At 39.3% G+C, this 53,189-nt stretch overlaps 1 protein-coding gene and 1 pseudogene across 1 annotated transcript; one reads left to right on the plus strand and one right to left on the minus strand.

Annotated features, from left to right (window-relative positions):
- Positions 629 to 15,231, plus strand: LOC109837727 (annotated as a pseudogene).
- On the minus strand, positions 15,508 to 16,584 carry LOC109837726. Its single transcript, XM_020406070.1, has one exon. It carries the CDS (start codon positions 16,381 to 16,383, stop codon positions 15,952 to 15,954), a length of 432 nt encoding a protein of 143 aa, XP_020261659.1. The 5' UTR covers positions 16,384 to 16,584; the 3' UTR covers positions 15,508 to 15,951.

Raw genomic sequence — 53,189 nt, forward strand, 5'->3', positions numbered from 1 at the left:
AGGAATTGTGAATTTGAAAGCGAGACGTAGGAGGATAAAAAAGAACTAGGGCCGCCTGTTATTTTTCTCTCTCCATTTCAATGGTTCTTTTTATGGGTTTTTTAAAAGATCTTTTTTGCTAAATAATTAATAAAACCGACCGTTTTGCTAATTATTTAGCAAAAACGATCTCTTTTTGGCCAACGGGTAAAAAAGATGTCGGTTTTGAAAAACTGACTCTTCGAAACATACAGAGCTAGTAGTCCCGTATGTTTAGTGGCCAGTAATTGGCCACTAATTCTAAGCCAGAAAACCCATGTGACTATTAGTCCTATGGGTTTTACCCTTCAAAGGAAATTCAACAATGCCCAGGGAGTGGAGCCACCCACATGAAGACCCTCCACGTACCATCAAGATTTGTCCCCATGTCATCCACGCGTCTCTAACTACACTTCTTCAGCATCATTTACGGGCTCTCTCTCTCTCTCTCTCTCTCTCTCTCTCTCTCTCTCTCCTCTCTCGCTCTCTCTCTCTCTCTCTCTCTCTCTCTCTCTCTCTCTCTCTCTCTCTCTCTCTCTCCATTCTCATTTCACTAAATCCCTGTTCCCCCTTGATGGAGTGCTCTGAGGGAGGAGAGTTTGGTAAAGTAGGAAGCACAAAGGGCAGCAGGTCATCGTGGGATGTCTTCGAGAAGTTAGCGATCGTGGGCGCATCGATTGCCTCGGCTCCTTTCGTCGCGCCTCTTGCTCTCCTCTGTCTCGCTCTCTCCTTCCCCTTCGTGCTCCTTTTCGCTGGATTCACATGCACTAACAGAGCCATGATGCACCTGTTCCCTTTGCCTCCACGGGTACCACATCACGAGAGGCAGTTCGAGGAGGGAACGACTTAAGAGGAAGAGGAAGAAGCTGGAGACCATGGTATTGGAGGTGAAGAGGAGGGGAGGATCAATATTGAAAGGGATTGGAAGAAGTGCGAGGAGCTGATCGAAGGCAAAGAGGAGCCGGTTGAATTTCCTTTGAAGGGTAAAACCCACGGGACCAGTAGTCCCGTGGGTTTTCTGGTTTAAAATTAGTGACCAATTACTAGCCACTAAACATACGGGGGCTACTATATACGGGACTAGTAGCCCCGTATGTTTCGAAGAGTCAGTTTTTCAAAACCGACATCTTTTTGGCCAACAAGTAAAAAAAAAGATCGTTTTTGCTAAATAACTAGCAAAACGGTTGGTTTTGCTAATTATTTAGAAAAAAATATCTTTTTTTAAGAAACCCCTTCTTTTATCTCTCTCTCTCTCTCCATTTTAATGGTTATTTTATAGGATTATTCATTTATTTGTATATAACCCGTTAAATAATTATTTGTATATAACCCGTTAAATAATCATCAATATGCGCAAATGTACCCCTTTCTCACCCGCCGCTCTCTCTCTCTCGCGCTCGCCATGCCCATTTCTTGAATTAAAATCAAAACAATGGCAAATGGTGGCGATCTCATCTCCCTCCTGCTCTCCTCGATGCCCTAGTTTGTTTCCTTTCACCTCGTTATCTAATCTCTCCCCCATCCAATCCGCAATTTCCTTCTTCTCCTCAACAAGAAACTGGGCCCACAAAACCCTCCTCCTCCTCCGCTCCTCTCCTTGCTCCGCCTCCAAACAGAAACCCTCATCATCATCAAGGAAGAAACCCTCATCATCATCATCATCATCGCCGGGTCCTCATGGCGTCCTCAAAGAAAGTTGCTACCATTGTAAGGGCTTCCAATACTCGAGCCAGGGTTTTGGGGTTTTAGGGTTTAGGGTTCAGAGTTCGGGAAATGATGTGTTTATCTGTAGGCCAGGGTTTAGGTTTTTTTTTGAGAGCTGGGGAGTTCAGGAGTGTATGCTTCTTTGCCCCCTGGAAGCGTGAGTGTGGCTGCGTTGTAAAGTTGAAAACTTTTTCTTCTCTCTCTTTAGAATGTGGTTTTTTCAAAGGAAATGGAGTGATTGTTTCCTCCGCTGCAGGCCTGTGCAGATTTTTTGAAGAGCTCAAATTTTAATGGATGGTCTGCTGTAAGACTCTTTATCTTTGTCAATTAGTTCGCTAATAGTGTTGAGTCTATATATTAACTGATTTTTTTTCTCTTTAGTATCAATATACATTATGTAGCTATGTTTCTTTGAGTACAGGATGTTAGTTTCTACCAACTCTTAAAAAATATTGAAATTTTTTGAAAAATGTTGGACTTGTCCTTCACCTAGAGAACCTATGTCTTTAAAATGTCTGACACATAGTTACCTCAACCATAGTTAATAATCTCGTTTGCGTAGTCCTTTCTTATAAGGAAGCAAATTTAATATTAGTTTGTTCATCTATTCTCCAACATTGTTAACTTTGTTTTGCTTTCTCATTGCTATGATACTTGGTGTTATTTGAAGTGTTCCAACTTGTTGGGGCTAGTCCATTTCTTGACCAGTTCTTCTAAAACTTTTGTGAAACTTTATGTGTCAACTTATGGCTAAAGAGAGGATTGTTCTGTGTATGCTTACAAGAGAGTTTAATAGGGACTTGTCTAGTGACCCTAGTAATAACACTTTATCATGCCCTTTTGGAGATCGGCCCAGGAATGTTGGGTGGGAAGGGAGTGATCATAATAGTCAACTAAAGGAAGTGATTTCAAGGGATTTTTTTGCGCCTTTCCTACTGGGTACAAGAGGTTTTTGGTTGTAACTTCTAACACCTCTAATCTTCTTCAAGCCTTATTTCGTAACTAAAAAGATACTTCGAAAGGCATTTGCGATTCTATTTAGCAAACAATAGCTTTCCTGATGCCTTGATCCAGCATCAGCAATTGGTCATCAATGTATCCTTGATAACTAATTGTATCTTGTTATGTTAGAGCCCCATGGTGCTTTTGCAGGTTCAGATACAAGAGTTCCTTATGGGGTAAACCAATCTCCCTTACTTTTCCTTGAAGCTCCTGACAGAGAACCTTTATTTACCAGAGAAATTCCTCAAAAATTCTTTGCCAATCTTCTTTGTTGAAAAAATTATATTTCAAATAAAGTGCCAATCTCATCAGGTAACCACTGTCTATTAGAGGGGCTTAAACTAATGGTAAATGGTTAATAAAGAGTCTCACGATGTCTTCTATTACCTCATACAAGAGTCTCTTATGTGGTAAATTCAAGTTCTACCCGTAAAGTGTGAAGACTTCCTTACTAGAAAAATTCCTCCAGAAGTCTTTTCCAATCTATTTTAGAGAAATAGTTGTATGCCCCAATTAACAACTCCTTTCACAACAATTATCTAATGCCTCTTGAAAGACAATTTAAGTATATGAAAAGTAAATAGCTAAATGAGAATTTTATGGCATATTCCCAAGATTTCCATCCCAACCAAACAGCCGCAAATGAAAATCATTATGGTTAATGCTTGTCTTCTAATTATTCAATTTAGTCACTAGGTAAGTTGAGGCTTCTTAGTCATCCATTGAACAGATCAAAGTCCAATGGATTTCTTAATAACCATAAATGGTGCAGCACATGGTGTTGGGCTGTATTTCTTTGTTATACTTGAGATCACAACATGCTTCCTTCAGTTGTTAGATTTGCGTTCTGATGTTATTTCCCTATAACATCTTCTTTAAATGATAATTTTCCCAACATTCATGTTTTGAGAATAGAGATGCAAATATACAAGTGTCTAAGGGGTAAAACAAATACAATGCACCCAGTGATCGGCCACCTCATAGGTGAAATTTTCTGTGTAGGATTTGGGTGTAAATAAACAACTTTGTTTCCCTTACAGGAGACAATGCTCAGTTGCAAGATGTTTAGATTTGTTGAATGCTACTATTTGCCTCGGTTACTAAATTTGGATGATAACTTATGACAGAAGGTGTTTGGTTCTTTGCTGGATTATGGCTATTCATAGTGTTTTTGGCACGAATTTGCATTATAACCTGTGGGAATTTGAATTTCAGTGATGTCTCCATTCTGATTGTTTGGGAATAATTCTTGTCTAGACTGAGCCAAGACGACAGATTCCCGTAGATCACTGATAGACTCGTAGACAGCTAATCTAGATGGTTTTGGTTTGATTGATGGATTTTTTTGGTTGGCATTGGATGGACATGTAGTGGAAAAGTACCAATTAAAATATTCATAATTTTCTTAAGAGGAGATGTTTTCTAAAATGCCATATAACCTCACATATATATCCACACAAAAAAAAAAAAAAGAAAAAGAAAAGAAGGAAACTAAGAAGATAGGATAGGTTGGGAAAATATCGCTTTTATTTTTTTCTTCCTTTTCGGTGCCCTGTTTTACCTTTCAGGATCAGTATCAAATTCTTAGTTAGTAATTGCATGTGCAAGAGTATCACCATGATATCTGGTTGTAAATCTGGCTCATGCCTTGAGAAGGGAGGAGGGAGGGAAGGAGGGGGAGGGAGAGAGGATGATGCAGGATGGTTTATGAGATTTGAATGGATTCAGTTTGTAAAGTTTGTTAGGATTTTGTTCTATCCTATTAGAGTTAGGATAATGCAGTTGGTATATGGTTTAGATAATTAGTTAGTTTTCTTTTGTATTTCTTTAGATCTGATGTTGTTAGGAACTTATTCATTTTTATTAGATTATGGTTTGTTGGTTTCTTTATAAATAACCTATATCCTCTCTTTTGGAGGGAAACAATAATTAATAAAATTTGATTATGAGAAATCTCTTTTGAGTGCATGTGAAGCGCTAGGCATGTGAGTTGCTTTTGGGTGTGTGAGCCCTCGGGCGTGAGGCCCTCCTCTGTCTGTAATTTTATTATCCTTATTCTTTTGTTTATCCCAAATCATCCACTGTTCATTCCTACTCACTTTCCTGCAGCTGTCAAACAGCCCCCAATTTCCATGTGTTAGTGACTTCATCATCAAACAAGCAGCTTACACCTCCTTGTTTTCTCTTTTACTGTAGCAGCAACGACGCTGCCATGCAACACCAACACAAAGTCACCTTAGCCTAATCAAAATCATCACCATAATCTCCTTTTTACAGGAAACGGCCTCTGCCTTTTGCAAAGGACAACACATTCTTCATTGTTCAGCATTCACAAGTTGCGATAGTCTGTTTCAACCATATTCTTCCTCTCCGACCCTGAACAATCAATACGGAGTCTTTTAGGATTTGAGTCCTCTCAGTCTGATCCACATCATTTTGTACCAGAGCAATTTGATTACACTGGGATTTTACTTAAGAAAATCTTGCTTAAAATGAATAAGATAAACAAAAGATTAGATAGATTGATTGAAGAGAATTATTAATGAGAGATGTCCTGAGCTAGGACCAGAGTCAGAATTAGAATTAGAGCTAAAAGTTGAAGCGATCAAGTGATAGAGCCCAAGCCCGTGCTTGAGCCGAAATTGAAGCCTGAACTTGAGCCTGAACTAGAAATAGAGCAAGAGACAGATCACGAGCAAAAGTTAGGGTTTTAACCTGAGCCTGAGGCTGAAATCTTGACGCATAATCAGATCAATGCTCACTTCAATTTACTTCAACTTCACTTTGTTATCCTAGATGCTTTTCCACTAACCCAACATCAAGTTTTGCAAATATTGTTGAAGACCCTACAGTTTGTGCAACAATGTCACTTACTGATTAAAGGAAATTATATACTCCCATTATAAAACTGGAGGTCATGTTTTCTCCAGCAATGGGAGATTTGATGTAAGACAGCCTATGAGATTTAAATGGATTCAATTTGAGAGTTAGTTAGGATTTTGTTCTATCCTATTAGAGTTAGGATAATGCAGTTGGTATATGATTTAGATAATTGGTTAGTTTTCTCTTCTGTTTCTTTAGATTTGATTTGTTGTTAGGAATTTATTTATTTCTATCACATTACGGCTTGTTAGTTTCTTTATAAATAACCTGTATCCCATCTTTCATAGGCAGAAAATGATTAATGAAATTTGATTATGTGAAATCTCTTTGAGTGCAAGTGCTAGGCATGTCAGTTGCCTTTGGGTGTGCCCTTGGGTGTGAAGCTCTCCTCTATCTGTAATTTATTATCCTATTCTTATGTTTATCGCAAATCATCCATTGCTCATTCCTACTCAGTTTCCTGAAGTCATTAAACAACCCCCAATTTCGATGTGTTAGTGATTTTATCATCAAACAAGCAGCTTTCCCCTCCCTGTTCTCTTTTCCTGCAGCAGCAGCGAAACTGCCATGCAACAACACCTACACAAAGTCACCTTAGCTTAATCAAAATCATCACCCTAATCTCCTATCTACAGCGAACATGGGGGTGAGCATGCTTACTTTTGCCCAATATCAAAAGACATGGTGTATGCTCATGCTGGCATCTTGATGTTTCTGAGCATTTACCACTTTCAAACATAAATAAAATTCCAGTTAATTTTGCTTGTTTTACTGTGATTTATAGTGTTTTTCCATAAGGGCTAACCTGATGACTGAACTTCCTTTGTTACTTAGAACTCCTGTTACTGTTGGGCAGGTAAATGATGAAGAAATTGAAGCCATCATTTCTGCCGCTGCATACGCACTTGCCAAGATACATATGCATCTTGTAATTAGTGGGTAGAGATCCTGATTTCTATCTTTACATTTGTTTTTAGTCGTTTGTAGAAGTATCTAGTCAGGACATAATACTTTGATTCAAACATTTTCTTTGACTCTTTTAACTTTTTTTTTTGTATCAGTTCATGACAAAAATACTTTCTTTTGTAACTTATTATGTTACTGAACTAATTAAAATTTTATTATATCTCTCTCATGTTTTCAGGTTTTGTTATACTGCCAGGGGAGGCTTTTGTTGTTCTGAAGAAGACATTTTGGAGTTCCGCACAGGCAGTATAGTTTAACTTCTATTGTTGCAACAGAAAATAAGTTTGGTTTGTGCATAATTCTATTATCTTATGACATTTAGATGTACCTTGTTACTGCAATTTCTTTGTTATGGCAAGTGGGCAGCTGAGGACTTACGGTTACCAAGGTTTTAAATATCGGTTATCGGGGATTTATCGGACGGCCAAAATCCTTATCGGATAGCGGAAATCGGGGATATATCGGGGATAAGTAGTATTTATCGGAGTGATATACTGGATGATGTGTATATATAATATAACAATTAAAAAATATAATCTAATCATGTTTAATGAAATATAAACATACCAAAATGTAAATCATCATGTTTAGAATCACTAACAAATTGTAGAAAGCGAAACTTGCATCATAGCCTTGAAAAAATATAATGTTAGTCAAAATGGACCGATAATCCCGATAATCCCGATAAAAAAGTCTTACTTATCGGCCGATAAGTGCCGATAACGCCGATAAATCGCCGATAAACCTACAAAAACGATAACCGATTCAAAATCCAATTTATCCTAGCGGAGAGCTCCTAAATCCGATAACTCGGCCGATAATATCGATTATCGGCCGATATTTAAAACAGTGACGGTTACACAACATTAAGCATATAGATCGTTAGTTTTGTAGGTTGTAGTTAAGGATCATAAGAACTCAACACAGGGATTTGATATACTAAATATTATCAAATATTTGTGTGTTTTTGTTTGTTGGAATAAATTAGCAACTGAAGATAGAGTTAAATGACAGTAGTAGATATACATTTATATTGCAGTTATGAGTTTGACACCAAGACATCTAGAAGAAAGCTCAATATATAGGTATTAACAAATTTAGATAAGAGTTTTAAAAATTCCGTACATGTTTAGGCTTTGTAAATATAGGCTAGACAGTTTCACTTTGAAAGGTGATACAATAATTTTGTTTTTTGGTTTTCTTTGCAAAACTTTTTTCAATACTCATTCCTTGCAGCATAAGTTTTCTCCACGAACATAGTTTGGAGATTGCTCATGTTAGCTACACTGTATGTTTCACTTTAAATTTAGAGAAATATGTTGTATAAGAATGGAGTTTGGATTAATTCGTATGTTTCAACTAGCTTAATTTATTATCCTCCATTTGTTCTTTCTGACCACGTACAGTCCTATCAATGAATCCAACTGAGCCACATCATCTTCTCAGTTGTTGTATACCTTGAGTCAAGCCGTTGTGTTGTGTAAATAGAATATGCTCAGCCTTATGCAGTGTATTAAATATCGGCCGATATATCGGCTTTGATACCCTTCCGATACGATATTTATGAAAAAAATATCGTTTTCTGATTTCTACCATTTTTTTTGGATATATCGGAAATATCAGCTGATATTTCATTGAGGAAATATTGGCCGATATTGGTTAATATCCAAATGAAAAAGGTTATTGAGTTTAGGTTTGGTTTTGGTTCCACCAGACCCGAAAATTTAATAAATTCCCAAACCCAAATACCCTAAATCCCTAGTCAATCTCATATTTCTCCTCCCTCTTTGTTTGACACTATTGCTCAAAAACGCTAGGGAATCTCAGGTACGAATCTCTCTCCTCTCTCTCCACACTCTCTCTTCTCCAATTCTCCTCTCTCTCAGCTCCTTAGAACCCTTTGCCTCTCTTCCTCCTCTCCTCTCTCTCTCTCAACTCTCTCTCTCTTTTCCAATTCTCCTCTCTCTCAGCTCCTCCTCAGAACCCTCTGTCTCTCTTCCTCCTCTCTCCTCTCTCTCAACTTCTCTCTCCCTTCTCTCTCTGTCTTCCTCTCTCTCTCCTCTGTTCATGTCCTCTCTCTCTCTTAGACCTCTACTTGTATCTAATGTCTCTAAACGTCATATATCATTATTCATGACACAATTTCTTAAGTTTAGAACACATTAAATATGTTTTGATTATATATTACAATATTATGTTACATATGGACATCATCTGATATGACACCCGATATTTTTAACATTTCCCTGATATATCCCTAATCTCCGCAATCTGATATGAATTTTTGCCATCCAATATTTTTGATATTTAATACATTGGCCTTATGATGTTTTCTTACTTCCACATATGTACATAGTAATATAGAGTTTGATTGAGAGAATTTTTTGTGGGATGAATGCCGCATGTTCACTTCTAGGTGTTTATACAAAATTATAAATTTTAGTGTTATAGGGAATGCGTAGGGTAGTACATGCCGAAAATGATATTCAGATAATGATATATGCACAATGTAGAAATATATATCTTAAATCTTAATTTCATACAGTAGCACAGTCTTTTGCTAAATGCTTTTTATTTGGCTAGTTAGAGTAGAGTTACATATAGTTCTATCATAGCAAAGCTATAATCTTCCATCTTCTAGAATCTAACTCAAAAAGTTTGGAGGACCATTATTTGGATGATGAGCTAAACAGTTTGAAAAGAAGGGTTTATTTCTAGATTTATGAAAAAGCCTCTACCTAGTATTGATTCCTTCCTCATCGTTGGTAACCTAGAGCATTCAGTCTTAGATATCAGACGATGGTACACTTAAAACAATTTCTCCATGAATCCTCCTGCTCCAAAACTGATCTATTTTGATAGAAACTGCTTAACATGACGATGTCTAGGATTGCTGTGCAAGAAGGGTATGCAACCTCATCCACACATAAGGTGGATGGTAGCAGAATCCACAAGGAAATCACAAAATGGTAACTAAGTTAGAACATACCATCAACTAAGTTCATCTTGTAAATACTAAATATTATAATATAATAATTATGTGATTGCGTAAAACCATCAAATAAATTTCACTTGTACAACATTTGCAATAAGCAAGAAACTAACTTTTTTGATTTTTCCCCTTCATGTATTAGTGAGCTCCAAAATACCTGTTATCAGAGGAATCATGGATATCTATTCTTTCTGTTTTGTATTATTTTTGGAAGTTTACAACTAAAGCTTATTGAATCATGCAGATGATGAAGCAGTCGATGGCTTGCCTACTGAAGGTGTGGAAATAACTTGCTTTAATCTGGTGAGATTATTCTACAATCTTTTCATTGATGTTCTTCACCACAGAGTCCATAATTTCCTCCAGTCTTCTATATTATGTCTTGGATTATTATGTCACAGAGTGCCATTCTAAGATTAGCACTGGGGAGTTCTGTTAGGCTTCACGGGTAAATAAGATGCATCATGTGGTGCAGATATAAAATCAAAGTTTTAAATGAAATTAACACCAGTTAATAATGTTTATGTTGATAATGATACTACATTCAGAATCACAGTGTTCCCTCCCTGGTTAAGTCAACAGCACAACTTGGCGTTTCTAGCCTTAAATGTAGATGTAAATAAAGCAGCTGTGCTCTTCCATCAGATATACCAGTCCTTAGATCACAGATATAGATCCTAAAGTTCTGTCTGTCATGCCTTGACAAGGATTAGTTGATAGCTATTTATTATTTTGCTCAAACACAAGAAACTTCTACTCGATCTTATTTAATAATTTTTTTAGTTTCTTTTGTGCATCTTGTTGGTCTAATTTATTGCCTTGGTGAAATGCCATTTAAGGCACTCAGGTTGCAGATAGTGCCTATTGGAGATGTAAAATTATATTATAGCAAGCTATTAGGTCATTTTAGAGGTGATACAAGGAGCTATTAGCTATATCTAGAATTTCTTTACTGATTTGGCAAATGGTGTTTAACGTGGATTCCTATATTGATACCGAAAATGAAATTGACTACTTATCTACCTGCGTGAGGTCCGAGAAAGCTTCATAGTTATATACATCTTAATCTTTTCATTTGAAGGCCAAACAAGTACAGGATCATAAAAAGTTCAGCTGATTGGGGATTATATGGAACAAAATATTTCAATTTTATACCTGTGCATATGATAATTTGATTATGAGCATTTTGTGTTCTTGAATACCAGTTGAGCTTGCCTGAGAGGACTACCAAAGGAATTAGGAAAAGGCTTACAAACTATGATGACTGAACGGGTAGGACTAATTTTTAATATCCAAAAAGTGGTTCTAAACAATGCAAGAAATTATAAGTCTCATCAGTACTAGCACAATGTGCATATAAATATGAACTGGCTTTGATGATGTCATCTGGAAAAAACTGAAGGACATTTTGCATCTGATCGGTTTGCGATGGAACCACATGATTAGTTATGTTCTCTAAGAATCATGGGTATCTCCATTCTTAGCCTCCAACTTCACCCTCACAGGCTCAGACATATGCCAGAAAAAGAAGAAGAAAAATAAAACCAAATGTAGATGTTATGGATTATCCTAAAGTATATGCACAATTGATTGCTTTTCTTTGTTTTCTGCTGCTTCTTTTTGATTAATTCATCTTTCTTATTTAAGAATACGTTTTGTTCCTAAATTTGGCATCTCATGGCGGATAACTGTCATCACTAAGAGGCTGAATTAAGCATCTTATTGTGGAAAATGTAATAGATACAATGCTCTACTTTAAGCTGTAACAAGTAAGAGGCTAGAATTGCTAGATTAAACATCTCATTGTGGAATATTTAATCTATACTTGGGCTTAACTTTATTATGAGATACTAAGGAAGTTGTGATTTTATGTTAGCCTTGTTTGTTAATTGCTTTTTTGAAGCATTTGATTTTCAGGATGGAGCACATATGTATGATTTATACACCATCTGATCCGCTGCTTTTTGTTGCTGTTAAGGTATATCTTTCTTCATGCAGAAATGGCATCATTTCCGGATTGATTTTCTTGTGGTCCCTTTTGATAGAATAACATGCCAGCATCTTGTATAGAGCAATATGCTAATATCTAATTTTCCGTTTACGGCAGGATATTAAACTAAACAATCATTTTTCTTCTTGTGCAGGACAAATATGGCCGATTGCTGATTGCAGATGATGTATATTTATCTGTTTTATGTTAACGTGGCCTTACCTAATTCACATTGACTTTCATTGTTAACTCTCATACCCATTTGTGACGCATACTTTCTCTATGAAATGATATCTTTTTTCTAGCATAAATCATTATGGAACCCCTTTGTCAGGCCTGCAGGACATCTGAGGACTGTTTCATTAACTTCTCTAGGCGGAAAAGATATAGACGTGTCATGAGTTTGTGTACTTATTCATTTGAGCGTCTTTGCACTTATTCATCTGTAACATGCACTTTCAGCCAAAAAATACGTATGCATACTGATGTTCTCTTCTAGGACATTGTTATCTGCTATAATAAAACCTGGTATGAAACCCTTGAAATGTTTATATATTCTTAGACAGAAAATTGATGAAGTTGCATAATCTACTCCAATTCAGTTGGATAATTAGAGTACAAAACATGTCTGAGGTAGAAGCTAGTTGCAAGACTGACAATCCAGTTAGCTGCCTTATCTTATTTAATTATATGTGATGCCCTCCACATGACCATTATTGCTGGAAGGCTCATCATGTCCTTACAATTAGTCAAACTACTAATTTATAAAGAAGGATTATTTGTTGTGAGTCGTAGCAGCAACTAGACAACTAGCAGGGAGTCTCCATCTATCCAAACACTCTGTCGGGAGAAACTCAGTTGAGCTTCCTTGACCACCATCAAAATTTATCTTCATATCACTATTATGTGAACTTGCCATGGGATTAGAGTGAGTTAGGCAATGAGATCTTCTCTGTAAATGCATTAATCCATTTGCTCCTGTATGTAGATTTGTCCACAATGGCATTTGTAAAAACACTTGTAGAATTCTCCATTTTATTTCAGAGCATCCCAATAGTAATAAATTAAAAGTTTTGTGCAGATGCTCCCCTTGTACTATGGTGGTTTAGCTACTTAGCATCCGTGTTGTATTTTATTAGCACATTCACTTTGCCCCATGATGCTGTATTTTTTAGATTTTAAACTTGTGCTGAATCATGTCATGGTCAGAGTTATAGAATTATAATAAAGAACATCCCCGCATGAATGTTAAAGACTTAATGGGAAAAGGCACCGTCATTGTTTTATGATCTAATGTACTAAACCTTGAACTGGGATGGTAAGTAGCTACACCTTTAACATTGCAACTGCATGGTGTCATCGTCATAGTCTGATGATCTAATGTGCAACATGTCAAGAAACCTAATATTTGAAATCCTGGGTACTAGACGTTCATTTTGAACTGTCACGCAATTTAACAGCAGTAAATTGTTTTATAGTATCTTTTGCTGTTGTAAAATGGACTTCCTGATTGCTAAATAATCGAAGTGAACACAAATTTTCCTGATAGTGATGTAAATGTCATCTGAGATCATGTAAACACCTTTAAAACATTATTGCAACTTGTGGCTTTCACGACAAATATCACCGTAAATATGCCCTCATTTTAAATTAATTCCTGGATGTTAGTTTTTCTTTTCTTGTGATGCTTGCTTTATCATCTGCTTCTATGAATGCTGTAAAATTGACTAATATTTTTACCTCTTTCAGCTTATTTTGATGCCTGAAACCATTTTGCTCTCACAAATTAATATTCTTGTCAAATGTTGTTAACTATCATCTAGTTTCATTGCAGGTCTAGGTATGCTTTTGATGCTTCTAAGCCATATCCTTCTGCCTGTAATTTATGGAACCTCAGTAAATTCGCTTCATTATGACTATGTGCTGACTTATCATTGAAGAACTTGCTCAGCACATTTATGAGCGTTCAACATAAACATGTTCTTATATTTAACCCTAGATGTATGGAAACAAGATCTCTTGGAGGACCCTGCTATTGTTGTTGCTATAGATGAGGAAAGGGAATTCAATGCTTTGGTGTTATGTTGCTTCTCTCTCGACCACTGTGCTTAATACAAATTCTTTAGTTTTCTCTCAATCATTTGCTACTCTCAAGCACCTGCTCAAAGAGTTTGGGGCTTTGGGGGGAAAATTGATACTGTACACACACTTAATGTTTATATGAATACAAAGTATTTCTGTTTCCTGGAGAAATGATACTTCCTTTAACAATCCCTTAGCACAATGTTGAGAAATTTTTGTTGTTAGTACACTTCTAGGGATCTCAGCACATATAATCAAAGATTCTAAAGGCTTGAAATTGATCAAGTACTTCAGGCCTTGGATGCTGATGTCAGAAATTATGAGGAATATGTCTTCACTTGGAAGGACTCATCCTATGTTGTTTTGATCCTTTTAATTTGAATTCATCTTCTTTATGGGTAAAAGTGACTGAAGCATCCCCTACTGATTTTTTCTAGGTGGAGGAATCTGTTCTTCTCGAATCATTGTCGGGCGAGAGATGACATTGCCAAAGTCTGAAGCTATCCCTTGTTTCAGAAGAATCTGTAAAAGATGTAATTTCTGAAGCTAAGCCTTGTCCAAAACTGTGTAATTTTTGCCTCATTGTGCTCTATGAAATTGCGGTGTATCCCTTTTCTCTCTTTTTGTGGCCACACTAAGGCATTATGATCTCTCTTATAGTCCTTGCAATTAGGCACGGGTTTCATTATATATTGTGTATATTTCAATATTCATGGCTGCAGCTAGGAATCCATATTCACGCGTAAAAGAAGGGTGTTAATTGTTTAGCCATCATTATTTTCCATTTTTCATTATTTTTCCCATTTTTTGAATTGCACCTTCCCTTCTAATAATATCTTTCTTCCGTAGTGTGTTTCTATCAATCTTTTGTACTAAACTGTAGCATGCATGTACTTCCAGGCGAAGCGGATAGTGAATCAATGAGGCTAAATTGTCTCTCGTATTTTCCAAATGGGTAATAAACCAATGGATTTGGCTCCTAATGAATACTTTACAGCTTTTATCCCATGCCCGTGAGAGTAAAAACTTTAGTTGTCAGATAGTCGAGGCCATCTGATCGGTGACTCCATGAACAGTTTCTTTGTTTGTAGATTACCTTCGTGATCTCTATTATGTATAATAGTTTGATGCAATATCCTTATCGAGCTATTATTCTTGAATTTGTCTAATTATCCTGTTACTGAACAGGAGCTTGCCATGTGAAAAGAGGTGCTTCCCGTTGTAGGTTGCTGTAGGTTGCTCAAGAAACAGAAGATGTGGATGTAATGAAGACAGCGAGCGTCGAATCCTTCCCATATTGTAGGAAATCAGAGTAAGTTCTACTGAATATACCTCGGTGCAAACTTTTGCTTGAAAGGATTAATTATATCACATTTCATTACAAATTTGCTTTCATTATCAGGACAACAAAATGCACGCAAGTGGTCACTGGAAACAGACAGGATTTCTACTTTACAGAATTTAGGCCCTCTTCAGACTAGCGTGTAAACTCTGCAGACTTAATATACCAAAAAGAATGATCGACTTGATGCTTCTATGCATCAACATTAAATTTATTTCGGTTTAAGAATGGCATAATACCCATATTAATTAACCTTGCCAACCATGTTTGCTGATAATTAGAATGCTCTCGTTTCTGAAATTAATTATTTCAAGTTGCAACTACGGCTGGTTACTATTTTTTTAATTAAAAAAAAAAATCTTAGTATTGCTTATTATTCATATCATGCTTGTTTAGGGGCCTCTTATGGTCATCAGGCTATGCTTGGTAAAGAGTAAGACACTCAGGGGGCAGCAGTATGACACGGGTAATGTCTCTTTGGCTTAAAGCAACTGGGTTAATTATTACTGTCATTGTGATTGATCAGCATTTAATAATTAATGATATTTTATTCTTGCTTGCACTTGTATGACTACAATAATGAAGTGTATACTAGGAATCCGGTTCTCATATTGTAAACCCTCTTTAAAGGCTGTCGTCATCATGATATCGTTTCCTTGAAAGCTGACCTTTTTGAAGGCTGTGATGATTGATGAGCAGTATTTGTGCTTTACTGCTTATACCTCATAGCTAAGAACCAATTACACAGGTTGGGTCCATTACAAGCCCATCTATTTGTGTTTTGTTGATTATTCCTCATACCGAAGGATCAACTACACTTAAATCCTCGAGTGCAACTCAAATTATTTAGGGATATATACCAATCTTTGGATTATTCAGAGAGAGAGAGAGAGAGAGATGAGAGATGAGAGAGAGAGAGCCAAGCGGCCTTTTTTTTTTGGTGGGGTGGGGATGTTGTTGAAGCACAAAGCTCTAGAAGAGACATTGAGCTATCACCTCCACCTCCTTCGCCTGCGACTTTCTGAAGGATAAAGAAAAGGGTGATGAGTAACGAGCGGATGTAGTCTTGCGTGGTGACATTGAGCTCACTTCCTTGACTTCCTTGCTCTTGGAAGACTGCATCATAACTCTTCGATGTGGTGACGATGAGCTCACTTCCTTCACTTCCCTTCGCTTGAGAGACTGTTTCGGGAAACAACCCTGAGACACTGGAGGAGCTTGGCGTGGAAGAGCCAGCGGGCTCTGTTTTCTCACGCAAGGAGGAGGGCTGAGTTGTGGCAAGGTCTTTTGCTGAGCAGCATTATAAAAAAGCTTTGGGATGCCTGGCTCAATTTCCCATTTGAATGGAACGGATCCTGGCCTCTTGAAGGATTCATCTCCCAATGCATTTTTGTTGATGTCCATCAGGGGGCTTGGTCACCGTGATGTGCGAGGAGGGGGAGCTATTTAAGGGCGTAGGATGTTGAAAAGTGGAAAAGAGCAGGTGGCTCTGGACGACTGTTTCTAGTTTGTTAATTGACGTTGATATGTTTGCGACACTGCACATGCAGCAATTAGCGCCGAGGAGGCTGGTAGGGTTTTTCGTGATCAATTTGGCTCCGTGGGCCCGGATTTATTGTCTCAGGTCAAGGAATAAAAAAAAAGAAAGAACTTTATGTAGCTCTTACCTTGAGCTGCGTCATGAAGTTTTTTTTAGTGTTATCTGGGTTTATGGACTGCGTCATAGGAGGGGGGAAAGTTCTTAGGGAAATTTGGATCCTTTGACCCGTGTATGATGTAGAGACTGTGTTATCCGACTCTCTCACACAAAAAGCAAGAAGCGTCTCGCCAACACAGATTTAAGAGCTCCTCGGAAGTCCGAGCAAGAAGCGTCTTGCCAATCTGTAAGGGTGGTTACATTCGCAGCACGACGTATACATGATGCGCGCCAAATTGCTGATAGTTTTTGGAATGCGCTTATATAACAAAGCTTGATAACAAGTAAAGAATCTCCCAAGTAGGACAGTTACAAATTAAGCCGTCCCCGCTCTCTCTTGCTGTATTGACACCTTGTCACAGCCCCTGAAACTCTTCCATCGATCAACACATTTTTCCGCATACACAAATCATAACCCGCTGCGCTAACTGCCCCGTCAAAGAGACGTATAAGAAAGCCACAACCCTCTCCGTTAATGGTGACATCTTTCTCTCAAGCCCTACTTGTAGATACGTATAAATCAAGTTTGATTGAATGATGTACGTTATGGTGCCTCTCTTTTGTTTTTCTTCATGTCCTTTTTTAATTTTTTTGGGGAATTCTTATATTTGTTGATAATAGTGTATTGTAGTGGGTTTTAGTCCCACATTGCTTGTGAGAACACACCTCACCCTCCTCTACTTGTATAAATATATGTGCACACTCAATATTCAACTAAAAAGGGAAATTTACCCAAGATTCTCTCACTCACTCTCTCTTACTTTAACATGGTATCAGAGCTAGGGCTATTTCCCTTCCAATAAAAATTTTTAACGCTTCTGCGTTCTTTTGCTGTTATGGCCGTTTTAATCCATCTCGACGTCTTAACGTCTCAACATTGCTGTTATGGCTCCTTTAGAGAAGATTCCCAAACCACCTTTGCCCCTCAATGATCAAAGTGACTCGGCATGGTAGTCCACCATTGTCACCAATGCCTTGTGTGGCGCTGATTTGCTTGATCATCTCACCAGTACGGGACCAGTTCCACCGTTCATCAGTACTGTTGTTTCATCCAGTACTATTGCCTCTGGCAGTGGTGATGTTGATCTTTAGACTACTCGTGCTCTCTATGTCAAGGAGAGTTCAGACTGGCAATTGTAAGAATTTCGTGTCATGGATTATCTCACTTGCTGTTGGCTCTGGTTTCACTGTCGAGATTGGCTCGCTTCCCTCTGCTCGGGCCATGTGGACTCGTCTCACTGAGCATTTCACTGAGTGCTCGGGTGCACGGGAGACATATCTTCTGCAACGCATTGCACTACAACGCAAAGGTAGTTCATCTCTGCAGTCCCATTTTGGACAAATACAAGATTTTTGGACAGAATTACGCTCCATGCTTCCTGAACGTAATTCCACATATGAAGACTGGCTAGCCTGGTACGAACGGCATGAGGTGCATCAACTGAATATTCAATTATGGCTGATCAACTACTTCATCAGCCTCAATTTCCAACTTTGGCCTCAGTTATGAGATCTCTCACTGCTTATGAGACTCGGCAGAAGAGAGCACGACTCAATTTGTCAACATACACTCCTACCTCTTCACTCGAGACTGTTATATCTGTACCTGTCACTACTCCTGTTATGAATCATACTTCTCCACATGCTCGCTCTTCACAGGCTCGATCTAAGCTCTTTTGTAAATATTACAAGAAGGAAGGACACACATTGAGACATGCTTCAAGCTTAATCCTTGAGTTACGTTCCTCAGGTACTGGTCGTGGTCGGCGACCCTTTCAGTCTCAACCCTCTCGTAGAGGATTGCTGGCCAATGCTATACCTTCTACTACTTCAGACTCTACTATTCAAGCTATTGAAAGTCTTCGCCGTCAACTTGATGCTTTTTAGCATATCACCTCTACATCCGCTGCACAACTCTCTGGTATGTATTTTGCTGATTCTTCAGCTAATCCTTCGGTCTCTGGTATGAATGATCTCTGGATTTTTAACTTTGGTTGTTCCTTTTATAAGACTTGTAATGCCTTACTTTTATCCTCTGTCTTTACTTCATCCTCTCTTCCGCCTATCTACACAGATGCTGGACAACCATTGTCCATTACTCAGTATGGTTCTGTTACCCCACAATATGATCCATTTGGTCATCTAACACTTGGTCCCGTCTATGTGGCTCATCAGCTATGCTTGAATTTAATTTCTATTAGCTCTTTATGTATGGTTGGTCTGTTTGTCTTATTTTCGTCTGATACTTGTATTGTGCAGGATCCACAGAAGGGCAAGAAGGTTAGGGTGGGTCGTAGGAGGCACAAGCTGTATTTTTTGGAATATCTTTACCTTCCAGAGTTCATACGTCCACGTTCTCTTGTTGGTTCCGTTCGTTCGTCAAAACCCTCTACCTCGCTTCCTGTCAATTTATGGTATAGACCACTTGGTCATGTGTCTAATAAAAGGCTGCAGAGTCTTATTCAGTCTGGAGTACTTGGCCCTGTATCTTCTAGTTCTAGTATTGAGTCATGTACTGGTTGCAAATTGGTAAAATTAACTACTGTACCATTTAAAATGAGTACATCCGTATTCACTTCCTTATTTGATTTAGTACATTCTGATATTTGGGGGCCAGCTCCTTTGCCTTCTTCATCTGACTACTTATATTATATTAGTTTTATCGATGATTTCTCTTGTTTTATATGGGTTTACCTACTTAAGAATCGCTCTGACGTACTTACTGCTTATCAAGCCTTCACTGCTATGATTTTCACCCAATGACAATCTCGTATTAAAGTTTTTTATTCTAATTGTGCCAAAGAGTACTTATCCTCTATCATGCGCTCTATCATGTCCTCTTATGGGACTATCTTTCAACAGTCATGTCCCTACGCTCATGAGCAAAATGGTGTTGCTGAACGTAAACATCGTCATATCCTCGATACTGCTCGATCCATGCTCATTTCTTACTCCGTTTCTCGTCGTTTCTGGGCTGAGGCCATTCTCACCACGACTCATGCCATTAATATCACTCCATCTAGCTCTCTTTCTGGTGCTACTCGTTATAGTCGTGTTTATACTCATCCTCCCCGTTATGATCTAGTCCACGTTTTTGGTTGTCAATGTTTTATTCTCTGTCATCTCACGAACGTGATAAATTATCTCCTAGAGCTGTTTCTTGTATTTATTTAGGAATTAGTTTAGAACATCGAGGTTATCGTTGTTATGATCCTGCAACTCGTCGAGTTTATATATCTCGTCATGTTCAGTTCAAAGAGGATTCTCCATATTATTCTGCTTCTGATGACTTTAATGTTCTCCACTCTACTGATCATGTTTCCCCGTCAACTGCATCACCCACTTCTTCACCTCAGTTTTCCTTTCATCTTAGTTTTCCTTTCGAGATCTCCCTGACATCTCTCCCTCTCTCTCCCTCTCCTTCTGTTGACTCTTCCTCACCCTAGCCTTCTCTTACACCATCTAATCCCTATCTCGTGGACACAACTCTCACTCCAGAAAATACTATTGATCTCCACGCACCTGCACCAGCATCTCTCCCGCCTAAAGTTCCTCTTGCTATTCGTCGAGGCAAATGCTCACATGTCATGCCTGTCTGGTATGCTTCGGTTACTTCCTATTCACCTATCTTTCATAACTTTCTTGTTACCATTCATACTACTGTTGAGCCAAAGTCCTTTCAAGAGGTAGTTCAAATTCCAGAGTGGCGATAGACTATGGCTAAGGAATTTCAAGCCTTTTAGCAAACTCATACCTGAGATGTTATTCTCTATCCTCCTGTGATCTCTCTTGTTGGCAGTAAATGGGTTTATAAGGTCAAGTTTCATCCTGATAGCACAATTAAACGTCGAAAAGTTTGTTTAGTGACTCGAGGTTTTACTCAGCAACAAGGTATTGATTATGAGAAGACTTTTGCTCCTGTTGCTCAGATGCTCACTGTTCGTACTCTCCTTACGGTCGCTGCTGCTCATCTTTGGCCCTTATACCAGATGGATGTCAAAAATACTTTTCTTCAGGGCTCTTTATCAGAGACCGTATATATGCAACCATCTCCAGGGTCAAATATTCCTCCGGGACATGTATGTCTCATTCGCCGTGCTGTTTATGGTCTCAAGCAGGCACCCCGTGCTTGGTTTGAGTGTTTTCGCGACGTCGTGCTCAAAGCGGGCTTTATGGAAAGTCATCAAGATGCTTCTATGTTTGTTCGCACTACATTGCATGGTAGAGTTTTATTACTCATCTATGTAGATGATATGATCATTACAGGTGATAATATGATAAGTATACAATACACAAAATCTTAGTTGCAACAACAGTTCCACATGAAGGATCTTGAATCTCTTCGGTATTTTCTTGATCTAGAAATTTCTCAAGACTTGCAGGGTGTACTACTGTCTCAATAGAAGTATCTCTCGGATATTCTAAATCAAGCTGAGCTAACTGACGATGTAACTGTCGATACTCCACTCCAGTAGAATGTCAAACTTTTCTCTACCGATGGTGTGCCTCTTTCTGGTCCTACCCGATATTAACATCTTGTTGGCCAGTTGGTCTATCTGTGCATCTCTCGACCAGATATCTCTCATGCTGTTGGTATTTTTAGTTAATTTGTTAGTGCCCCATGTTCTGTACACTATGCTACCTTATTATGGATTCTTCGATACCTCTGGGGTACTAGCACTCACTCTTTTTTGTTTCCTGCTACATCTAAGTTAGAGCTTTGTGCATATTCTGATGCTGATTGGGCTGTTGATCCCTCTACCAGAAAGTCTATCACATGTTATTGTATATTTCTTGGTGATTCCCTTATTTCTTGACGGAGTAAGAAACAAGATGTTAGGCAGAGTATCGTGCAATGTCCACAACAGCTAAAGAGATTATTTATCTTTATCGTCTTCTCTGTGATTTTGGTATTTCTGTTACGACTCCTACTCCTCTCTACCGTGATAATAAGAGTGCCATCCAGATTACTAACAATCTAATATTTCATGAAAGGACCAAATATATTAAGATCGACGCTCATTTTGTCTGTCACCAAGTTATCAAGGACAAGACAATTCTACTTTCTCATGTCTCATCTGTTGACGAGCTTGCAGATTTTTTCACAAAGACCTTACCTGTTCATTGATTCCAGTTTCTTGTACGCAAACTCCCTTTGTTTGATCCAACATGAGTTTGAAGGGCTGTTGATAATAGTGTATTGTAGTGGAGTTTAGTCTCACATTGCTTGTGATAACACACATCACCCTCCTCTACTTGTATAAATATATGTGGACACTCATTATTCAACTAAAAAAAGGAAATTTACCCAGGACTCTCTCTCTCTCTCTCTCTCTCTCTCTCTCTCTCTCTCTCTCTCTTACTTTAACATGTTTATATCACAGTTAATAACAGTAAACATTGAGCTATGCTTAGGGTACATCACACTACTGTTGGAATTAATAAAAGATTAAGTTTCTTCCTTAATGCAAATATGATCTTTTGAGGGGTGTATTTGCATAATATTTATTTCTTTCCTTATCTTCTTCTCCATGTTCCGTTTCTCTTAATTAATACTCGATTCCTTCGCTCTCTCATCTTTCCTCCGAGCGGAACTTCCCCATATGGTGGCAACGTCGGCGTCCTCTCCGACCTCATCAACGAGCGTAACTTCCTCCTCCTTGATGGCAGCGATTATCTCAACGGGACAATCAAGATAGCTACAAAAGGGGATCTCGATGAAGGATGAAAAACATAATGAAAGTGAGTAATCTCTACTCTCTCTCTCTCTCTCTCTCTCATAATTCTCTACAATTTGATTTCTAGTTTTAATTTTTGGTCAAACATCCATTGAGCAAGAGACCAAAGTTCGCAGTAAACTTTGGTACTAGCTTTCTCAGAGGTTCTTACCGTTAGGCGTGGTCACATCGAATCACCTCTGGAAGGCGACGACTATTGTTCTAGGGCAGTGATAGCACGATTACCCCTTTCTCAGGCCTACAATTCCAACCTGTTTTTGAATAGTTTCTGATTATTTACAGTGATTTTCTAACACTCTAGAACAATAGTCTAATTATTTTATTTCTGTTTCAAATAATCAATATGTAATATTGTGTTCTGTCATTCATTTTGTTTTCCTAATTTATAATTTTCCTAATCTCTAAGTTAATATTCATATGTTTAAGACGTTCATATGTTTAAATTAATATCTTTCTTTACCTATTGTGAACACTCTTAAAACATTCAAGTTAATATTCACTTTGTTCTGTCATTTATCTGTATGCATATTGTCTGATATTTATTACTTTATTATTATTTTAGAAGATATTTAGAAGATTCTTAACCCAACTTGGAACAGGGTAGTCGGTTGCACGAAGGCCCACTTGCAAGGCCCATTTAAGCATAATCTTTTCATGTCTATGTTTCAGTTTCTAAAATAATTTGTTACTGGCATTACAATTTTTGATTGGTTTGTGAAACATAGGTCGCTGCAATTATATATTTGTGCATATTAACTGTGCATTATATTTATTCTTAATATTAAGTTTAGAGTTCAACAATTTTATTATTATTTTGTCTCAAAACTCGATGTTATTCATTTGAGTTACTGCAACTTTGCTTGTCCTTTGAAATCGTATCAATTGCTTTTACTAATCTATATTCATTTGCTTAGTTTATTTGTTAGACTAGAACCTGCTGCAACTATACTATATAGTACTCTTTTTATACTTTTTCTAAGTTAAAAAAAATATTTTAATCAGAACATTGCATAACCAGCAAAACAATTTTATATCTGTACTTTTTATAGTTTCAGTGTGCATATACTTCATATTTATCCATTTTTGATAGCATATCATTGTGAGTTTAATTTTTCTTCAATTTTGTGAGCCATTGTCATATAGTTCTAAGCATGTACCTCACAAACAATTCTTTTGTCAGATCCTTTGAATTACCAGGACTAGTAATTTTATTTTCAGTCTTTATGGCTAATGTTGATCTATCTAAGTCTGCCAAACCTGAGAAGTTTTCCGGTTTGAACTATAAACGGTGGGCTAATCAGATGAGATATTGGATTACAACTATAGGATTTATTTCTGCTATTGACTCTGACTCTTCTATATCAACACCTCTGCCCTCTTCATCATCACAAACTGAACCTACCTCCACACCTATCATATTATCCGAAATTTTCAAATCTCCTGAGGAAATAAACTTTCATTGTTACAATCGAATCCTTAGTGATCTTTCAGACAAATTGTATGACATTTATTATAAGGATGCAAAAGTTTTGTGGGTAGCACTAGAGTCTCAATACGGTTTAGATGATGCCAGTATAGAACGTTTCTCCTCCTCCTCCTTTAATAAGTTTGTTATGGTAGATAGTAAACCCATCAATGATCTAGAACGTTTCTCCTCCTCCTCCTTTAATAAGTTTGTTATGGTAGATAGTAAACCCATCAATGATCAGCTCCATGAATTTCAAGACCTCCTCCTTTAATAAGTTTGTTATGGTAGATAGTAAACCCATCAATGATCAGCTCCATGAATTTCAAGACTGCATATAATATCTTTAGTCGAAAGGAAATACTTTCTCTAAAGAATATAAGGTATCTAGTCTTGTTGATAAACTTTCTCCTTATTGGTCTGACTTTGCTAAAGATCTCCGTCATCTACAAGGTGACTTGACCATTGTACAAGCCCTCAAAGGTATTAGGATAGAGGACCAACATAGGCAAAACTCCAAGCCAAAAAATAAAACGAAAGCAAAAGTAAACCTAGTGGAGGAAAAACCTAAGAACTTTAGAAACCCAAATCACAAACCCAAGGGTAAGAATTTCAAGAAGAAGAATCATTCCCATCATCCTAACCAACATCCCAATCTCTCTGCAAACCACAAACCTTTTAGCCAAAAGTCTGAGACTAAATTTTGCTATGTTTGTGGGAGAACCAATCATCTTTCGACTTAATGTTTCTACCGAAAGAAAGCTTCTATCAAGGCTTCTGTAGGCGAAAATGGTGGAGAAGCAATTCATAGGGTCAACACGGTAGAAAATAACTGAAGACTCCTTTGGGTTGGCTTCCTCTTCTTATGTAGTAAATTTACCACTTTTTCTGATGACTGGTGGTTGGATTCTGGAGCAAATATTCACATTTCTTCTAATCGCTCTTGGTTTTCAACTTATTAGGAATCAAGTGGAGGTAGTGTAATTCTAACAGGTGACTCGACTAGACAAGTAATGGGAAGTGGACGTGTGGATCTAAAGATGACTTCCGGAAAGATTTTGACTCTCCACAATGTCCTACATGTACCATAACTTAGAACAAATCTGATTAGTGAATCTATTTTATTAAAAGTTGGATTTAGAATTGTCAAAGAGTCAAATAAGTTTGTAATTACCAAGAATGATATTTTCATTGGTAAAGGTTTTGTTTGTGATGGTCTTTTTAAGTTGAATGTAATAAGACCTTTTAATAATAAAAGTTCTTCTTCCATAATCTTAAATATTGAATCTTGTGACAAATGGCATGGAAGGTTAGGACACATAAACTATGGAACCATTAGGAAATGATATCTTTGAACTTGATACCCAAAACCAGGATAGATCCACCTTCTAAGTGTGAGATTTGTGTTCAAGCTAAAACCATTAGAAAACTTTCGACTCTATTCATAGAGATTCTGAACCACTAGAATTCATACATAGTGATGTTTGTGATTCAAATATAATTCTTACTAGGGGTGGAAGAAGATACTTTGTAACCTTCATAGATGATCATTCAAAGTATTGTTATACATATCTTCTCAAAACTAAATATGAAGTCTTAGAAAAGTTTAAGATATATAAGGCAGAAGCTGAGAATCAAATTGAAAAGAAAATTAAGATCCTAATATCGGATCGTGGGGAGGAGTATACCTCAAATAACATGACCGAATATTACCAAGAGCACGGTATTATTCATGAGGTGACTTCTCCCTACACACCTCAATCCAATGTGGTTGCTAAAAGGAAGAATAGAACTCTCATGGATATGATGAATTGTATGCTTCTCAGCTCAGGAGCACCTGAAAACCTATGGGGTGAAGCACTCCTGTATACTTCTCCCTACCGACTTACCTCCAGGATGTAAACCAGTTGGTTGTAGATGGATTTTCAAGAAGAAATTAAGACCCGAGGGAACCATTGAGAAATATAAAGATAGACTAGTAGCAAAAGGGTATACTAAAAAAAGGTATTGACTACTTTGTACATACTCCCCTGTAGCTAGGATTTCTACTATTAGGGTTTTTCTAGCCTTAGCTTCTATTCACAAGATGGCTATTCATCAAATGGATGTTAAGACCGCTTTCTTAAATGGCGATCTCGAAGAAGAGATTTATATGGACCAACCAGAAGGGTTCATAGCCAAAGGTCAAGAAAGAAAGGTCTGCAAATTGGTGAAATCTCTATATGAGCTTAAATAAGCTCCTAAACAATGACACCAAAAATTTAACAAAATCATTACAGAATATGATTTTTCTATCAATGAGTTTGATAAACGTGTTTACTCAAAAGTTATTCACAATGATTATGTCATCTTGTGTTTGTATGTAGATGATATTCTCATCTTTGAGACCTCAATCAAAGTCATTCTAGAAGCTAAATATCATTTGTCAAATAATTTTGACAAGAAAGATCTTGGAGAAGCTGATTTGATTCTTGGAATGAAAATCTTCAAAACTTCTAAAGGCATTTCTTTGAGTCTATCCCATAACATAGAGAAAATGTTAGAGAAATTTGAATTTCATAAGTGCAAACCTGTGAGTACACCTTATGATTCCTCAGTCACATTGAACAAACATGATGGTGGGCCTATATCCCAATATAGATATTCATAATTAATAGACTCTCTTCTTTATGTGACAAACCGAACCAGACCTGACATTGCTTATGTAATAGGTAGACTAAGTAGATACACTAGTAACCCAAGCAACGAACACTGTAATTCATTAGAAAGAGTCTTTAGATATTTTAGAGGTACAACATAGTATTGTTTAACTTATACTGGATACCCTGATGTGATTGAAGGGTATAATGATGCTAACTGGGTCACTGATTCTGACAACATGAAGTCACTTAGGTTTGTTTTTATGCTTGGCGGTGCTGCTATATCTTGGAAGTCTTGTAAGCAAACAATGATTGCTAGAAGCACCATAGAGTCTGAACTTATAGCTTTAGATTCTTGCTGTTCAGAAGCTGAATGGTTGAAGAACCTTATATCTGAGCTCCCTTTGGTGTCTAGACCTATTCCTTCTTTATCTATTCATATAGACTCCAGATCAACTATAGAACTTTTAAAATAAAATACCATCAATAAAAAATTGAACATACATCTGCAGTTAAGATTTAAATCTGTGCAGAACCTTATGGAAAAATATATTACCTTGGATTTTGTAAAGTCAAAAAAAAGTTAGCAGACCACTTGAAAAAGGGTCTATCTAGGAGTGCAATCCTAGAATCATCGAGGGGAATGAGGTTAAGCCCATAATAGAGTTCACTGACAGCGCGAACCCAACCTTTGATTGATGAGTTATTCTCATGAAAAAGGTTCAATATGGTAGAAACAAGCTAGATTGGTGATCTCGTGTGGAGCACTGACCTTCGGAGTTATACTCCTTTTGTAGTGTTGGATGCATTTATGGATTGGTGATCTCGTGTGGAGCACTGACCTTCGGAGTTATACTCCTTTTGTAGTGTTGGATGCATTTATGACTTGCACCATGTTAGCTAAGCACTGACCTTCGGAGTTATACTCCTTTTGTAGTGTTGGATGCATTTATGACTTGCACCATGTTAGCTAATCCCTCATTCCTATGGTGACAATGCTCTTATGATGTGACTGGACATGATGAGTTCTACTCTTAATAAGTCCAACGTTTATGGGGGGTGCAATATCCAGTCGTAGTATCCATGGAGGACTTACCTACGTGAGAGGAACCGTGATGGCCACAGTTGGGGACATAGAGCTGATTACTAGTAACTCTCATGAGACAGTTATTGTGAGCATGACCATTATCGCTCCGACCTGCTTGTTGAATAAATGGATGCATATTATGTGTGCTTTTGTGAAATTCTGATCAAGGGGACTAATTCAAGGTCTAATCCATTATGCCCCTCAGATTGCGACAAATGTCACTAAGCAAAGATTCAAAGCCAAAAGCTATCTTTGTCGAATTCACAATATGAGGTTGCCTGACCTATATTTTGTTACTATTGTTATTATTGTCGTTTTTTTCCTTCTTTCTTCTTTTATTCCCTAAAACTCAATCTTTTTTTTTTTTTGGGTGGGGATTGTTGGAATTAATAAAAGATTAAGTTTCTTCCTTAATGCAAATATGATCTTTTGAGGGGTGTATTTGCATAATATATATTTCTTCCCTTATCTTCTTCTCTATATACCGTTTCTCCTAATTAATACATGATTCCTTCACTCTCTCCTCTTTCCTCTGAGCGGAACTTCCCCATATGGTGGCAGCGTCGGCGTCCTCTCCGGCCTCATCAATGAGCGTAACTTTCTCCTCCTTGATGGTGGTGATTATCTCAACGGGACAACCAAGATAGCTACAAAAGGGGATCTCGATGAAGGATGAAAAATATAAGGAAAGTGAGCAATCTCTATTCTCTCTCTCTCTCTCTCTCATAATTCTCTACAATTTGATTTCTACTTTTAATTTTTAGGCAAATATCCATTGAGCAAGAGACCAAAGTTCGTAGTAAACTTTGGTGCCGGCTTTCTCAGGGGTTCTTACCGCTAGGCGTGGTTGCATTGAATCGCCTTTGCAAAGGCGGCTACGATTGTTCTAGGGCAGTGATGACATGATTACCCCTTTCTCAGGCCTGCCTTTCCAACTTGTTTTTGAATACTTTCTGATTATTTGCAGTGATTTTCTAACAACTACTTCAAATAAGAAAATTGCATTATAACTACTTGTTTCATTACGGAGAACTTAATGAAGAAAAAGTACAACGTGAAGGCAGGTGGTACGAGTGTATCTTCTTCTCTGCTTCAGGAGCTTAGCGATCCTCATGGGAGTTTGAGGATAGACGATTCTTATGGTAACTTGAGAATATTAGCGTGGGTGGAGCCATTGGTGGCGACGAAAGAGGTCAAAGTTAGGGAAACGATAAGGAAAATAGGAAGCAGGCAAGCACTCTAGCCGGTCTACCAGGCTTCCAACATCGGTCGATCGCAAAGGTCAGACCGATCGACTGATCGTTCATCGTCGGTCGACCAAAAATGCATATGCCTACAGGGTTAAAAACCCTCTCTTTGGCCGGTCGACCGAACCAAGTAGGCTGGTCGACTGGATCGCATTTCTTGGGTGAATCTGGATTCGTTTTGACGTGTATTCCAAGTTCTATTGGGCTTGATTATTTATGATTTTACCATCCACGTTGTTAGACATATAAATAGGGATTGTTTAGGGTTTCTAAACGTCAGAGGAGATTAACAGAAGAGAGATTCTAATCAAGAGATTAGGGTTTAGAGAGAATAGAGAGATTGTTCTTTATTCTAGTGAGATTGTGAGTGAGAGATTTTGTAATCTTTTAATTCTTCATAATCTAGAGAATGTATTTTTCTTCGCCAATTGAATTGTCTTGTGTGTTCCTGTTGTTTTCTTCTCATTTACACCTTTGATAATTTCGCGATCAAAGGTGCTCGCTCGGTGACTCGTATCAAGTTGGTATCAGACCCTTTAGATCCTGTGAAGGGGGTGTCCTGTGCATGATCCTTACTCGATCATAATACAAGAAGCTAGGCGAGATCCTTATTTCTTTAGAAGAGGTCTAGAAATGAAGGAAGAAGAAGATGGCGGATAACGACAACTGAACGAGGCTTGATGCGTTGGAGAAACAAATCGAAATAATTGGGTCGACTCTCACGCAACTCGTCGATCTCATCCATGGAGGGAACAAAAAGGGGGAATCTTCTTCGAAGTCTAAGAAGAAACCTGTAGAGTCTGGTGGGGAGAGTGAAAATTCAAACCCCGATGAGGAGGTCGAGGCCGTCAGGGCTGTTCCACATCAAGGGGGTAAGGGTCCTTACCAAAATCTGAAGATTGATTTTAGTGTAGAGATTCTTGTTTATGATGAGAGTGTTAACGTCGAAAGGCTTGATGATTGGATCGAGCGTATGAAGACTTATTTTACTCTTTATGGCTATTCGTCAAAAGAGAAGATCATTTTTGCGACATTGAAGCTTTCAGGGCACGCGTTGACGTGATAAAAATCTTATTACAAACAGGAGAAGAAAACGGTGTCGTAGAACAAATTCAAAGAGTTTCTAAAAAAGTAGTTCTACCCGGTGGGATTCATTGAAGAGTGTTTACAAGTGGTATAGCTTGCACCAAAGATTTAGTCAAACCGATCAAGAACACACGACTAAGTTTTAACAACATGCAATGGTCCTCAACATTGCGACAGAGGAGTACTCGATCTTTATGAAGTATATGACGGGTTTGAATGAATACATCCAGAAGGAGATGAAACTATTCACAGTTTAGTCGATTACAGATGCGAACGTGAAGGCTATTGCCATTAATGGCAAGCAAATGAAAGGCAACGAGACAAAGGGGGATGCCAAACAAGCGCCAGGCAAGTCTAATGGCTCCCAACCTAATAAGGAGAAGAAGAAGGGAGACCCAGGGAAGGCATGATTGACTTGTAATCACTGCAAGCAGACTGGGCACGTAGCTGATCACCATGGGAGAAGTATGCTCATCTGAAGCTAAAAGGGTTGAAGAAAAAGGAGGAGAAAAAAGGCATACGTGGTGGCACAGGGTCTGAAGAAAGTCCCCTGGATGACAGAGCCCAACAACAGTCTCAACCTTATAACAGGGAAGCAGGCCACAAAGGAAGATGAAGACCACAGAGAGTAGTTCTTTGTTCTTAAGTTGTAGGTGAAGACCAGCTTAGTTAATGACATAGTTGATTCAGGGAGTCAGAAGAATTTGATATCCGAGGCCCTGCTTTAGAAGTTGGGTCTGAAGACAATCAAGTATCCGAAACCCTATCTTTTAGGGTGGATTCAGAAGGAGGTGGGGCTGAGTGTGATCAATCAATATACTTTTAGATTTATACTCCACGAGTCGTATATTGATGAGGTCACGTGCGACGTTGTTTCATTGAATGTTTGCCAAGTTATACTGGCAATCCTTATTTGTGGGACATGTACGTGGTCTGACCCAGAAGTATACGTTCACCAAGGATGGCGAGCAATTCATAATTCGTTCGACATCTCTCCCGCAGAAGACGAGTTTGGTGACGGTAACTCAGGTGAAGAGGCCAGTGAATGCGAGCAAGAAGTTTGTTTTATTGTTCATTAGACCTTATGAGGAGCAGCTAAGTAGGGTATGCTTGACTACCTTGAGCAAGCTTCAGGAGGAAGATCTTGACAGGTTGAAGGCCAAGCATGCAGACTTGTTTTCAGATATCATGGGACTACCACCGAGGCAGAGTGTGGAGCATGAGATTATGTTGACGAGAGAGAGTTCATTGTCGGATATAGGTCTCTACCGTACATCCGTACAGGAATCCAAGGAGATCAAGAAACAAGTTCAGGAGCTTCTCGAAATGGGAGTGATAGTGTCGAGTTGTTCGACTTAGGGGTCACCAGTTTTGTTGGTTCCCAAGAAGGATGAAGGCTAACACATGTGCGTGGATTACCGGGCACTCAACAAGATAATGGTCAAAAATTGTTACTCACTACCATGATAGATGATCTTACGGACCAGTTAGAGGGGCGAGGTTTTTCACGAATCTAGATCGTAAGTCTGGCTACCACTAGGTGAGGTTTAGAGAGAATAGCACTTGGAAGACCGCGTTAAAGACTAAACAGGACCCGTTCGAGTGGTTGGTGATGTCGTTCGGGTTGTGCAACGCTCCAGTGACCTTTTATGGGGCTTATGAATAATTTGTTATGACCTTCCATAAAGAATTTTGTGATAGTTTACCTCGATGATATCTTGATGTACAGCAGGACTTGAAGGAGCATCTTGTTCATGTAGAGAAGGTTTTTAAAGTGCTACAGAACGGACAGCTGAAGCCAACGGGAAGAAGTGCGGATTTGGAAAGGATGAGCTAGTGTATCTCGGCTTCATCATGGGGAAGGGCTAGCGGAGGATAGATCTAAGCAAGGTGGAGGTGATCACGAAGTGGCCGACGTCTAGGACAATAACGGAGGTGAGAAGCTTTATGGGGGCTTGCCAATATTTGTGCAAATTTATTCGACATTATTCTACTTATGCGGCACCTTTACATGGCCTTACAAAGGCGAAGGTTCAGTTTGAGTAGGGGCGAACGCATGAGGAGGCTTTTTAGTTATTGAAGAGGAAGATCTTGGAGGCAGCGGTGTTAGCGTTGTCTAATTTACAGAGGACCTTCGAGGTAGAGACCGAAGCTTCTAGTTATGCTATGAGTGCTGTATTGACACAGGATGGGAAGCCGATGGAATACTATTCTGAGATGTTTACGAGTGCTATTTTGAACTATCCTACCTACAATAAGGAGTTTTATGCACTCTATCAGGTGATCAAGCATTGGAGGATGTATTTATTGGGTAAGGAGGTGGTTGTGCACTCAGATCACAAGCCATTAGAGTTTTTACATGCCCAGACGAAGCTGCAACATGCACGATATATGAAGTGGATGTCCTAGTTGATGGCGTTCAGCATCATCATTAGGTACAAGAAAGGGGCGACGAACAAGTTGTCCAATATGTTATCTCGACCACCAATTAGAGCTTTATTGGTGGCGACGCGTATTCAACCATTGGTTCCTTTATAGTATGTATAGATGTACACATCCAGCAGAGATTTCGATAGTGTGTTCGAGCAGGCGAAGGCTGGTCGAAGGGGGGAGTATGAGATTGGAGCAGATGATTTGTTGTATCGTGGGATGTCACTTTGCATTCCGGAGGATGGCGATCGATTGTAGTGGATTCGAGAGGCACATACATCACGTGTGCAAGGTCATTTTGGGATTCGGAAGACGCTTCTCAATCTACGACGCTATGTCTTTTTGCCGAAGATGTTAGAGGATGTTACCAAGTATGATGGGGGTGTAAGCTATGTTGCATTTCGAAGCCGTCTAATAGGAAGCGAGGACTGTATCTACCACTACCAACGCCTTCTAGACCGTGGGAGAGTATTTCTATGGATTTATTAGGAGGGTTGCCAACGACCAAGCGTGAGCATGATTACTTATACGTTGTAGTGGACCGGTTCTGTAAGATGGTGATCTTGATTCCTTGTAAGAAGACCGTGACGGAAGCGGGTTGTTAGACCATAGAGGGATGTGATTAGGGTCTTGTGCTAATCTAATCCGATTTTATGCCAATTAAAACTAATTAATAGATTATTCTTGTAAGATAGATATATGATATGTTATGAGAAAGAATATGCAATATGAACAAAGATAAATATCCTAGCAATGAGATATACTATGAGATATATGCGAGGATATACAAATAACACAAGGGTAAACAATCTAAACTAAAAAGTGGGCAATATAAGCAACGAGCAATATATAAAGGCGATATAAGATATGAACATAAAAATAAGTGCGCCAATACAATCACAAACAACCAATATGTTCATGGAGTTTGGTCCCCACGACCTACGCCTCCGCTCCTCACATCAAAGAGATCTCCACTATCACAACCGGGTTTTCTACGCTCACCCGAATAACGTTTACACCACACAATATCGGTTTTCAACGCTCACCGATCAACGTTCACAATCTCATAATATAACTACACTCCACACCTTCTAAGTGTTGTTCTCTAGCCCGTGTCCTTCCTCAAGTGCTCGGAATTACCACCTCTCTCTAGGCTTTACTACCGACCCCACTCCTCTTGGAAGTGACCCCGTCTCTCACCACACACTTCTCTTGGTGTACTAGTGTAATGCAAAGTGAATCTCACAATAAGCACAATACAACAAATGATTATTCTCGAATATAGACGAGAACACAATGTAAGCTCACACTCAATGATACACTCCCCACAATCCAAATTATACTATGTATAAAAATACTAGAAGCTCAATGGTTGTGTGTGTAAGCAATGAGTAAATCAAAACTAAACTCAATTATGAAAAACTAGCTTGTAGAAATGATAATCAATAAACAATTATAAATGAAAGCTAGAATTGAGTTTAGAAAAAATTCTCTAGATGACAAGAGAGAGAGAGAGATGAATTGAAGCTCAACCACCAATGAATTGATCTCCACTTCCTCTTGTGAAAGTATCTTCACAAACCAAACTTGAAACAAAACTAAATAAAACTTAAACCCTTGTTAAACTTTCTTAAAATATTCTCTTGAGTACCATCAGAAGTTAGAGGTATGGAGTATATATAGGAGCCTCAAAGAACCAAAAAAACCCAAGTGAAAAGTCCAAAAAATAAAAAAACAGCTCAGGTAAAAACTAGCCGTTACAGTGTTATGAGTCGACTCGGTACTGTTCATGAGTCGACTCATAAGTAGCTGTTACAGGCTAAAAACCAACTTATGGGTCGACTCATAAAAATCATGAGTCGACTCATCATGCATGGATCGACTCATGAAGTCATGGGTCGAGTCAGCAGAAACAAAACATACTTTTCAACATAGTTTATGAGTCGACTTATGACAGACATGAGTTAACTCAACCTATCTGGGTCGACTTATAATGTTATGAGTCTACTCATTAGAAATAAAATGTAAATTACACAATAGTTTATGATCAACACTGTTCGTGAGTCGACTCAATACATGCATACTGACTGTTTTAAACAAAAATCTGATTTTCAAACATCTTTTAAAAATAGCAAATAAAATCAGAAAAATATAAAACTTTAGAAAATGATTGTAAACATGATAATAAACATGCTATAAAAACTGGTTTTTAAAAAAAACCTCCCAAATAAAAAATATTATCATTTTACAAAATAGTCCAAAACATAAAAATGTAAATACATGAGTTTTGACATTTTAGCTTAACCATGTTTTAAAACATTACAAAATGATTTTGTAGACTTAATAAAAGATGTATATGATTATTGTTAAGTCCAAAATCTGAGAATATAATATTTTCACAAAATTGCATATTTTGCAAACTTTTCAAAAACAATAAATATAATTTCATTGAACTAAATAAAATTAATATTGATGAAATCATATATATGCATATAAGTATGAAACAAAAAAATATATTTTTAATTGTATTCAATTGTTTCATATTAAAACTTGAAAACTATGAAATCAAAACAAACACACACACACACACACACACACACACACACACACACACACACACATATTGTATGTGTGTATATATATATATATATATATAACTACATATATATACAAAGAAACCAATAAAATGTGTGTTTATATATGATTGAGCTTAAACTACTTAACACATATAATATAAATTCGTAAACTAGATTAACCAACCTTGTAATCTTCAACGAAGCTCTATCTTGGTACACTTACGGATGAAGCTTGAATTTGGATGTTCAACTTGAATTGCAAGGTTTCAACCACTATTTCCGTCAACCTCCATTTGATATGTTCGTTATGGCGCAATTCCATCCAACCTCCAACATATTATTTGCCTAGAATAAATATAAAATACAAACACTAGACAAATAACATTAGAAGTAAATTATTTATAAATCATCATCAAAACAAAAGGACCCAACACAGGTGCAGCGCAATTGTTCTTTGAACATGAGTGGAAGCACCTTGGGTTGCCAAGTTCCATTATTTTGAATCGGGATAGCCAGTTCCTCGAGCACTTTTGGGATTCTTTGTAGAGTTTGATGGACACGAAATTGAAGAAGAGCATGACCTTTCATCCACAAACAGATGGGCAAACAAAAGTAGTTAACCGGACTATGATTCACATATTACGGGGGTATAATTCCAGGCATCCCAAGACTTAGGATGAGAGCTTACCATACATTCAGTTTGCTTTCAATAGGGCTATTCATGGATCTTCGGGAAAGTCACCGTTTGAGACGTGTTATGGGTTTTTACCTCCAAGTCCGTTTGACTTAGTGTTCTCTAGTGAAGCTACGGCCAACGGCAAAGAAGGGAGCGAAAGATAACAGGCTCAATGATTTTTAGAGAAGATTGCACAGATTCACGCTATGGTTGAAGCTCAGTTGAAGATGTCACAAGTAAAATACTAGGCAAAACATGATCAACATCAAGTTCCTTATAATTTTGGCAAAGGCAAAGGTGACATGATGTGGCTGAAGTTAAAGTAAGGAGCGGCTAAAAGGAGAAAGGAAGAAGTTGAAGCCTATATGATATGGTCCGTTTTAGATTCTTAATCAGATTGGTGACAATGCCTTCAAGCTAGATTTACCACCTTACTTAGGCATATATTTGGTGATTAATGTCGAGTACTTGAAGTTGTTTGAGCCTACTGTTTGGTGGAAAATTTGTAGTAAAAAGAATGAAAGAAAATTAACTTTTATTCTCTTGATCTTAATTACAATTTGGATTCTGATTACAAAAGAGAGAAGAATGATCTTGATTCTCCCCTTTGTTTAATTCTGGATTCTTCACAATAGCGATGGAGTGCTTCCTTCGAATGCTCGTGTCGAATTTTGCTCTCCGTTGACGATCTGACCGTCTTATCTTGCGGGAACAATTAACTTGTGTGGCAAGTTTGATGGAGAACTCTTAATGAGTTTAAGAACCCAGAGTGAGTTAAAACTCTGTGAAAAGAGTTGTTTGAATCAAAAATTCGGCTAATAGCCAAGTGGATTTGTTTGTTGCTGAAAGATGTTCCAAGATCAGATCTTCCTGTTTCCGATAATCCAAGAAGAATCAATCGATGCTCTCTCTGTGAGAAATCCGATCTCTTCTTCACCCACCAATCTCCTAAAAGCCGACCTCTTTCGTTGAGTTTGTTGAGGTTTTATAGGAGGATAAGGGGTTGTAACTACCCCCTTAATCCGCTCCTAAGTGGGCGTGATTTCCTCAAATCGTGGGAAAAACGGTTCTGAAATCGTTCGACTCATGTTTGAATGAGTCAAACGCCCAAATCAGCGTTTCAGACCTTAACTCCGTGATTTAGACTAGAGATGTGGAGTTGGATATCTGCTGGATGTTGAAAAACGTAATGGCTGCCCGCGTTTTGTTTGTTGAGGATTGGAAACGCGGGGGTCATCTGTATTTCAAGAATCAAAACGCGAAGGTGAATTCCGCGTTTAGAAAAGGCTAGTTGACTTGTAACCTCTTCTGTTAGAGCGTTGCAAGGACCATTGTTCAGTAATATTTTCTTTAGCTGTTGTGGGGTGTGGAAGTCGTCAGATTGTAATTCTCACAGTTGATTGTGAAGACCACTGAATAGAGTTTTCCTCAGTTGTCAGAAGTGTCGTTGAATTGTAACTTTTCTCGATCTATATGAAAAGTCCTTTATTTACAATTTTCATTTATTGACATGAAAGTTATCTAATTGTAACTTTCATCATTGAGATATGGAAGTCATCGGATTTTAACTCCCATCATTAAAACTTGATGGGGATCAATTATCTATTATGATTTTTAGACAGCCTACAGAATCCCCTCCAAAGTTTTTAAAAGTTCGCGGTTGTCTGAGATGAATTTTCGGAATACTTTGGATCCTAAAATTTGATGGATTGGCTGCTTGGTTCGTCTGATTAGAAGACATCATGAACCTGGTTGCCGGAATGTCGTGATTCTGCTTTCTTAAACCAAACAAGATAACTTTTGTATCTTAGTGACAATGAACTTAGTTAAACAAGCTAAAGTCCAAGTCATTACTGATGAACCAAATAAGAATGATGATGGTAACGAATTTGTCTGGATCCTTGAGATACTCCACTCAGTCTGCGATGAGGTGTATTCTCCGGATTTCGTCTGGATCCTTAAGATACTCCACTCAATTTAAGGTGTATTCTTCAGATTTCGTCTGGATCCTTAAGATACTCCACTCGATCTAGGTGTATTCAGTTGTCTAGAAACTTCTTGTAAACATTGATGAACACTCGACATGCAGCTTTTAGCTTCATTAATCTTAGTGGGAATGTTAAGCCATTTAAGAGAATGAGTTGTGTGTAGCTTTTGGCTTCATTAATCTTGGTGGGAATGTTAAGCCATTTAGGAGAATGAGTTGTGTGTAGCTTTTGGCTTTATTAATCTTAGTGGGAATGTTAAGCTATTTAGGAGAATGAGTTGTATGATGAATCGAGCTTGACGATTTTAGCATCGTTAACTGTAACCTATCTGTACTTATCCAAGAGGCTGCATAGCTGCTTGTCATACGCCAGTTTCTTCTCGGCTTTGATCACCTTGATGGCCACTATTGAAATTTCTTTTATTTATTTGAAAATTTGTCGTAGCCTCAGTTGTCGAGATGTTGCTTTTGTGGTGTTCAAAACGCGTAGGTGAACTCTGCGCTTGAGAATTAGAACGCATGGGTGAGCCCTATGCTCGGAAGTTTAACCAACTCGAACGCCAAAATCGTGTTTGGACGAGATTCTGGTCTAGAATCTTATTCTGATTCGACAGCTCACAGCTATCTATAAATAGACTGCTGAGGTCAAATCAAGAGTCATTCGACTCTTCTCCATTCTTTCCTGAATTTGCAACGAAGATTTTCGTTTTCATCTTCGGCGAATACTGTTCATCTTCCCCATCTAACAAAATCCATGGCGCCCAGGAAGAAGACCGTTTCTCGGCCCTTCAAGCTCGTCGTCACCGCGGCCCAGAGCTCGTCATCATCTGCGTCAGCCAGTGGTGCTGTGGCTCAGGCGGGCGTGTCGCTGCCTCAGTTCCCTTTGGTCGGTGGTAAGTATGGCCTTCATGATCGTAAAACTTGCTGCGGAGAGTTCTGAACTTTGAATCGACGAGGAAACTCGTTTCAATGACATAACGTAGGGCTAGGACTCTGTCGTTTGAAATTTGAAGCGTGGGGGTTCGACCTCCACACTTAAAATTTTAATAACGCGAGGTTCAATCTCCGCGTTTAATTTTTTTCTGACGCAGGGCTCAACCTCCGTGTTTTATTTTGCTGACGTAGGGTTTTGATCTCCGCGTTTGTTTTTGCTGACACAGAGTTCGACCTTCGCGTTTGTTCTTTGCTTTTGCACTTGACTGATTATTTTCTTTGCTTTTGCAGTGCGTCACATCAATGAGCCTCTCCCTTTTCGCCATCATTTCGGTCACGAAGTTGGCGTAGATTAAAACATGACATTCAATCTATGCTAAGAGCTTCCTATTTTTTGACTTACTGAGAAGGACCGTGTGGAAACAATCACTCAGACTTCTTCTGAGACTCTTCGGATTCTGGTTACAGACGTAATAAAAGTCTAAGCCGTAAACCATTAGTCAAACCAGTATTCATCTTTAGAGATTTTGTTGACTTTGAAGCAGATATCACTTATGACGGGGATTATAAGTGGCTGAGGAAAGTTGGGGACCGCCACCTCTTCTTGGCCAATATGGAGAGGATGTACCCCATATCAAATTTCCAGTGTGCTTCCATCGCAAGGCGCATGGATTGAGACCTTGTCAAGGAACAAGATAGATTTGCTCTTGGGACTTTAACTTTCTAAGGGGTCTGTATAGTGGGTTATAATAGACAAGTGACAGCCTTACGACCATGCTTGTTCGCTAAAGAATACCCAGTCGGTGAAGTGGCTAGTCCGACGAATACTTTTGTCAAGAGATTTATAGCGAAGAAAGGGGAATTTCACGCCCAAGGATTTAGGTCTCCTAGCTTGGTTCACTCTCTGGTGACCGGATGGTGGTCCCGAATGACCAATTTCGTTTTGGAGGAGTTGGAGGCACCCCTTATTTAAGCTGGGCTAAAGATTCCTATGAGGGCTACTAAATACAGGATCATCCAGAGCCACTATCACTTCTTCTCCATATTGGAAAGATACAATCCCGAGACCTGTACCTTCTTTACTCCGGTAGGGGAATTAGGTTTCGCTCTTCACGAGATGCATGAAATCGCAGGTCTTCTTCTCGCGGATTTACCATATGAAGAATTTGTTCCAGGATCAACGGAACTTAAAATTTTGAGAAAAACCAACCCCGAAGTTTACTCCACTCTTTGGGAAGTCATGTGTCACTTTCACATTTGTATGTAGTAGACGGGGGCTTGAGGAAGTGGCGTAAAACAAGTCTCTTGGGCAGAGTACTTGTTCCAGAATCTGACTAATAAAGGAGCTTTAGTGACTAGACTTCCTATGAGCACTTTGGAGGAGATTCAGACTCGAATCGATGCTGCTACCTCCCATTATACGAATGAGGCCAAAGAGGACATTTTCCCTACTCACACGGAGTTTGAAAGTTTCCACTATCAAGCTCAGATCCCTATTTCAGATATGGCACTGTTAGCGGGATTTCTGATGTTGTGGCTCAAGCGATGTGTCATTCCCACCAGGCCAATTGATGCTCTTGCTGCTAAGGTGATTTATCCAGCTATTCTCTTAGCGCATAGGAGGCCATTGAACCTTCTTTCTTCCATGATGTGATGCCTACAGAACGGGTTACGCGAATTGGTGCTGGATTTTGTTAATGTTATGGAGGTGGAGTCTGGCAAAGACAAGACCTTTAAAACTCCAAATCCCTGAGTGCCACTGCCTTATACTTATCTGATGGCTTGGTACGTGTCCCACTGTCCCTCATTGATGAGTGCAGCTTCTCCTCAAGAGGATTCATTCATCTCACTTGTACAATGACTAGAATCTGTAAAGTGGGAGGGGTCTTACATGGTTAGGATTCGCTAGATCTTGTCGCGGGATACTAATTATCACATTTTCTATTGCTTCCCCGATTTTGAAGGTGGGTGTATGGAGCGACATTCCAGGATGTGGCAGGTCCTAACAGATTCACTCAACTGAATGGGGGTGTTTTCCGTTGGCTGCTCTACATCAGGCCGGACTACTTGATTTTCAGGCAATGTGGCAAGTGCTTTATTGAGCCTTATCAACCATATAGGTTTGCTCGATAATTTGGGTATGACCAGCTATACGTCGGGAATGCTCGACCTCAACTGGTGATTGTTGGCAATCTATATGAAGGGGGTAAGGACCTGGTACTATTCGGTGGCTGGTTGCACCAGGCTATCTTCAAGCTCCCCCATAAGACGCCCAACTCCTACACCTCCATGAGTTTCTACAATTGGTATTCTGCCGCTTCTCAGATCTCCGGCTATAACTTGAATACATCTTATCTGAAGGAAATCATACGTATGTATGCTTTAAGGAGGGGGTCTAAGACATCTCATCTGAGAGAGATTGACGAGTACTTATCTTTCGAGGACCCGCCTACTGGACAAGAAGAGGAGCAAGCGGCTGAGTCTGTTCCAATGAAAGAACCTCGCACGGTTGATACTCCTGTAACAAGGACTACTAGAAAGAGGGCTCTTATAGCAGATGAAACTAGCCAATATGATAAGCGGGCTCACCGAAAATTGATGGTTGAATCTCCTCCTGCTAAAGGCCAGCATAAGCCGAAATTGATGGCCGATGCTAGAGCTGCAGAAGAAGAAGAACAATATGAATCTTCCGTTGCAGGCCTACCACACAGGACTGGGCTACGTTCAAGTGGTCCAGCTCTGTCAAGCGAGGCTTCTTCTTATCATCCTCCTGAAGACCAAGAAGGTGAATTAATGACTACAAATGCAGAATCTACTCTAGTAGCAGACTCTCCTAAGGCTCACGTGTTAGAACCAAGGAGCCTTGAAAAGAATCCATCCCCTTCTCCTTTAGTACTAATGCCACAGTCTGGCGATTCAAGTCTTAGTCTGACAACGAGACTCATGACTAAATCGGCTGCCGTCACAAGACTTCCCGAGTCTTCAGCTATACGTGATGACGAAGAGGAAGTGGATTATGAAGTCTCTTTGACTGGTGATGCAGTTGATGGTGATGAAGGTGATGGAAGCGCTGATGTTGATAACGTCAGAAGTGGTGATGAAGAGGATGAAGAGCATGATTGATGGAAGCGCTGATGTTGATAACGTCAGAAGTGGTGATGAAGAGGATGAAGAGCATGATTCCATTGATGACATCACAACTTTTGACGATGCTCCTAAAGTTGCATCAGATAAAGTATCCGCTCATATTCCTTTTTATATCACTGGTAAGCCTAGTTTATTTCGAATTCCTCTACATGTTCCTTCCGCGTTCCGACCATTTGTGCATGCAGGTTCACCCATTCTTGAGACTATCGTCGTAACTCCTCCCCCAAAATAGTAGCTTATGCAGGTGTCAACTCCTTTACAAGAGCAGCCTTTGCCTAGCTTACCGATGACAACCACTCCACCGACAACATTGCTGAAGATCTCGCTTACACCAACAGGAGCTGTACCAAGTACATCTCAGGCGAGGGCAATGATGGCCTTGACATCAAGCCCTTCCCACTTGGATGTTTCTTTTGCTTCTGCGACTTCTACGTCTAGGTCGCTTGCCAACTCACATCTCGATACGTCTGCTTCCAGGGCTGTGGAGCCGTCTTCGATTGCTATTTCTAGCCTGACAGATGCTCCTGACTTCCTTTATATCTCCCTGGGTTATCTGAACAGTATTGCAAAAAAAGTAATTGAGGTTGTCATGGCTGGTCGGGGCCGCTTTGATTCATTTAATTCTCTCTTAGAAGTAGGCTTAAATGGAATTAAAAGTGTAGGCAATGCCCAATGCTTTGAACGTTGTTCGGAAGCCATTTCTCACCTAGAAGCACAACTCAAACACTTAGAGGCCCTTAGTCATGTAGACATTCAGACACAAATTGTGTTTACTTTTGTTGACCTCCAAGTTGAGGAAGTGGCTCGCCGTGAGGCAATTGAGCGGGGTCTGGCTGAGAAAGAGCTTCAAGTTACACACTTGCAAGAGCAGAGCAGTCTAAGACAAAAATAATTAGATCTCTCCACTGCTTCTCTGGACCTCATTCGTACAAAGCTTATTGAAGCCGAGGCGGAAGTACTGAGATTGAAGGCTCAGCTATCTCGTGAAGAAGCCATTGTTAATATACTCAGTGCCAAAAATGCGGACACCCCTTTAAGTTATCATCAAGAAGCTCAGGCTTTTGAAAGAGCGAAGAAGGAGGTAGCTGCTACAGTAGCATCAACTGAGGACAAGCTGCGGAGGAAGGTTGAAGCTATTGTACGGGCCAATCATGAGGAAAAACTCTCTAATGTCAAAGCTCGACTTACTTCTTTTGATTTGATCTTGTATTATTCTTTTTCATAAGAACAGCTCTGCTTTGTATCACTTTCTTTTGGCTCTTGAATAAAAAGTGATATTGTTTTTTTAGTATTTCTTGCATATGTCATGTTTTGATCTGAAGAAATAAAATCACGAGAAATGCCAGAGGTGTGATCCTAACTTAGCATAGATTTCCGTGATAGGTCTAATTTAGAAAATTTTCCTTATTATCATTTGAGATAACTCCAGAAAATTTCCAACTGATGGGGATAAATACTTGTTATTCTCCTAGAATAAGACAGACCAGTAGAGATCTTCCTGCGGTATGCCTTTGCTCTAAACACTGAAAGAAGTCTATAAGCGCCAGAGGTGTAGTATTAACTTGGCGTGAACTCTCACATGGAGTGGATTTTAAAATTTTCCTTATTACCCCTAGGGATAATTCTGAAAAAAATTTAACCCGCTGGGAATTTTATGAGAACACTTGTTATTCTTATGTAAAGGAATAAAAAGGTTGAAAGAGGGGTTTTGAACTATTAGAGGCGAGATGTTAATGTAACAACTATTTGTAGACCTATCATCCTCTTGAAAAGGATTGATAGACGAATTGGATTGTCAGAGGTGAATATTAACGTGATAAGGAAAATATTACGATCGGTGTAATTTTGAGGACTTATCGCTCTTATTGGAGAGAGTCGATAAATGGATTTTATTAGAGGTATAATTTTAATGTGACAAGAAAAGATATTGCGATCAGAGAAAATTTTGAGGACTTATCGCTCTATTGGGGAGAATAGATAAGTAGATTTTGTCAGAGGTGTAATTTTAATGTGACAAGGAAAGATATTACGATCGGGGTAATTTTGAGGACTTATCGCTCTATTGGGGAGAGTCGATAAGTGAATTTTGTCAGAAGTGTAATTTTAACATGACGGGAAAAGATATTACGATTGGGTCAATTTTGAGGACTTATCGCTCTATTGGGGAGAGTCGATAAATTGATTTTATCAGATGTGTGATATTAACGTGATGATAAAAACATTTATGTGATTGGAACACAATTTGGGGGACTTAGCGTCTCGCTGGGAAAAATTTCTAAATGATTTATCATCGGAGCGATGGATTGTGATACTTGTGATTTGAACAAAATTTTAAGAATTTTATCATTCCGCTGAAGGGAGTTGATAGATTAGTTATTTACTACTCTACTGAGGAGAGTTAGTAGATAGACCATGATTTGAATGATTTTGGAGACTTATCATTTTATTGACGAGAATCGATAAGTTGGTTTTAACAGAATTATCATCGTATTGGGAGAAATGCTGGTTAGATGCCAACTCTGTGGGGATGATGATCATCAGAAGTGTAGTGTTAATCTGACGAAAGATTTGCCCATTGAAAATGACTTTGATCTTGCTGAAGAGATTCAGAGGTTTTGATTAACACTCTATCAAAAGGATTCATGACCTTAGAGACTAAGTGTCATGTTTGAAAACAAAAGGGTGGATCATTCATTCGGAAGAATTGCAACGCAAAGATGACCTCTGCGTTTGAGGTTCAAAACGCGAAGTTACGAACTCTCATGACGCCGGTCTGGGCCTAACATTTGGGAAGTTGAACGCGGAGGTGAACTCTGCGTTAAGGTTAAAGTCTTAACTGACTTTATCCATAAACGCTGAAGGTTGCGTTTAGGAAAATGGTTGGGATTTTTTCCTAGAATTCCATACCACTTTAACAGCTTGACGACTGTTATAAATAGACCTGTGTGGTTATGTTAATAGTCATTCAAGTCTTTTATTTTTGGCTTAGTTCCAAGAATGAGAACTCTCGTTTGATTTCGGAAAGATTTCCGGCGAACTTCGTCCTCTCCAACCAACAACATCTTTTCCGACTAATTGCATCATGACACCACGAAGAATGAGCTCTTGCTCCAAGAAGGTCACTGGAGTGACTTTCGAAACACCGTTAGCCGAGGACGCCGACGGTGTTCTTGTTTCTGCAGGAACATCGTCGTCGTCGTCACGTAGGCCTTCCTACCGTGGTAGGTGGTGATTGTAATAACTTGTTTTGACAAGTTTTCTAAAAACCCTAGATGAGTTCCTAACAAGGAGGAAGATGACTCGTTTTTGTTTAATGAAAACGCAGAGTTAGGGCTCTGTGTTAATCATGAAACGCAGCGTTGACTCCTGCGTTTGAACTCTAAACGTGGGTCTTGACCTTCGCGTTTGAGCTTTATAACGCATGTTACTCCCGCATTTGAATTCTAAACGTGGGTCTTAGCCTTCGCGTTTGAGCTTTATAACGCATGTCTCGACTCCTGCGTTTAAGATTTACAACACAAGGCTGGCCCTTGTGTTTAAGTTTTAACCTCCTGCGTTTAAGATTTACAACACAAGGCTGGCCCTTGTGTTTAAGTTTTAACACATGGGTCTTAACCTCTGTGTTTTTAGTTTCTTCGGCCCTTGTGTTTAAGTTTTAACACATGGGTCTTAACCTCTGTGTTTTTAGTTTCTTCTTTTGTATTTATTCCAACAACTTGCTTTAGCTGCTAATCTTTGCTTTTGACTTTGCAATGTTCTTTCCAAATGTATCGCTTTCGCAGGAGCATCATTTTAGGTACATTGGCGGCCCCGACAAGAATGAAGTTTTTAGTCTTCGCGGAAGAATTCCGTTGTGCACTTTCCCTGATTCAGAGAGAACGCACATGATCAGATTTCCTTTATGTTCTACTCTCAGAGCTTTGATCACCGACTTAGATCTGGGGACTCCTGCCAGCCATGATTAATTCCCTAAGCCGGCGTTCATATTTGGAGATCATATAGCAGCTGATGACAATCTTATATATGCAGAAGATTCAAAGCTACTACGAAGAGTCAATAACCGCTTCCTCTTTCTCCTAAATATGAAGAGGATGTATCCACTTTCCTACTTCTTGAATGTGAGCTGCTGCCGAGGTTTGACTTTTGATCTAGTCAAGGAGAAAGAAAATGTGTCGCTTGGATTTGGTCGACAAGTTCGCACACAAATTGGGGGACAACTCAAGGGTTTAAGGCCCGACTTATTTAAGAAAGAAGACCTTATTCAAGAAGTGCCACTTCCAGGGAATGTCTTCATTCGCCAGTTCATTGCGGCTCGGGGTGAATTCCCTGCGTCAACGTTCAGATCCCCAGGATGGGTTTGTTCTGGAGAAGGGGGGGTGGTGGACCCGGATGGTGGATTTTGTTCTTAAGGAACTTAAGGAACCGCTCGCTCAATCGGGTCTTACAATCTTGGTGTTGGCTACTCGACGTAGGATTGTTTAAAGTTATCCTAATTTCTTCGCCATGCTGGAGAGATACAACCCGAATAGTTGCACATTCTTCACACCTGTAGGGGAGTTAGGCTTCGCTCTCCATGAGATGCAAGTGGTATCGGGGCTGCCATTCGGTCGGATGCCCTATGAAGAATTTATCCCCACAACTGAAGAGCTCTCTCTTTTGAGGGTGGCACACCCAGAAGTTTATACCACTTTTTAGGAGTTGATGTGCCACTTCCACATATGTGTTTAGGTTATTAAGATGCGCGGAGGGGGTCTTATGCATACTGCATGGGCGGACTATCTCTTTCAAAACTTAGGTCAGAAAGATGAGGCTGTGACCCAACTTGCTGCTATTTCTCCTAAAAGCGTTAATGCCCGAATTAAGGCTTCCAACGCTATTTACAAGATTGAGCACATAGAAGATGGGTTGGAGGCTAGTGTCAAATTCGAGAGTTTTCACTACCAAGGTACAGCTCCTATTTCTGACGTGGCTCTTCTCGCTGGCATCCTCATGATTTGGTTAAAACGGTGCGTAGTACCATCGAAACCAGTCGAGGCGATATTAGCTGAGGTTGTGTACCCAGCTATTTTATTAGCTCATAAGAGGCCAGTGAGCCTTCTCACTACTATGGTAGGCTGTGTATAGAGTGGCTTACGGGCGTTGACCTCTGAACACCTCGACGCCCAAGAAATTAAGGTTACTGGGAGGAAAGCTTGGAAAACTCCCCAACCACGTGTACCAGTGCCGTATACGTACTTGGTGGCCTGGTTCGCGTTGCATTGCCCTTCGTTGATGATAGGGATTGCTGAAGAAAATGAAGCTCATATTCCCTTTGAACAGAGATTAGAGTCGGCCACATTGACTAATGCCTACATTGTCAAGGCTCGACAACTTTTGTCTCAGAAAGATAATTAGTAAATTTTCTGTCGCGCTCCCGACTTCGATGGAGCTCAAGAAGAATGCATGAGCCTTGTAGATGTGCTTTCCGATGGCTCGTCATCTTTGGAAGAAGGCACCTTCAGGTGACTCCTCATGATCAGATTGGGTTATCTGGTCTTTCGCTTGAGGGCGAAGTGCGTCATTGAACCTTACATACCTTCTCGATTCGTCAGACAATTTGGATATGATCAACTTTATATTGGAAATCCTAACCCGACATTGACCCAAATTAGGAATTTGTATGAAGGGGCCCGCGCGTGGTACTTCTTCTCCATCGGAGGGACTCACGTGCACTTCACCTTACCCAATTCACCGCCCGGTTATTCCGCCGTTGTGGACTTTCGCGATTAATTTAGTGAGGCTTCTCGAATCCCAGAATATGATGTATACTGTAAGGACCATGAAATTTTGATACTAGTAAAAATAAAATATTCTGGTATTTTAAAATATTCAATTATTATTATTTTTAAAAGAGTATTTGTATTATCTCGGCCTTCTAGAATTTTCTATGACTTAAAAATCTGATTTCATATTTATTTAATAGTTTTAATAATTATAAATTAATTAGTTACAGTGAAAACTTTTAAATTAATATTTGTTTTATTATTGTTATTGTTAATTATTTGTAAGAGTTATTCCATAATGATTTCTATTTCCCCCTATTATTTTACTAATTAATCCTTAAGTATTTCTTTAAACCCTAACCTAATCTCTTTATATATATATATCTCTCTCTTTTCTTTCATCAGCCGCCACCCCCTTTCCCTTTCTCTTTCTTCTTCATTCTCCCTCTCTGAACCCATCAACACCACAATCGCCATCTTGAGCTCCTTCAATCCCTAGCGCCATCATTCACCCTCGAACCACCGGCGAACTCCCCGACCAACTTAAGCCTCCACCCAACTCCCCGCTTGATCGCCCAAGCCCCGACGAGTCCCACGCCGTCGAACTCTTCACCTCGAACCCGCAGCCAGCCCTCGTGATCGCCGCCTCCAAAATCTGCTTCGACGCTAACGCCGAACCCCTAGATCCGCTCCGTCAACCCTCCAATGTTTGCTGCCCAAACCACCGCACCTCCCCGAGCTCTGCCATTGCCGTCAAGCTCACCGCCAACCAGCGTCTCCATCGCACGCCATATGTTCGATGATATGCCAACAGCCCCCTCGAACTCGTTGAGCCCTCAGTGATGACAACCGTCGTTGTCGCCGTCCCCAAACATCGCCATCACCCCCTCGACGGCAAGCATTTTTGTCTTGCTCTTTGTTGAATTCGTTCTCATTATTATATGCAAGCATTTTCTTATCCCTTAACTTTTTTTTTCATGATCTCTTTATCTAAATGTTTGTATTTCTTTGTAGAAAATCATTAGAACAGATTTTAGTTTTGAATTCCTATCTAGCGAATCACTTCTCATTTTGCTTATGTGACATCCTATGTGGCCATAATTGCAAATACCATGAGAAAATTTTCCAGTGATCTAAACGTTACAAAAGTTATAATCTTTTATTGGTTTTGTATATTTTTTTTTATTCGACTACAAAAGGGAATTTTTCTGACAATGAGAGTCTAATACTTGACACATAAAGTTGGTGAGATTAGCAAAATTTCCTATACTGATAGAAGAAGACCTGCTTGATACACGTTGAGATTACAAGCTTTAGTGAGAAATTGGACAATTACATGCAACTAGAAATCTTTGCTCGTGTCTTGCTAGTATTAGGAGAAAAGTTCCTTCTAGTTTCCTGGTGATTGATGTTGGACTTCTCACCCTTATGTTCTGTATAAGGTTGCATTTCTACAATAAGGAGTTTATGTTGATTTGAATATAGAACCATGGTTTGTCAAATGTTTGAGAAATTATATACTACAGTAAGGTACGTACTATGTAGAGGGCATGTACAATGACCATAGTATAGTTTATCAATTTTAATCAATGCTTATGGGGAGGATGTAGCTATTTGTTGGCATATAAGTTAGTATTTACTATCACACTTAAGAAGAGGTGTATATGACCAAGGTTAATGGGACTGTTTCATCTTTATACCAGAAATTAACATCATGTAGGATAGCAGAACTTTGGGTTCTCCCTTTCAATGTCCGGTAACATTCCTTCTAGGTGAACCATACACACTGTTGCTTCATTGTTATAAAAGAGAATAATACATTTATAGATTCTGAATAATAAAGAACAATACAATGCCGAAAGGAGACAGAATAGAAATGTATTGATGGAACTTAAGTTAGAAATAACCTTTCTATCATTCTGTGTCTTCATTCGTGCTTGTCAGCAGCAAGTGAATGTTTTTGAACTGAGATTTTCTTTTCCTTACTCTCACTCTTTTGAGGGCCAAACTTCAGCCTATATTTCTGTCATGGTTTAAGTGTGTCATGCACACGAGCAAAGGACAAAAGAAATTGGTTGGCTAAAGTAAGTATCCTATCCCTTCTTGGATTTTTAGGAAGTGGGGATTGTGATGTTAATTTCTTGTACAAGTTTATACCTTAGATTGTACAGTAACCTGTTAATTCTTTTACCAACATCTTACTGTTGATTTCAAGTCATAAGTGCTTATCTCACCATCTCTTATGAAGTAAATGGGATATTTAATTTCATAGCTTTATGGCCTATGCTTGTATTAAGCCATTTAAAAAGGATTGCTGCTATATTTTAATTGGAAAACAAGCAACCTAGTCATGATTTACTATCAGAAAGTTTGTAGGAGCTGGTTGATTAAGTATGGTTGGTTGTTGAATATTTCGCAGCTTTACAAGTATAGCCTGTCCAATAACGATTGGGGATACTAGGAAATTTGTAGCTACAGCTCGGCACCCTCATGTGAAAGTAATGAGATTAGAAAGTATAGTTAATTATAAGGAACACAGAGACAATTTTTCCCACCTGAATAAGCGGAGATAAATAACATGAATAGATATTCTATTAAGTATTGATCAGAAGGTCATATGGTAACATCGACTATATGATACATGATTTAGCAATGTATATTTGTTATGAACTTACTGTGTTTGACATGCATGACTTTATGAGAATTTATTGTTTGATCACCTAGTTGCCATCCAATAGGAGAGACTGTGCATGAAGACGACTCCTGTTAAAATATGATTTATAAGCGTGCTTTCATAGCATGGCTATGCTCTCGATATCGACATCCCGATATGAGAATTTTCCTTGGCTATTACTATTATAGCATCGACTAGACGATGCACCTTTCTTGATTGGACATGTTCTGGGTCACGGTTATTTTCATAGTTTTACAGAAGTCGTTCCACGGTAACTCTGTGGTTAGTGCACAACATTTCATGCACAGTCATTTAAAATTTAATCGACAAAACATGGGGTTTTAAAAGGGGAATTAGACGAAGAATATAACATGTATATAAACGGGCATATGCGCATTCTTGATATCCTGAGTTATATATATACATGGGCCAAAGAGCCAATTCCGCAAGTATAGGAAAGTTTCATCTCCCAGAAAAAAGCTCAAGTCTGCAGTGTCAATGAAGACCGCAGGTGAAAGTTCTTGTCCGGATGTTGCTAGAGAATCTACCTGCAACATCTCTGCTCCAAATGACTCCACACTAGTTACGGAGTCGTTGATCAATAGCTCACCGGTGCTGACGAAAAGAGCTCGTCAGAGACAGCGCCAGCGCCGTGCTCGACAATTGGCTAAGGCCATGTAACAAACTGACGGGGTCCATTACTATGCGGACCTAGAGTCGAGGAGACATAAAATGACTCAGTTGCCTCAACGGCAAGATAATCATATTTCTGCACAACTTACGACGGAGGAGTGGACTCTCGTCAAAAGGGCTCGTTCAACCCTTAAGGAACGGATACAAAGGCGTAAAGCGAAGGCCGCCCGTGCTCGTGCTCTTCGTCAACAAGCCCAAGGAACCAAGAAGGAGACGGTGTCTGAAAAGCCACCGAAGAACCGTAGAGTTTGGATGCCGAAGACGCCACAAGCATCTGTTCCGGACCCATCAACTACATCAGCAGTGAAACCCTGGGTTAGCCCAGATTTGTCCAAGTTCAAGATCACCATGGCGGATCGCCTCGGTCCTTCGGCTAACGATCGAGGCAAAGCCCCAGTTGAAGAAAATCCAAAGTTCAAAGGCAAAAGATAGGTTGCTCAAATCACAATAATGATGAGCTGTACTATCAGAAGAATAACTCAAGAAAGAGGGTTATCCGAGAAAACGAGTCTCATTGCGCTTGCGAGAGACTCATTAAAGCGGTGCTGACAGAATGCGGATGCTCTAAAAATAATTCAAGAGTCTCCGTATTTCAAAGATTGTCCAATGAAGCGTCAAGACCCAAAATGAGACGTTTCAACAAAAAGAAACCAGTAATCCGACAAGATGAGTTCCCTGAGGTCACTATCAACATGACCAATAAAGGAAAGCAAAAGTCAGTTAACTACGACCCTGATTTCTCTCCGGGAGGGAGAGTTGAGCGGGGTCTTTCTCAAAGAATGTCGCGGCTACAAAGAAGAGCCAACCTACGTCGAGATTACAAGAGAATGCATGAGGGGCTCTCTTCAGATGAAGAAATGTCTGATACTTGTTCCGCCATTGCATCGGACGATACCGCGTCCAGTGTTGGGCAAGTCAGAGAATCATTTGCAATCACGCCGGATCAACTGGCTCACATCTTGCAGGAGGCGTTGGCTAAACAACGCGAAGAAATTAGAGCTGAGTTCAAATCCGAAATGGAGTTGACTATGCAGCAGATGCGAGATTTGCAGGTTCAGCAACACCAACCGGAATCGGGCCAAAAGGCGGAATCCAGTCGACGTAATGAAGATGATGAGACTATCTTTGACGATCCTCCTCCAGATAAAGATAACTCCGGAAGCGGTCCGACCAAGTCATCCACTCAACCTCCACAGATCTACTTAAAGAAAAGCGAGGAAGAGGATAAGAAGATGCATGATCTTGAGAGCAAAGTCAACGCTCTGATGACGGCTCAAGAAGTGAAGAAAACGGGCATTCCATACCCGTACCCGAGGGAATGGGACCTGATTCCTTATCCCCAGAAATTTAATTTGATTAACTTTACTCCTTTTGATGGCAGGGGTTCACCAACTCAGCACTTGATCTATTTCAAGTCGCATCTCTGCGCAATATCCGGGAATGAAGCCCTGATGGTCCGGTCATTCGTAGGAACCCTTCGTGGGCCTGCCTTCGATTGGTACCGACGTCTTAAGCCAGGGAGTATCACTAGTTGGGAGGATATGGAAGAATTATTCCTCACCAATTTCTTCGACGACGACACGGAGGTCTCAATTGGCACGTTGTTGGATGAGAAGCAGAAAGATGGAGAATCGGTCGACGTCTTTGTCAAACGATTTTGGGACAAAGCGGTGAACTGCAGAGATCCACTCACAGAGGAATTTATTCTGCAAACATGCCACAATAACTTGTCGCTGGATGTATTAGAGGTCATGGGGGTTGTGCCCTCTAAAACTTGGAAAGAGAATTTGGAGAGAGGTCTGCCACCAGCTAATAATTAAAAGCAAAACTTTAACCCTCGAGGCAGAGGAAGAGGATCCGTAGCTGCTGTGGACGCACATCAAACGTCACAACAGCCACCGTAACAACAACCCCAGCAGTCATCTTTCCAATTGGCGCCAAATCAGAATCAGCAGCCCCCGAGGCAGCCCAAGACTTCTGAGCCTAGATTTCCGAAGGAATACTCTTTCAAAGATGATGAAGTTCCGGTCATCTTCAAATACCTGTTAGAGAATAATAAGATCAAGCTTCCACCGGTCACAAACCAAGAAGAAGCAACGAAGATTAATGACCCGAAATACTGTGCATATCACAGAAGGGTCCACCATCCAACTAAGACGTGTTATGTCTTAAAAGACAAAATACAAACCTTAATTGATGTTGGTATTGTGACGCCGAAGCCAAAGGAGAAGAAAGTAGGCGCAAACGCGGTCTCAATTAGCTTCGGATCAGTTCCTTTGTCCTGGTTTCAAGCCGAACCAGTATCAAAGGTCAAAGTGCAAACCATCAACGATGACCCTCATGGACAGCGCCAGAAGGGGCTTGTATCTCACAC

Source organism: Asparagus officinalis, chromosome 4 (assembly GCF_001876935.1).
Source record: "Asparagus officinalis chromosome 4, Aspof.V1, whole genome shotgun sequence".
Lineage (NCBI taxonomy): Eukaryota > Viridiplantae > Streptophyta > Magnoliopsida > Asparagales > Asparagaceae > Asparagus > Asparagus officinalis.

Excerpts from the sequence above, each read along its gene's own strand:
- LOC109837726 (XM_020406070.1), bottom strand. The coding sequence starts at position 16,383 with ATGGACATCAACAAAAATGCATTGGGAGATGAATCCTTCAAGAGGCCA.